Consider the following 72,089-nt stretch of genomic DNA (forward strand, 5'->3'; position numbering starts at 1 on the left):
GAGCTTCTGCTTTCTGCTGTATTAAGAGTAGAAATCAGTGGAGTCCCTAGGCACATGATGCTGGGTCAGACAACATCTTTTCAGATTAGTCTTTTCAACTTCAGTAGAAAATAAATAATATGAATGGAAAATGAACATTTTTCCACTCAAAATATACAAAACAAAGTCACTGACTTGCCAAGTTATATGAGTATCAGTATGCCACTGATAAGGAAAACTAATCCAGTGAATTGAAAGGAAAAATATGTTCCCAGAACACTTGGCTACTTTTGGAAATTCTGTGCTTAACATGCAAACTGCTGTGTGTATATTAGTAGAAAATATCATTCATATACCCCCACAGCAAAATCCTAAACTAGCAGAAACCAACTCATTTTAGAGTTGCTTTGCATTTTGTGCTTGATTTATATATTCTCTTATTAGAATTTCTGTGTTGTCAGTAAAAAAGAACATGAATGCTTAAAAATAAAATGTTTAGTTACTACAGCCCTGTTTTGCAGAATGATTTTGATATGTTTTTTAAACCCATGTAGCATGGGGAAAACTTAGCACAAAAGTGTTTAATCTGAGTGATTCTGGGTGATTCTGATAATACATTTCAAGAACATTGTCAGAAAGTCGTCCTTTATGAAATATATTTAATAAAACTTAGGAGAGTCTAATCAGAACACATTAATACCTCATAAAAGCTGATAAAAACTTCCTTGACTTGACTGTGAAAGTGCCACAATGACCAGAAAGAAATGTGGCTATATTTTTTTTCTTTCAACCAAATTGTGTATAATTTACAATGCTTAGAAAATTACCCTACTTAGAATTACACTTCTCAGAAAAAGAAGAGTTTCAACTTTCACTGACTTGAAAAGCGTGTAGAAAATCATGATGATGGCATTTTGGCTACACAGAGAGGAAAGCAATAGAGAACAATAATGCGATTCTTTGAAAGGCTTAATAGGTTTGGATTATTGCTTCTCCCTGTTTAATATTTACAATATATTAATCTTTCAGCTGGTGAACATTATAACAGAATTTCCCTAAAGAATGAATAGGAACTCCATATATGAGGGCAAAGGTCTCAGTGAAATTATTTTTGGTTTAGATGTCTATGCAAATTGTAGCTGTAGGATTGGGCTTAAAAGCAGGTGATTGCAATCACTAGGCAAATCAGCAGCGCTGATGAAGAGCGACTCAAATGTGCCTGTTTCCTATGCTCTGAAGTCCACTTCTGTGTTGACTCATGTAAAAGGATAGCAGCTTCAAATAGCACTGCATGCCCAAAGCCACCCAGTTTGAAGGTTCCCATTCTTTTCTTAACATTTTAAGATTAGGGATATGAACACCATCTGTCTGAGGTGAGCTAGTCTGGTGTGATGTGAGAGAACTTTTTTTTAATTGCGATATAATTAATTGTATTTATGCTTTTAGGCATGGAAGTTATTGATGCCTAAGACAAAATCTGAGAATTAATAGGACCTGAAGTATTTTTGCTGCATCTATTATTTCTGGGAATTCATCACTTTTTCAACTGTAGCAACTCAAGTTTACTGCCACGAATCCTCATCTATCTAACTAGATCATAAATCTTTTAAGGGGTATAAACTTGAGCTATAGAACTTGATCACCATGAAAATATGTTTTATTTCTGTGGATCTTTTATAGTCATAAAAATCCACCAAATTTTATAAGATTTTACAAAAATTAAGTCGAGGCTTTGGCATCTACAAAATGGAGGGCAATTTTTGTTGGAATTTTTATAGAGCTGTGACATTGACCACTCTTTCCCTGTGATACTTTGATTATACAGCTGATATTAATGTAGGGTAGGTTTAAACTGAATGTCCTACTAAATTAAGGTTTACAATTGAATTAAACCTTAAATTGAATTCTTCTTTTAGCAGACAATGATCAGCATCTGAACATGAGTAGGAATTAGCTTCAATTTATAATTTAAGTTGTCTGATATTTAAATGTTTTCAAGGCCTTAAGTGATTTGTCAAATTGGCACAGTTAATATCTATTATTTATATCAAAATATGCATGCATGAATGTGTTTAGACATTTTTTTGTATTGTTTCAATTTTCAGTTCTTCTATATTCAGATCCAATGCTAGGCCGAAGTACTTCGCACAATTTTTCCAAGAAGCCTTGATTAGAGTCCTCAAGTATTTCAGAAAAGATTGGGATAAGGAAAAAAAAACAGAAAGAAAAAAAAAAAGTAAACAAAACTGTCTACAGCTACTAGTGTTTTTTTCCTTTTACTGGCATGTTTTGAATCACCTGCACGTGTGTGGTTTGGGGTTTTTTTTATGCCACATACATACACAGAAAGATTTGCAGCTTTCACAAAAGTATGATTATTAGTACAGCAGATGATCAGAATTGTAACAAAAAATGGGTAACTGAACTGGGAATTAGGCAAAAGAGAAAGAAAAGTTTAGGAATGAGGTGAATTCTTCAGTGCAGCATCTGATGTAAGCATTGTTATGTTTTACTGTCATGAGACAGCACAACTGCATTATGACTAGAGGACCGATTTCATATTTCAATTTTAATTGAGCTTTCAATATCTGAATACTGTGGACATGTGTCTGAGTTTAATAACCTTCAAATACATGTTCAGATTGAATGACCGAGTCAATTATTTCCTCAAAAGTACTTATTAGGATTGTGTTGGAGGCATATAAATAGCAAAGGAAACATATTCATGAATATGCCACTTGTTTCGAAGTCAATTTCTCTCGACCTTGGCAGCAGGCTTTTTGTTAAATAATTATTCCTATATTTGAGGCATTCTTGTAGTACTACAGCAAATGAAAGTTGGAGCACTCTATGTATTCGCTGAATAAATGAGCTTACAATTACAATGCCATCTGAGTCAGTGCTGTATTCTCAAATGTGGTGAATGTGGCTTAATTGGGTAGTGAACAATGGGACCTTCCTGTAATTGTGGTGTTCTGTGACTCAGTATGTTATGTTTTCTCCTAGACAGTATTTATCAGAATTAGCTAAGTAATTCTGGCATATATTAATTACGGGTATGAAAAGGTTGGGGGGTTTTCAGAGGGAGCATTTATCTACTGCCTGGACAATGACTGTCATAAAACTAAGATTTTTTTTCCGGAACACCTTGCAAAAGCAAATAGCATATTTATAATTTTTTTCAAAAAGTATTGAGCAGCTGTGGTTCCTTTTGCACTGAAATTTGAAATGCACTACTTAAATGATTTACTTTATCATTCACCTTTTTAATGAGCACAAGGTAAGGCACTTTTTGAAAAGAAAAAAAAAACCCACCAGGTTTTCCTTATTAGTGCGTGTTCCTTTGTTAGTTACATGAAAGCAAACTATGTCATGTTCAGAAGCATGATTTCTTGCACTGGGTAATTTAGCAAATTTTGTCATTGAGATAGGCATATTTTGATAATTATGTGTTTCCTTAAGGTACTTAATCTGCATGTCATAACAACACTTGGCCTTCACCCCTTTCTTCTACTCTATTAAATCTTCTATCCTTTTTATCTTAGCCCTCCCAATGAATAATGCCATAAAGTAGAAAACCAAAGGACCGCACCAAAGAGAAACAAAGAACTATTATTGAATAAGATAAATGTAGTGCTACTTCTGCTAATTCTAATTTACTTAGAATTTAGTAAGGATTATTCTGTCACATCATCCATCACAGACAGACATTAAGGTGAGAGAGAAGTAAGCAATTAAAAACATGTTCTTCATTTCAGGTGTTTTCTGATCTCTTATTCAGTTAGGTTCCACTGACTGTTTTGCTCTTGCTGCCAAGTATAAATTGTTTTGTCAGTTTTGGGGGTTAAAATTAGTGTCCCTGAAAGGACTTGCATTGACAGCCACTGAGGATGCAGTATAAATATATTTTGCTTCTAGAAAGGGTGCTGCATTAACAATGACAGTTGAAGCTTCCCCAGGCCGCCCCATTATCATGTGCTTCCACCTTGGCCTGTGGTGTAAACTTTTACCAATGAAATCTGATATTTTGACATTTGGGTTGGTGGACTTTCATGTAGCACAGTCCACCTGTAGCATTCCCTGCCTGAGGAAGCTATCAAGTCAAGTGCTGTGCAGGATCTCTAACAGGATTGAAGTATTTTATATGCAGTAAGGACAGTCAGAGCTATGCAAGCTAAGATAATAAGTGTAATCAAATTTCATACTCCAAGGAATACACTGATTGCCTCAGGGATCAGGAAAAATTTAACTCCATATCCTCACCTTTCGTGCTGCTTCATGCAAGCAGAGCAGCTGTAACAGAGCAAAAAGTCACTCAAGGCATCAGTTATTGTCCACTTTTTCTGGCAGGGTATCAAATTGTATAGAACAGTAATTTGGCAAACCAGAGCCTATAGAAGACATAAAATCTTTGGTGCTATTAAAAAAAATGACAAATTTGGGTGGGAGAGAGATTTTCTACACTGGAACACCTCTAGTTAGAAAACAGTTTACTTTAGACTCCTGTTTGTCTTTGATTTGCCTCACATCGCAATCTTAAATACTGCAGTTCCAGTCATCTAGTTAATATTTTTGCATGTAAATATGTGTGTAAAGCTGTTGGCATCAGCCAGGTATTCCTTGAGCCAAATCCTGGCTCATGTAAACCCTTCATCACACCCGTTAAATCACGGACCTAAAGCACTTTACACCAGCTTAACATCTTGCCCTTAATTATTGAATTCCTCTAGTTTCTTGATTTGCGTGATAGCAAAAAATCCACAGGTACTTCTGAGCAGGCTGTCACCTCGTTTGTGAGCCACAGGCAAAGCCACCCACACATTTTTCTCTTCCTGTAAGGGTGGTGGGAAGCCTGCTACCTTACCCCAGCAAGGCTGCTTCAGCCCCCCTGGTACAGAAGGTCAATTTGGAAGGTGTAATGTGTGTAACCCATGCCTTTGCATACATTTTGGACTAAGGTTAGGGTTTAGCTTAGGGGGATGAAATTTGTGACTTTCCTTTTAGCCTTGAATCAAAACAAAGTTGTAAGATAAAAGCAAGCTCCTTAAGAGCACTAGGGGGCATTTAATGCAGGAGGATTTTGTGCTTTGAAATGTTATTGCTGAAATCAACCTGCTCATTTGTAACAGGTGTAGCCCCACATGGTGAACAAGTGCATCTTGGTGCTGAGGGCCCGGCAGGTGGTAACGACCCTGACCAGCCCCACCTGGGATCTATTTAAGCTCAGGGCAGGGCCTCCTTACCCTTTCCAGTAGGGCTGTGGGCAGCCCCTTTCCAGATCTCCTGGACTTTCCTCTGGATTTCAAAGTTTGTCTTCAGACCCCGCCGGCCCTGCTGACCTCTGAGCTTTGAGAGCGCCGTGAGGCGGCAGCGCTGGCAGGTGTGTGTGCTGGTGGGGGCCCTGCACCCCTCTGCCGCTGCCGGCCCGCTCCTGCACAGTGACCCCAAGACAGTGGGATGAACACCTCGAACAAACAGGTATCTGTCTGTTTTCATACACTGGTTTTGAAAGTCTAGGATTTGTGAAGTTAATGTCCCTTTATCTCATCAAAAGGTGGCCTGAAGCCTCTTGCAGTGATGAGAGGGCACTAATCAGCTGCGGGGGGGGGGAGGTCTGCAGTTGTCCTGTCTGTCTGGTTTAGTGGGGCTTTGCTGGCCTGTTTTACGTTGGTGTCCTGATATATGAAATATTCTGAAGCACTTTGTGGTTCCTTCTGCTTTGCTTTTTTCCTAAAAAAGCCCGTGCCTGGCTGTTTTTTCATTTGTCTGTCTATAGAAGTATGGGGGTTAGGTAGTATGCTCTAGAGAGGTGAAACATTAGCTAAGGTTTTGGCCTTCCTTACATGTTATTAAATTAAGTATAACTCTCTTAAGTCAGTGATGTTGTACCAGCGCAAAAGTAGCTATCAGACAATTTCTTGATTAAAAACTGTTACATCTTTATACATGTGTCCTTTTGCCTTATTCTTTGATAAGTCTGGTGGCCTTTGCTTTGTTGGTTCTAAAAGCGGATGCGTGTACTAGCCAGAGCATTTGTGGAGGTGTAGGTGAAGTCCTTGAAAGACAAGGTTGTGGAAAGCTCAGGATGGGAGAAGATATTCAGGGCTCAGAGAAAACTGTGTCAGTCTGCAGGTAGAGGAGGGAAAGGAGCTAATGCTGAGGGGATGATCATTACTGCCTGATGGCTGCCAGCAGAGGTGAGGATGGAAGCTGAAGTGCTGCAACTGTGTACTCGCTGTGAATGCCACAGCAGCTTAAGTCAAGGAAAGTGTCCTGGTAATGGAAATAAATTGTGTGCTGTGGATTTGTGGAGGAAAACACAGTGATGGAAGGATGGAGAATAAGATGTTAACTGCACTGGACTTGGAACTGTAGCTTGGATATTGAGCTGAAGTGAAAAAGACAGAAGTAAAATTAGCTGACTTAAGAAGGAGGACATGTAATGCTGAAAGTAAAAAACAAGGAGACTGCTTGTCTATAGTATATGGTAGCTTAAAGGAAATGTAGCTTTCCTGGTTGTGGCACTGTAGCTACCCATCTGAATACCTAAAGAGTAATAGAGCATGAGTAAAAGGCAGTTCTTCTGTGGTCTTTGCTAAGAGAGGTACATCCTGCAGGTGTGAAAGCACTATCCAAAAGATAAATAAGACTGAATCAATTTTATGTATTAATATTCATAATGCTGTAGTGTACTTCAAGGACAGCTTTGTCACTGATTTTATCATAGCACAAAATAGCAGCATGCTGAATGCTTGCACCCAGTGCTTTTTTTCAGGGCTGCCTGTGTGTCTCATGAATCACCTGGTAGGTCTGGGATGTTAGCTGCCACAATTACATTTGTTGTTTAGATGATTCAGGTGTGACTGGGGGAACAGAAAGAAGAGTTTGCTGGTGCAACTTCTTTCAGAATGGTTGCAGCTTGTGCTGGCTGGGCTGCCTAGATCTGCTATTAAAATCAACATCTTATTCTTTGTACCACACAGCTTCTGTACAGTGATTCAAATCACCTGGGTGGCTGCTGCTGGTTTAATAGTATAATTGAGCAGTCTAAGCAGCATCTTAGCAGCTGCTCCAAGAGGCTTTAACCTCAGTGTATACACATTTCCTAGGATTTTGTTTTACAAAGAGGGGGATTATTGTCATATTCATTGTAATCACTCTAAGTACTGTAGGTCTGATTCCTTGACTGCCTTGTACCTTCTATAGTCATTTACAACTGTCTAAAAGGACTATAAAATGTGATGAAACTAGAATGGCTGCAATCTTATTACATTTGCAGAGAAATAAATGATTGTGCATTGTATATGGCAATGGAGAACCAGACCACATGCAGAATGAGTAGAAAGTCAGTACAGGTATTAAGTGATTGCTGAGGTGTAAGCACGTGGTAGAAAAAGTCAGAAGAAGGAAAAAAAGGGCAGTGGAGAGTTTATACTGTAATTTTAAAATAAGTTTTTATTCAAACCTATCTTCATGTCTGCTGTGGTGTCTGGGATTTTGGGAGTTGTATTGATCCTCAAGGCAATCTTTGCTCTAGACAGTGGTCTTTCCTGATGGGTTTTGTTTTGGTTTGTTGTTTTTTTCCAGACTGTATTCAGCAGGCATCTTCAGTTGTCTGTAGTTTTCTATGCCAGGAGTGGGCCAGGTCTTGGGAACTGATTGTGGGCAGTAATGATTTTAGGTAAACATAAAGGAGAATCAGAAGCTGGTGTTTGCAATTAAAATGCATCTTAAGTCTACTTAAGTAGACTGAACAGTAGACAGATTTTTTGGTAGCTGTGTGAAAGCTTGCATTAAGCTTTCTGAACCTCTAGTTATGTCTGTACTGCTTCACAGGCAGACTGAATGGTGGAATTCTCCACCCTGAAAGACAGTGCTCTGCAGACAGCAGAGTACAAAGAGCACAGACATCTGAAGCTTCCTGCTGGCAACTGAACCTAAGCCGACCAGACAGCCCTTGGCTTCTGATTAAGACAAATCTCCCTTTACCTGTGTATATCTGGTTCAACCTGAATGTTCTAGTCGTGTTTCCACTTGAGGTGTAAACAGGTAGATATCTTTACAAGTGCCAGGGTGTGGGGGGGGAAAGTTGTGTTGCCTCTTAGAGGCAGCTTATATGACACTGTCTGTGACTCCGCTAGCACAAAATGTCTCAGTCATAAAATGCCAACTAGTAAATATGATAAATAATCCTAAATTATATTAGCATTTATTAAAAGGAAGGTGGAGAATGCATTTCAGAGGTTTAGTAGGAGTTTTACTAAATTTCCATATGAATAAATCACTTTGTTATTATTGTTTGGAAATGCCTTACTTCCAAGGTTATGCTGTTGTCAAGGCAAAAGGTTCCATATTGCATTTCCAACCAAGCCTGACTGATTAAGGGTGTTGGGAGGAATATGTTTTCCTTCTAGAATCTTAATTAGGTTGACTTTAACTCGCGACAGGAGATTCTGCCAGCTGTCAGCTACTGCTTGGATCTCTTACTAATTAAAACTCTAAGGAAGCCTATTAAAGGTGTTCAAAAAGCCAAGTCTCCCTTAAAACATCTCTGGCACTGCAACAAAGACTATATGACAGTGATATTGCAGCACAGATAACTTGTCTTTTGCTTTTCATCTTGGCAATATGCCAGTTATGTTACCTGGCTATATAGGTTCTTCATTCAAAGCCCTACCTGTCACCTTTCTATGAATGGACTAAAAGGAATTTGAGATGATATTTTTGCTGGTATTCAGTTTCAATATATCCGATTATCAGATTTTCTAAAGAGAGGAGTACAGATGGTACTGAAATACCTGAGGTTTACTTCTGAGGTAACAACATCCTGTAGTTTGTAAATATGTTGAGTGTTGAAGCAGACTATGATATAACTTGTAATTAACAGCATTGTTGTGCCACACTTCACGTTGTTAATTAGATGCTGTAACTGGGGTATAGCTGTACTTTAAAGCTTTTCTAGTGTACCTGTTCCAGTCAAGTTTACAAAAACAACAAAAAAAAAAAAATCCTCCTTACATACCATGTCAGTTTTCTAGGCCAAAAAAAATCCTAAGCAAGGTACAAATATACTGTCAAAAAAAAATTTTTGGCACACTCTCTTTCTCCACTGGGGGCCTGGCAAAACAACTCTAGCTTTTGTAGGATGTTTGCAAAGTCAAAAATTTACTATTATAGCTGTATTTTATCTTCTCCATTAATAAAAATCTAAGAAGATTTTGCAGAAAGAAAAGTTACTGGAACAGCAATATATTTCAGATGGCAGGGATGTTGAATGGATGGGAAACAACGTTCAGTTTTCCAGAAGGTCACAGCTTCTCTCAAATTGTAATTCAGTTCAGATATAGGTTTCTGAGAGGGTTGCTAGCTCCTTGGTAAGGAAGTCAGAGGCTATGAGAAACACTTTTGTGACAGATGAGAAAGCCTCTAGGTGGTTATTCTCAGTAGATGTCTGCTAAGAAAATTAACTAGCCATAACAAGTTCTCCCCGCATGTTCTGGAAGGTAGCATGTGGCAAGATTTCTGATTTGTGGAAGAAGTTGTTTAGAGCTGTTGCCAAGATTTAAAGTAACCTGGGATTACTCAAAAGTGAGATGTGTGGTTTCTCCAGAAGAGATATTATAGTCCCTTTGACTTAAAGTATGACCTTTCTCTGCTCTCTGTCACTTGCAATGGCAGGTGCTGTCCTAGCACCTCACAAAAGTTTAAGAAATCCCCCTGTGTTCCTTCTAGATGTTCAGATCCATGCCAGGTGTAATTTTATTGATGCTCAGACTCTGATTATGAACCACCTTCCAGCCAGAGGATTGTGTAGAAGCACTTGTCCAGATTGATGGATGCATGGTGGGTTCACCTGGCTCCACAGTGAAACAGTTAGAGCCATAGTCATACACAGATATCTTTCTTGCAGGTTGCCTATTCCTGTTCCTATACCTCCCTTGAAATACATGCTTTTTTGCAAATAGTTGACAAATGTTCGTGCTGTGATCCTCCATAGTCTCTGTATACTTATTTGCAGAATAATAATTGGTTTTTGCCATGTTGCATTTGTTCATTTACTTATTCTTACCCAGCATTAGAGTTCTTTGAATTAGTATTGCTTTGATATTACTTTTCCCACTATTTCTTCAATTAAGCATGATGTCATGCCAGTGGTACATATTTTATATTACATAGATGTAGCTTTTACAAGGTGCTAAAGCAAATCTTCAAGCATTTAACAATTTAATAGATTAATTAAAGGGTAGGGGTTTATTAATTGAATTTCAGACAGTAAGTTCCATCAAATACTTTGGGAAAAGATAACATGATTATTGGAACCTCAATACCTAATTTGCTTGGGTGTTCCCATCACTGCAAAGAATTAAAGTGTGTGTGTATGGGGGGGAAATAGGAGATGGAAAGTGCCACAACAAACTTAAGCACTCTTAAAGGGATAAATTAATGTCATACCTTTCTAGGCAACACTTCAGGTTTATGCAATTCTTTTTTTCTTGATTTTATAATAGAAACAGATTTAAGAATGAGATTCCAGATTATCACCCTTACTCACCCCATCCCACCCCCTCCAAGTAATACTGCTTTGGAACAAAACTTTCTCGGTGTCTGTTTCTGTATGTTTACGTGATAAAATATTTCAATTTGAACCTCCCCCTTCTGTCCTCCAAAGGAAAGATCATAGCTTCTGTCCTTGCTATTACAATAGATTCTCTGGGGTTTTATGGAATAAAGACGCTTATTTATTTCATGCAAAATGTGTATTTATAGGTAGATGGTTCATTTAGACACATTTTTCTCAGTTGTTTTTTTGTTGAAGTTGATTTGAAAACCATATCTATCTTAATTAAACTGCACAGAAAGGAAGAATGAAAATTTTTTTATTAGTAAAAACTTCACTTGAAAGGCACTAAATACTCATCCATATATTAATTGACTTCTGTCGCCTAGGGATACTAAACTATTCTAACACTGTAATATAGCTCTGTCAAGTCTTAACCCACTGGTGCAGAGTTATTTTGGGGCATTATCATGTGGGAATGGTAACATTTCATCATTTAAGAAGCAAAATGGATCATAAAATTAGTGTATTAGTATAAAATTCGTATGGCAAGTGCTCGCATTTGGAGTACTGAGTGGCACAGCTCTAGAAATGTGTGCTTACTTTGCATCATTTTGGCCTAATTAAAGCCATGTGGTTAGAACCTCAAAATGACTGTTTTATTATCATCATTGAATGTTGCAACTTTCCTTACATCTGCCAGGAAAAAGTTTGCAATCATATTTATGTATCTATCTATATGCATACATGTAAAAGTTGCGGTTTAACAGGGGTTGGTGTGAAATCTGAAGTTAACAGATTGCCTTCCCACATCCAGCTAGAGCTATGTGCCACTCCAGTCCCTTTTGGCAGCATATTTCCCAGTTTTCACGTCAGCATGAGTACAGATTTATCTAACTGAAAGGTAAGTTGCAGCAAGGAGACTTTACCTTTTGACCTGTGATAGTAATACAAGGTGGTATTTAAAAAAAAACACCACCAAAAACCCAAAAGTTGTAAAATTTCCCAGAGTGCTCTGATAAGATACAAACTATTTTTTTCCAAATAATGTGTCAAGAAAATAAAAATACAGAAGGTATTTATCTCTTTAAGTGATTTGAGTTTTAAACTTTAATCAGTGTGTCTGTCTTAAGTTTGATCTGAGGTGTTACCACATTTAAACTAACAGCAGGCTGAGAATGTTAACAGGGTGTCAGCTCAAAGTTATACTCTAAAATACAGTATCTGTGTTTTAAATTGGAAATTTGCTGTCCAGCAGAAGGGTAGCTCTGCTATCTCTGCATCTGTAAAAGACCTGGTGACTCAGGCTAGTACTGCCCCTGGGAAAGGGGCCCCAGTGTATGTGGGTCAGCAACTACGGCACCGGGGAGGCTCTCCTTGTCCCAAGCCTGACTCTCCTGGGTGTCCCAGCTGTTTGTTCTTGGCCTGTCTTGTGGCACTGTTGTCTTAGCCCCCCATTGTCTCTGGGATGCCCTCCCTTTGCCCACTGCCAAATGAGGATACCTGCTGACCTTTTTGTCCAGGATTTTCTTCACAGTACCACTGTGAGGGAAGGAAATTTTTGTTAACATCAAGTACAGAGGCACAAGGTGGCAGGACGTGGAGTTAGTTACTTGTTCCAGGTATAACAGACAATGGCTAAAAAAATGCCTAAAGTCCTTGCTTCTGAGATCTGAATGCATACTCAGGCACAAGACCACCTTTCCTCCCTGCTGAACTGAGAACACACCGCTCTTGACAGTACCACTTCAAAACTCAATTAAGGCAATACTGATAGACAGCCTTTTCCAGCTTCCAACATCAGGTAAGTTAAGTAAAAGAAATGAACAGCAAGAAAACCCTTGTGAGAGTAACACCTGGCTCATAATGTACAAGCAATATCATCCTTATGTTGAATTATATCCTCTTGGTCTTATAGTTCCTTTTTCTGTTTTATGGTCTCTTGTGAGAAATGATTATCCCTCCTGTTTTGCACTGTTTGGCAGGTGAGTGTTTACAGATTCTGTGCAAGAATGATTTTCTGCTTGCTAAACTCATTTGCTTTATTGTGCATGTAAGGCACGCTAATATGCCAGCAAAAGGTAACATTTAGACAAAGATAAATTTGTTAAACTATAATTTAATACTTCAAATATAGAAATGTTAAGTGTATAATTCATCTTGATTCAACTTTTCAGGTGCAACTCAGCCCTTCAGGTAGTTCACCTTGTTGCATCAGAAAAATAAACCCAATACTAATAACACATGCAATAAGAACATTATGTGCCAGTTTTATAGGAAAGCCTGTAGAAAGTTTACCACTTGGATGTTTTCAGTTACAATTTTGCAACACTGGAGTGGGGGAGGCTGGGAATTGTTGAGTTCTGTTGTTCTCTCCATACTGTCTGTCTGTCTTGGCTTTTTCCTGCTCTGGACTCCCCAGTTTAAATTAGCGCTCAGATGATTTAAATGCATGTTAAGGCGTGCAAAGTATAAATAGTTGGGGTTTTTTATTATTCTCTTTTTTTAACTAGCGCCTGTGTCTAACAGCAGGACAGAATGACTCTTCCCTGAAGCTTGCAGCCTTTTTTGAATATTCTAGAGTTAAAACCAGTTGCCTTAAGCATCTCTAAGAACTGGGCTACTACAAGACTACTAGGATACATAAAAAAGTGGGTAGCCTGAAGCATGTGCATTTTTGTTTTACATTAGGAGAAAATTTTCTCTGTTCAAGGAGACATTTCAGGAAAAGTCTGCACAGACTACAACAGGGAAACAAATTGCACAAACTGTGTATACGGTATTTGAAGACATACTTCTAATTAACCTCCACAGTTAATATGTTATTTTGTTAGTGTAATTATTGATGTTATTGAAGAGATAACAAAGTCCTTTGATTTTATAGAAGCTGTAATAAACACTGTTATTCTGTTGAATTATTGCCCAGATGCATCTTCTTACTGCTTTCATTTTTTTTAAACTGTGCTATAGGAAGAAAGAAAAAAAGTTAATACACACTAAATGTTCAAATGTAAATTTATTTTACTTTAACATTTTTTTATGCAAGAACTTCAGTTTCTGGAAAAAATCAAATGGGAATTGGCTTCTTTCTTGGCAGCTGAGATGCAAAATGGGAAATTTTGGTGTTACTGACTATAAATGGCTTGACGAAGAGTACGTTGCTGCTTTAACCTTGCTGCCTAGAGAAGCAAGGTACCTATTTGTTACCATTGGTTCTCATTGTAAAGGCATATTTAAGTTACAAAGTGTGAAAAAGATGAAGTAGTTTATGGTCTGTTTAGACTTTATGTAAGTCTTCAGATGGTACTTCCAATGCTGCTTCCATTTTGGTAAGCCTCCCATGCTAATGTGTATAGGAACCGGCTGCTTTTTAAATGACAGAGGTTGCAATACAAATGTCAGTCTTGCATGTTTTCCCTGTTTCAGTACTCTCCTCTATACCTTTGTTTGATCAAGGCCTTACTAAGCTCCTGCATTAAGCTAGAAAATTAATTGCTTTTTTTGTGTAAAATTATTTTCACTCTTTCATTAAAAACAAAGGATCTAAAATACTTGCAAGAAAATCCTCAGCTGTGATAAAATTGAACGCTGTTGCCAAGTTCACCAACATGTTTTATTTTGGGGTGAACATAGAAAATCATGCATGGAATAGAACACCGGTTTCTGTGTCACTTGTACTTTGAGAAGCTATGTGATGCTTTTCACAACAGGTGTATTTAGTTTTGTAGATGTCAGGAGTTACACTGAAGTGTTATGGGACATATACAGAACTGTTTGTTTTCTGCCATATCCTTTCTTCCTGACCCTCTCTGTTAGCTTTTTAGGTCTCTAGCACCTGTTCAGTTAGACAAGCATCCCTCCTAGCAGTTTCAGCCTCTCTGCAGAGATTTCCACTTATATATGCCAACTCTCCTCTACCCCCGTTCTCTCTCTGCTTTTGCTAGGAGCAGGATGCATTGAACACTGTATTAAGTGCATAGAATCACTTTCAACATTGGGGAGTTAATGCAATAAGCCCAGGTATGTTACCCGGTGGAGGGATCATGTCTAGACCTCCTGGTTCCAGAAGCTTTAAGCCACTTCTGCCCAAGGAAGAAGATACTGGGTTCCTGGTTTAAAGGCTTGCAAATTCTTCTGTATATCAACAAAAGGAAGGGGAAAGAAAACCTCAATGCAACAGTTTATCTACAACGTGTATAAGATATTTACTAGTAGTGTCATAAAACACATATGCTTTGAGAGGTCAGAAATCCAGAAAGTTATGTCATACTCATTAAAAGTTCATCTAAAATTTTTTCCTGCTCAAATTTAGTCTAGAGGAACGGGAAGAGACAAAGTTTAAGAGCCTCTCCTCCTTCCTCCAAACAAAGTTAAACCTAAGCTTAAAAAAAGGTGTTAAAAAGAAAATATTTTGAATAGTCACTCCAGTATTAATTTGCTGTTGTATGGTCATGTTGGAATCCTCTATGCCATTACAACGGTGAACAGTGGAAAGACAGGTGTGATTCTGTATTGACAAAGGATCACCTTTTAGTATTTATTTAACACAAAGTGGATATATATACATGATGATACTCCTGTTAAAATAGCCAGAGCTAGGCTGGTTAGCACTTTTTAAGCAGGCTTATGCTGACAGAGAGAAGCTGATACTTAGTGTGCGGTAAGTTTGAGTGGCATAGATCATACAGGACTGATTCTAAAATTTTGAGACTAAAGTTCCTATCTGAAATGAGAATCTTTCCAGCAGTGTTTTTACTTGCATTTATCAGCTATAAACACAGGCTCTGTCTACATTGGCACAAGCAGTATTCTGAGAAGAGAACATGAATATTGTATTCTGGCACATATCAGTAGTTCTGGGACTAGTATATGTGCTGGCATCTTACATTTTATAAAGCTGTAGGTAAAGTAATGGTGTATTTGAGCCTTTTAGAGTCAGGGTAATTTAAATTATGTCTATATAATATACTTTGGTTGAAATTCTTTTTGTGTAAAGACTGAATACTTAAGTTTCATATTGCTAACAGCTGAACAAGCCTTATGTTGACCCTTTGCACAGGGACGAACTTTCCTAAGGAAAAAAGGGTAATAAATGTCACAGAAGTGTTGCATATTCTGACTACATTAACTTCACATGGAATGTAGAATCAGAGTATGCTCAATCTGTTCTCTGAGGAGGAGGAAAGGAAAAGGTGCTGAGAGAGTGAAATAAGAGTATAAAATGGGTATCAGTGCTATAATTGGAATGTGACCCTTACTCTTTTTGTTAAAGATGTGTGTAACTGTTAAACAACAAACAGGGTTAAAGTGCTCATTTCTGTCATATGCAAGCATGATATTAGATAATTAAAATGTAATGAAAGTAAAATGAGTGGTGGATGTTAGACAGTCTTGATAAAACCCAGTGCTCATTCCCAGCGATGTGAGGCTGAGATGTGCAATCACTTAAGTCAGACAGCAAATACACTTTATAACTATCTTCTATACATGACACCTGCTATTGCCCCAAATGTCTGTAGTGGTTTTGGTATATGCAAATTGATTTGTCCTAACTCGCATTTCTTTCCGCACAACTTCTATCTTGTCCCTACTATCCATGTAAAACACATCTTTATCCATATTTAGAAAAAATAATACCAAAGTCAGTCTCTTGATTATTTTCTATGTATTACCATAATGTGTTTTAATTGTACTGTTGGCATGAAAAGACGACCTATTCAACCAGGAATTTTCAACTTGACATAAAAGCTACAAAAACTCATTAATCCTTTCAGTTATTTTTAGAGCAAACACTGGAAGAAACTACAATCAATACCAAAGGTCAGTTCGCATTAAAAATATGCCAATGAGCTTAAAAATTCAGGCATTTGTCTATTATGCAGTTATTGCTGGTGAAACATAGGACAGAAGTCATACATAAATTTGCATGAGCAGTTTGTGGTGCTCCTGGTACTGATAGGATGTTCAAGATGCACAATTATTAGACAGATACCAACAGAATATAGCAAATAGGGAGATAGCAGTGCTCATCAACACACTTCTAATGTATAGTACTATTGAAATAAACCTCTGCAGATCAATACTATTACTTTTCAGTAGAGACATCTTTGTGAAACAAGTAATTAGGCAATGTCACTGGCATAAAAATAATAAAGTTGTGAAGAGCTAACTTCTCTTTAATAAGAATAAGAAGAAAATAAATAATAATAAAAAAAATAAAAAGATTAGGCAAAGGGAAGTTACTGTCAGATGCTGTTGGGGTGCAGCAATATGAAAATTCTGTTTTCTTTCAAGAATTCTAAGCTAAAAGCATCCTATAACATCCTGCCATGTGGTTTTGTTTGGGTTTTTTTCTCTTTAACTTGCCTCCTTTCCTCAAATGGACAATACAAATAAAATTTTTTTACACCTATGGCTAAATGCAACAGGAGCTTTCAGGAAGGTGGAGAGAACAAATTAAAAGCATGATTTAATCATCTATTTAAAAAAAAAAACAAAACAGGCCTGATCTTGCACTTTGTTTTGTCTTGCACTTGGGGTGAGCTCCATTTCAGTTAGGCATTGCAGGTGCAGAGCCCAGGCTTATCCATTGTCATGCATGCAGGGCAGCAGTATCAGAACTCAGACTCGTAAATTTTGGGTAGAAATAGTATAAGCTTCTATCACTCATGCTTAAAAGTGATTGTTTACCAGTAGTGGTCCCAATGGTAACAGACTTAGTTTTCTTAAGCCTTTGGGGGAAGAATAGTTCGTAATTGAACACTGGATTGCTATAAAATAAAATTCCATCAAAAAGATGAGTTTTTCTAGCTAATGGCTGTATTATTTTTTCAAAATGTTCATGATCATAACTGTGTAACCTATGCCTTCCTCTCTTGTAGGTAAGTTTCAGAAAATGACTAACTAAACCAACTGGGATCTTGACTTGTTAAGCATCAAGAATTGTGGGAGTATTAACATTTTTCCTTGTACAAATATAAATCAGATGTTGAACGTAGTTGTCTTCAGAATAATTAGATTTTTGCTATCAAAACCTCAGTGTGATCAGGAATGTCCAATAACTGAGCACCAGGTTCCTTAAAAATATCTTAAAGGTGAAGATGGAAATTCTGGGTAGGCTTTGCCCCTTTCTGTTTTGTCTGTGGTTAGGACATGAAAAGAATTTAGTACCTTTTATTATATTTATAATATTCTAATAATAAATATTAATACTATTTATTGGGCACTTCAGTTGATTTTTGGTGCTGGTGTTTGAGCTACCATTCAGGTTTTACTTGATATAGTTGGATAAAATATTTAAAACAAATTTTCCTCATGTCAAGTGATAGTATCTTGGTTACACAACTGATTCACTCTAGGAAAGGTGTGGGGTTTTTTACCTCAGGGTAGCTATCACACATTAGTTATCCTGAGTCAAATCTCAGAGAGGATATGGCATGTTACTTGCACAGAGATATAAATAGATAAGGTCACCTGCAGGTGTGGACAAGAGCAAAGACAAGGTCTATAACAAGATTCATTGACTAGAGGGAAGTGAGACATGCACAGTGAAGACAATACACCAAAATGCAGGGAGGAAAAGGAGAAACAAAGCAAGGGAGATCAGTAGTAATACACTTTCTGTGGGTCTGGTGATGGTGAGAATGATGAAAGTGATGATTTTGATTCATAGTAATTAGCTATTAGTTGGCCAGTGTGGGGAGGGGGTCAGTAAGCAATCCACCTCTTTCAAAAGATATGTTAAGATACAGGACATCAAAATAAGGGAAATTGTTTGGTCTTAACAACGACACAAATATTTCAAGGAAGCCACTTGCTGAGGTGATTAGCTCCAGAGCAGGGGTCATGGGTACAGGGGTTCCCGAGGTGGGGACAGCCTGGGCAACACAAGGACCAGCCAGGGCTTGGGCTTGGGTGGTGGCAGAGGAACATCGCACTTGTTGAGCAGAGACTTCAAATGCACATAACCCAGCAACTGGGCACTGCTCTGTGACAGTCTGCACAGGTTAAAGGCACTCATCTTACTCGACCCTCAAAGCACAATGGTGGGCACTGGTCTGAGAGCAAAAGCTGCAGCTCTGGATGGGAAGTCTGCACACGTACCTTGGTGGTGCTGATGCCTCCACCCAGACAGAGCTGCTGAAGGCAGAGACTGCAGTGCAGACCTCAGACTGTTGGAAGTGCCTAGATTTTCTCCTGAGACAGGGTCAGGCAGCATGCCTGCAAAAGGTGTGCCTAAGTGGCAGACCTCCTGCAGCAGGCAGCTGAGCTGCAGGAGGGAGTGAGAGGGCTGCATCACATCAGGGAGGCTGAGAAGGAGCTAGACAGCTGGTTCCAAGCACAATGTGCCGTGGACCCACAGCCAAACACTCCCCGCGCTGGCACATGCAGAAAGGAGGCAAGGGTTAATAATGCAGAGTAGAAGCTTGCAATGGCAAGGACCAGCCGAAGGAAAAAAGTTCTCCTGAAACCTGAGGTGTCCTTGCAGAGCCATTTCACTGCTCTGGAGGCTGAAAAGGAAAGACCTGTCACATCAGGAGAGATGATGGACCTGAGTAAGTCAGCCTGGTATGCTCTCCAAATAACAAACAGCAGAATGAGAAAAGGAGACAGGTGACAGTAGTGGGGGACTCTCTCCTGAGAGGCAGAGGCACCCATTTGCTGACCTGGCATGCTCCCTAGAGAGGTCTGCTGCTTACCCGGGGCTTGTTTCGGGGATATCACCAAGACATTACCAAGCCCTGTATAGTCCACTCACTGTTACATGCTGCTGTTTCACGTGGGCACCAGTGATACCCCTGTGACTGCTCTTGGCTGTATCAAGAAGGACTGCAAAGCCCTGGAAGTTGTGGTAAGGGACTCTGGAGTGCAGGCAGTTTTTATATCGTTCCTCCCAGTTGAAGCAGGTTGAAAGTGCCAGTCAAATCTGAACAAAGCAGCAAATAGTTACAGGACTGGTGCCATAGCCAGGGGTTCAGTTACTTTGACCATTGGACCCACTTTGAGAAACCTGGTCTGATGGGGTCCGTCTGTCAGAGAACAGGAAGAGTAACTTTGGCCATAGGTTTTCCAAGCTGGTGAAGAGGGCTTTAAAGTTGCTGGGGGAGGGGAGCATTAATCCATCCCACTCCTACCAATTTGACGCCAGTGCCAGCAATAGTTGCCCAGAGCCTAGAGAGCGATAACAGGCCAACAGGAGAGCACGTGAAGAGCAGTACAAAGGAATTCCAGCCAGTAAGACAGCTTCATTGGTGGCCCAACATAAATACCTCTGTGCAAATGCACATAGCATGGGGAATAAACAAGAGTTAGAGACATGCACACACCTGCAGGGCTGTGATCTTATTGGTATCACGGAGACATAGTGGAATGGGTCCTATGACTGGAGTGCTAGCATAGAAGAATACAGGTGTTTTAGGAAGGACAGGCAGGGGAGATGCTGTCCTCTATGTCAATGACCAGCTGGAGCGTGGAGCTCTGCCAGAGGATGGATGAGGTGCCCACTGAGAGCTTATGGGTCAGGATCAAAGGGGAGGCAAAGACAGGTGACATTATGGTGGGGGCTGCTACAGGCCACCAGACCAGGAAGACTGATTGGGTGTGACCTTCCATAGACAGATAAGAGCAGCCTCACATTCACAAGCCCTGGTTTTCATGGACAACTTCAACCACTCTTATATCTGTTGGAGAGACAACATAAAAGGGGCATAAGCAATCCAGGAGGTTCCTGGAATGCACCGATGATAACTTTATCCTCCAAGTAATAGAGAAGCCAAGGAGAGTTGCTATGCTGGGCCTTGTTTTCACCAGCAAGGAGCAACTGATGGGGAATGTGGAGTTCAAGGATGGCCTTGGCTGCAGGGATCATGAAATGATGGGTTTTGAGATCCTTGGGGCAGCGATAAGGGTGCACAGCAAGCTTGTTACCCTGGACTTCAGGAGAGCAGACTCTGGCCTCTTCAGGGATCTACTTGGTAGAGTACCATGGTACAAAGCCCTGTAATATTTATGCATATTATCTTTTTTAGTCTTGGTATCTGCAAGTATATAGAAAGAAACACAGAATAAAGCAGCATTGTGAGAGTGTTGCAATATATGGCAGCATCAGACTTTTTAAACTTGGCCCCTTCAGCTTTTCTGATGTTCCTGCTGTGCATTACTGTCCCAGATCTTACATTATCTTGAGGGAAAATCTACTATAAGTTAACCTCAGCAGCAGCCTTTATAATTTCTTCTTTTCCTCTTTGACAGAAGTTTTCAAAACAACCTCACAGCTTCACCTAATTCTCCCTTTCAGAGTGCCACTTTTTAAAAATATCTTGGTTGTTTGTTTCCTAATTTTCACACAGCATTTGCAAATAGTGTTACTCATTGTTGACTCTTGTCACTAAAGAAAAAAAAGATTGCAAGGATTGTTCTTCATTAGAAGAACAGGCTTTTGCAGCCCCAAGTATGGAAGCTGTCTTGGGGCCAGTTCAAGGGTTAGACCATACAGGCCCCCGGCTCTAGGAACACTAAATAATCTTAAAATTTTAGCTTTTCTTTAAAATAAATAAATCCCTTCTTGTTATTCGTGGTTGTTGATTAAACCTTACTAAAAACCACTTAACCATGCAGTGGTGAAATCTCTTTGGGTTTTTAAGGCAGCATGACCACAAAAAAGATGCTGAGGGGTCTGAATTGCTTCATGCATCTGTGATTGCAGGCCACCCAGTCCTTGGCATTGGTTGACATAGGTGATGTATTGTACAATCTGTTAAATTTTTGTAGCGATAAGAAACTGAATGTGTATTGGTCTCTGCTCTAATTAAATCATCTGCTTCAAGTGTGCAAGGAAGGTGTGATTTGATGTATTTACTATTTCACTTTGCTTTAATCCTGGCTGAGTTTGATTTCTGATGTTAATTGCAAGCCACGGTGCAGGCTAGGATTGCACCCTGTGAAAAGTAGACAACAGCATAGTCCTGTTGTCCTGTGAAGCCTCATATTCTGCTAGGTTATCTTCCAGGAAGCAAGGTATGTGAACTTGGAAATGGGGTGTGTGAGAGAGCATTCTAACACAGTTGTCTGTGGTATTAAAGACAGCTTTTAGTACCTTTTTGTGGCAGTGTGTTTAGAGCATTGTATCCATTTGACATGATCAGATAGAAGTTGCTTTACTTTCAAGCCTGTTCTTCAGTCCAAAACATTGTGAGATTAATATACAGCTCTTCCATTTTAGTGTGTGTTACTTACTGCATGCTCAATACAGGTGAACGATTGGATTTGCCAGTCTCAATGACACTTGTTTCTCCTTTAGCCTAAAAATAGGCTACAGACCAGAAGGCACATACTCAGTTCTGCCACATCTTCAGGGCAGCTTCTGTGGTGTTTAATAGCAGAAAATGAAAATGCTTTACATAACTTGGATGAGCACACACTATAGGGATTAGAGATAAATCAGTATCCAAATAAATTTATTCGTTCTTCCTTTCTGTTGGAGGTAATAATTCTGAGACTGGAAGTGCCTTTCTTTGACAACACAGAAATTCTTAACAACTGGGTTAGGTTAGACATCTTGCTTTTAAATGGCTAAAGTTAAATGAGCTGTGTCTCACCTTAGGTGCCCAACTTATTGCAGCTCTGGGTAGACACTTTCTTTTAAATGCCACATTTAGAACTGAAGACTCAGGCCTCAACGAGGTACTCTTGGAAGCGTTTTTCTCTGTTAATATTTAACACAGATCATCCTAAATTAGCCTTCTGAATTTGGTCCCACAGAGCGCTTCAGACCTACTTCTGATATTTTCTTCTTATGGCATGTTGTTATTTCTCCTCTCACAGGACACACGTTATATTAGCTTTGTTGTATATTGTACTGGCTTTAGAAGGAAACAGGATTTACACAGATGCTACTTACGGCCTAGTAGAGTGTACACAAAAATAGAGATACACATATTTGAAACCTAATAGTCAAAGTTTCTGTGCTGAGGTGCATGATTTTAAAACTCTTGGCAATTAGATACATAAATTAGGTAAACCACAGTTGTATTTCTTCTTCTTTCACAAACCCTTTTCTCTGTTGCATATCTTGCTTAACTGGTAGGCATTTAACCAGGACGGCTGCTTTATTGGGACATCTCCCAGGAAACCAATTTAGCCTAATGATAGTGAATGACAAGGACTGCTGTTTAATTGGGACATTGTTAGCCAAAATTCAGCTTATATGAAAAGTAGTTGGCCAGCGCGGTGAGGTTAAGTAGTGTTTAACCAGGTGTTAAATAGACCTACAGGCCTAAGCTCTCCTCTCTGAAGAGGAAGTAGCTGGATTGATTTCATATATTAAAAATTTTGAAGTGGATATTATTTCTACTTGTTGTGCTGTTAATATAGGACAGCATGACACAAATGTTCATTTTTTAAAAAACAGATTTTAAGTGGGCCAGCTGTACATCTACAGGACAGCCTGCAGCCTGAAAGTGGCCTGCGCTGCACAGTGGCTTTGAGTGCTTGTCCTTTTTTGACTCTTCCTCTGCAGCCTTGGCCATCATGTTAGAAAGGACAAATTTTGATGCGTTCTCTGCATCCTAGGGAAGATGCAGCTGAGAACTGGTACCAAGCAGACTTACCCCAGCATGGCTGAATAAAGATCCAGGCTGGTTCTGTGCTTGAAGGAGGAGTATTCTGGTTAAAAGAGAGAGATGCTGGCTGCAACCAGATTATTCAGCTAGTGGCACTGTCTTAAACAAGTGTCCAGGAAGCTGAGAGCAGCACAACAGGAACCAGGCACAGCCCCTAAGACAGGGTACAAACTTTGTTTGAGGTTTAGTAGTTATTAATAAAAAGTGCAGAAGATATAAAAAGTGTACTGTTTTCTGGTTGAATATATCCAATGTTAGTTTAACTCTAAAACAGATGGGGTATCTCGACCTTACCTCCAGTAGCTGTATCACATAAAAGAGTGGACCTGTGCTTGGAGATCCTTGATGCCCACCTCCATTAATGTCAGCTGAACCATTTTTTTTCTTGCTTTCCAACCATAATTTTCTAACAAACATTTCTCACCTTTCATTTTCTTTTCCTCCTTAATTCTTAGGTTAACCCCACAGCAGAGCAATAAAGGCACATTCTTTTTGCTTCATTCATATTTTAGCTCTAAGGCCTTTAACATGTAAGTTCAGGTTTTGAAGCAGTTCTTATTTAAGCATTAACGCTGGATTATACTAACATTGCTGCCCCATTACATCAAGGACTTTTATTAAGAAAATAATGTTGTTAGTTAGCAGAGCATTTGTTTCATTGCTGCTTCTTCTGCTGGTGCCTGGGATATGGGGACACTTTCCCAGTGCTATGCCACTGTGGCTTAGATGTGCAGTCCACTTGCACCCCTTGAGTCTCTTCCAGCCCTCCCAGCTACAGGAGAGCTTTACAGGGCAAGAAGCATCCCTCCACACTGAAGAAACTTCCTGTGGAGCTGCTCACCATAGCAGTTGCTCAACAGGACATATCTGTGATACTCTATTACCAGTGTGAGGTGTCCCATGTGCCCAGGTGTTCTGCAGAGCAGTCTGAGGTGGGCATCTGTTCCAGGATTATCCACAACTGCAGAGGACTAAACAGTAATGCAACAGGTCTTTTCCAGTCCTATATTTCCATGAAAATTCAGCCAAGTTATACAATAGCTAAGAAAATGGGGGGGATCTCATGGTCTGAACTCCCCTTTAGTGAAACTTTTGACAATGAGTAGGTCACCTAGTTTTTGCAGAAAATGGTGAGTCTGTTTCAGAAACTGAATCTTGGAGACAGGCTGATTACAATCAATTTCATGCATGTAGTTATAAGAATATATGTTAGGGCATAATTAACAGTGAAAGGTATTTCAATATTCAGTTCTGTTAAAAAAAAATAATCCTGTTGTACAGCTTATTTTCAAGGTCTGTCTCCCTAGATAACTGTGAGAAGGTGGCATAGAATTTTTTTTTTTTTTAATAGCAAAACTGCAAACTTAATGTTTCAAGCTAAAAAATATTTTTCTGGTGTTTGTTTAAAAAACAAAGCAAAACACCTATCCAAAGGTAACTTATGAAGTCCAGAAGGTACACAAACTAAATTTGTGTGAAGTTTCACACAGACTGCTTAATTCTAACAAAAAGCGAGATGAAGCCCCATTTTCAGTTCTTTTAGAAAAAGCTGCTAATTACAGGGGCCCTACAAGTTGCTTTAGTCAATACAGACCTGAGTGTGCAAGCTTTAGTGCTCTCTGACGTATATTCTAATGGCAAGCCTAATTTGGTCCTGCTTTGCTCCATTGTGTTGGTCTGTCAGAACAGTCATTTCCTATTTAATTGATAGATACAATAAATATAATTGACACACTCTCTTTTTTTGCTATTTATTTTCTGGAATAATGGCACTACCATTGGAATAAAATAATATTCAAGAAGTGTAAGTTGATAAGGATCTGATCCTAAATTACTTCTTATAACACAAGATCATACCTGAGCAAGGAGGGCATAAACGTAAAGGTCTATCCACCATTGTACTGGGTCTGGCTGAGCTCCATAGCAGCCCTCATAGCACTGTGCTTATATCAGTAGCTAGAAAGGCGGTGATAACACACCCGTGTTCTGGCTGCTGCTGAGCAGGGCTCACGCGGCATCAGGGCTGTCTCTCCAACACTGTCCCCCTGCAGCAGGCTGGGTGTGGGCAGAATCTTGGGAGGGCACATAGCCAGGACAGCTGACCCAAACTGACCAAAGGGATATTCCATACCATACGACATGTGCTCAGATATAATAGCTGAGGAGGAAGAGTGGTGGTGGTGGGCCATAAATTTCATTATTTATGACATTTGTTTTCTGGACCAACAGTGATGCATACTGAAGCCCTGTTTCCTGGGAACTGGCTGAACATCACCTGCTGATTAGAGGCAGAGAACACCTTTTATTTCTCCTTCACTTCTGAGTGTGTATATTTTGCTATTGCTTTGTTAAACTGCTTTTATCTTTACACACAAGTTTTCTTCATCTTATTTTCTGCGACCCTGTTCTACTAAGGAGGACAGTGACAGAGTGGCTTGGCAGCACCTGGCATCCAGTCAGGGTCAACCCACAACAATGGTTAGATAAAGAGTGCTTAAATCTAAAAGCAAGTCTCAAAATCACGTTGTGATTTTTGTATAGGACTTTAGTATTTGAATTTTCTGTGTTTGTACACAAAAATGGCTATCCAAGTCCTGAAATTCTAATTGTGCCCCTCTACTGTTGCAAATCTTCCATTTTTAATAAATGAATTAAAGAGTTATCAGATTAGTAGCAGATGGAAAGTTTTAGTTAGTTATTCAGGGCCCTTCCCTGAGCAGTGGGGGATATGAATACTGCTTATGTGGATGTGTCCCAGTGCAAAGGCAGATGAAAATACCATAAAGGAAGAACTAGATGAACTTGAGGGCTGTAATAATAGCAATGAAATTATAATTCAGTTGTATAAAATGCAAATTCATGCCCTTTGAAAGTAACAATAGGGATTTCTGCTCCAAGTGTGAAGCTCATCAGCTGGAAGTGGCTGAGGGAGGGGAGGACTTTGTGTACTCTTTCACAGAATGACTAATGGGCACTGATGAGACAGAGCCATGAGAGAGATAAATGTCATCCTTCAGGATGCATCAAAAGATGTTTTTTTTTTTTTTCCCCAAATGAGAAAAGGTGCTATTGTGCAAAGCACTGTAGTGACACTCCTCAGAAAAGCCGACTGTGATTTTGGTTACCCAGAATTGTTCCAGGAGATGAGTTCAAATGGGAGCAGATAAAGAAAAGTTCTAATAGTGTGAATGGGTGGCTTGTCATGGAAAAAAAGACTAAAAATGTGCAACTGTTAGACCTCTGATGCACTTGTAGAAAGTGATTGCTTTTTCAGCTTTTGTTTTGGTCTGCTGGGAAGAAAAAGAGCTATTTGAATTCAGAACAAATGGGTGTTCTGGTAAAGGATATATTTGGTTAAGAGGTAACTTAAGAGGTTCTCCAGCAGCTTTCCAGTGAGTGCAGTGGGGGTCTACAGACCCCGATTGGTTTTAAAGAGAGCTATATCAGTCTGTGAATCTAATAAGGTGAGGTAGCTGCAGTCATGAAGACAAGGTGATGATAGAGCCATGGGGTGCTTCAGCAGGAATGAGTATTTGGCAAGTCCCAATGTCTTCAACGATGGTAACTCCACAGGGAAGGGACCTAACTGTCCACACACCCTTGTTCTCCTCCAGCTGAGCCTCTCAGGACAACAGAGGTATCTTGAGAGCCACCAGTCACTGAAAAAAGCAATCGCATTCCTGTCCTGCCATTTCCCTTGTGCTTGTGTAGTCCCACAATAAGCTCTATTTAAGGTGCTAAACTGGAAGACAGTTAAGCCTGCAAAAGTGTTTGAGGGAGGGTATTTTCTACACAGATGATTCACATCTGTGAATCCTCTCATAATGGAGAAAAGTGTCATTGGCGCAGAAGGTACGTGTTAAGAGTATGTAGGGAAGTGGGAGACAGGCCTGAGCCATTAGCCTATCTTTCTTCAGTGTTGTCAGTTTAAAAGATGCTCTTAATTCCTTTTGTACAAGCTTCCTGGGAAAATAATGAATTGAAGTATGTCTTCCCACCCCTTTCCCCATTAGTTCATTTTTCTTCTAATAGTAGCGACTGAAGATTAAAATCCAAGGATACAGATCAAAACTATTGACACTGGCCCAGGAGGGGCACATGGTTTAACACATATTCCTCCCATTAATGTTTATTGGTGGCCGCTACACTCATATCAGGTGGCCATGGCGAATTTAACTAAGTAGTATTCTTTGCAAATATTTTTTAACTAATTCTGATTCTTCTTAAAGTATTGTAGAGTGATGTTTTCAAAATCTTAACTATTATATTAAATTTAGGTTGTTTATCTGCAGCTGTAGGTTGTTTGTCTGCAACTGTGATCACAGAAGTGAGATAGAAGAGTAGATTTTATGGATTCTGATACACAGCTTTTACTGGTTGAGCAGAAGTGCCAGTAATGTAACTTGCAGGAACAGCAATAAAGACACCTTTCAAAACATCCCCATACATTAGTAAATGTGTGCCAGGTTCTGAGCAAGAGCGAGAATAAATGCAGGCTGTGTAGTTGAACATACAAGGTACCGAATCCCTCCTGAGAGGCTCTCATTTAGCTATTCTCAAGACAATATTGGCAATTTAGGGCAGTGCAGTTAGACACAAGGAGAGAAATAGAAACACCATTTGGTGGTCAATAATAATGGTGTGTTTATTCATACTTACAGGAAGATCTGGGAATGGGCTAAATCAGAAAACACACAAACAAGCAGGCTGAATGGAAGGAACTAATCCAGTAACTATTTCTTGAGCTATGAGTGTGACAGATTAAAAGCTTGGAGAAGCTCAATTCATTTAGGTTTTGGGGTAGTGTTAGGCAATGTTTCAGATCTAACTTAAAAACTGTTCTCAAATACCTTTATTTTATTTTATTTTATTTTTAAATCTCCTGGAAAGTCTGTTTTATCCCAGGTATCTTTAAGTATATAGTGTGTGTATTCTATTTATATAATTACATATATATAAAGTTATAAATAGAGCATATACAAGTATAAATTATGTAATAACAAGAGAACTGCATACTTATAGGCATTGTGGTACATGTTTGTGAGTGTTTCAAGCCAGGGGACATTTACAACAATCTCCTTAGAGCCATTCCCCTCCCCAAGATTCCCCTTGTTCAGGCAACACACATACTACTTTCTTGCCATGCTGCTATATTTTAAAGGGAGGGGGGCAACCCATAGTAATGTGTTTGTAGCTAGCACAGGGTCCAATAATGCCTTCTGCCCAACTTTCAGCTATATTCTAGGAAGGCATCCTATTGCAAACCTGAAACATAAATGATGAACGGTGTTGAGGAGCATCGATGTGGATCTGCAGACAGTTCATGCTTGAGGAGGCTGGTGCTACTGTGAGTAGCGCTATGGCAAAGGGCCTCTATTTCCCATGCTCTCCCCTTTGTTCCCTGGATAACAGTGACTCAGGAGGAGGACATAGTGGAGGTTTGCAACATCAAAGTACACAGGCTTTAAATTGAGCTCTTTAGGAGAAAAGTTATGAACAGGGAGCAACCACTAGATGGAGACATGTACATGTAGACTGTACGGGTACAGTATACCTTATTTTTTTCCAAAGTGTTCCAGTAGGATGGAGTTACATATAATGTCGTCCTGGTTACAGCAGAGAGTAAGAGAAGAATCCATAAAATTATGTGCTTAGATATACTTGTTTTTTCTTATTAAATAGTAAAATTCAGTAACTTGCAGTGATACCTGTATTGCGCAGTACAGGAGTTGGCACAGTGAGAAGTACTGTATTAATTCAAACATAATGAAAAGCCTAAGGCACAAAACTAATTCAGTGTCATTTTGGTAAACGTTCTTATTTCCTTTTAATAACATCAGTTCTGGGTGTGGGTATTTTTTTCCAGAGGTGGGAACATGGTCAACTTTATTTACAATACAATTAACAGTATAGACTGTTGTGGTTTAACCCCAACCAGCAACTAAGCTCCACACACCTGCTCACTCATTCCCCCCTGCAGTGGGAACAGGGAGAGAAACAGAAGGGTAAAGGTGAGGAAGCTCATGGGTTGAGATAAGATAGTTTCATAGGTAAAGCAAAAGCCACACAAGCAAAGCAAAACAAGGAATTAATTCACCGCTTCCCATCAGCAGGCAGGTGTTCAGCCATCTCTGGAAAAACAGGGTTCCATCACATGTAACAGTTACTTGGGGAGACAAACACCATGACTCTGAACATCTGCCCCTTCCTATTCCTTCCCCCAGCTGGATATGCTGAGCACAGTATCGTATGGTCTGGAATATTCCTTTGGTCTGTGGGGTCAACTGTCCCAGCTGTGCCCCCTCCCAACTTCTTGTGTGCCCCCAGCCTACTCACCGGTGGGGTGATGTGAGAAGCAGAAAAGGCCTGGGCTCTGTGTCAGCGCTGCTCAGTAAAACCAAAACCATTTCTGTATTATCAACACTAGTTTCAGCTCAAATCCAAAACATAAGCTCATACTAGCTACTATGAAGAAAATTAACTCTTTCCCAACCAAACCCATTATGCATACCGTTGTAACATAACACTTTATGGACTTTGTAAACAAAATGGTTACAGGAATACTTAAGTTAGCACCCAAAGGTTAAGCAATTATGAATTCAAAGGCAGATGCATAGTTTATTCAAAGCAATTACATGCTTTCTTTGAAATGGAGCACCAAAACAGAGCAAAATCAATGAGGGTGAGTTTGTGGTAGGCTGAGTTTGAAGAAGTTCATAGTGTGTTGGAGTGAAGTTTAAAGTTCAAGAAAAACTGAAGCTTATTATGTGCTTAATTATGGAAAGAATAATTAAATTACATATAAAGCTCAGATTTCTGATCTTAGCAACCACAATGAAAAGGTATATTTTCGTATCCTATGTATTGTGTGGACCTTACATCTATGAGTCTCAACTCATTTGCAAAGGAGATGGAGTTAGAGCATACTGGTCTCCAGCTGTACAAAAATCTGGTGTGCACTCAGCATGTGCTTGCATGAATCTCTGGAAATAGCTTAACTATTGCCCAAAAATATCATGGTAATTTTCAAGGAATACAAAGTATATAAAAGAAGTTGATACTGCTGGTAAATAGATTTGCTCATGATGCTTACGGTTCACCAGGTGTGGAGCCCCTGTTGCAAAAAGGGTAGTAAGGTCATGAAACCATGAAATGCAGTAGAAAAACACACAAAAAAAACAACCAACAAACCCCCAAAACAACTAAACAAACCAAAGCCAAACAACAGAAAACAACAAAGCCAAAGCCAACCAAACAAAAGAAAACAACAGAAAACAACAAAGCCACAAAAAAGAAAACAAAAAAACCCAAAAGAAACCAACAGAAAACAACAAAGCCACAAAAAAAGAAAACAAAAAAACCCAAAAGAAACCAACAGAAAACAACAAAGCCACAAAAAAAGAAAACAAAAAAACCCAAAAGAAACCAACAGAAAACAACAAAGCCACAAAAAAAGAAAACAAAAAAAACCAAAAGAAACCAACAGAAAACAACAAAGCCACAAAAAAAGAAAACAAAAAAAACCAAAAGAAACCAACAGAAAACAACAAAGCCACAAAAAAAGAAAACAAAAAAAACCAAAAGAAACCAACAGAAAACAACAAAGCCACAAAAAAAGAAAACAAAAAAACCCAAAAGAAACCAACAGAAAACAACAAAGCCACAAAAAAAGAAAACAAAAAAACCCAAAAGAAACCAACAGAAAACAACAAAGCCACAAAAAAAGAAAACAAAAAAACCCAAAAGAAACCAACAGAAAACAACAAAGCCACAAAAAAAGAAAACAAAAAAAACCCAAAAGAAACCAACAGAAAACAACAAAGCCACAAAAAAAGAAAACAAAAAAACCCAAAAGAAACCAACAGAAAACAACAAAGCCACAAAAAAAGAAAACAAAAAAAAACCCAAAAGAAACCAACAGAAAACAACAAAGCCACAAAAAAAGAAAACAAAAAAACCCAAAAGAAACCAACAGAAAACAACAAAGCCACAAAAAAAGAAAACAAAAAAACCCAAAAGAAACCAACAGAACAAAAAAGGAAACCAAAAGAAACCAACAGAACAAAAAAGGAAACCAAAAGAAACCAACAGAACAAAAAAGGAAACCAAAAGAAAACAACAGAACAAAAAAGGAAACCAAAAGAAAACAACAGAACAAAAAAGGAAACCAAAAGAAAACAACAGAACAAAAAAGGAAACCAAAAGAAAACAACAGAACAAAAAAGGAAACCAAAAGAAAACAACAGAACAAAAAAGGAAACCAAAAGAAAACAACAGAACAAAAAACACCCCCACAACCTTCACAACCTTGCAGATTCTACTTGTAATGACCACGAGTTTTGGCTTGCCCTTTTTCATAAATGTGGCTTCTGGTTTTGCCCTGGCAATCTCTTCACTATTCAAGATTAAGAACCCAGGGAATTGCTTTCCCATCGGGACAACGTGATAAGACACTGCCATCTACAGGTGATGCATCTCTTCTTGCACTTGCACGGTGCACAAATGCATCTTTGGAATTGTTGCTGTGTATAGCCTTAGTATTTCAGGCTCACTCTTTTGAACTCAGAAAGTATACTCGTTAAAGAGAGTCCGCAGGGAATGCATGTAGCTGCAGGGGATGTAGCAAAACTCCTGTTCTGTTTGTGTGGTGCCTGGGTGCAGGTATTTTGGGAGGTACCAAGAATTTAAACTCAAGTCTGAAAATATTTATGCATGTTGAAATCTTTGTGTGTGGATAAGCCCCTCTGAAGTCCAGAGGGCTGATCACAAGCAGAAAAGCTAATTGTGTATAAAGTGTCTGTTCGTCAAGGCCTGAGCTTGTTACGGACTTTTCTGATCCACTACTTTCTACACCCCTCTGCTTGCGTTAGGTTCATATCACAAGAAAACATAATTCTGATGCACTATTTGACTATTAAGCTTTTAATATGACCAACATGTTCTTATAATAGCTTAAAGTTAACCGTCATATTGAATGCTTCTACAATTTTTATCAGTTAATTGGATGAACAAAAAATCAGGATCCTGGAAGAGTCATACTTTTAAAGTTAGTGCTATCCTACAGATTTTTAAGCCATTTTAATATTACTATTTCTATGGCTTTTTCAGTGTTCTCAGTTGTAAGGTACTTGTTTGTTCAAAGGATTTGAGGGCAGATTTGAAACCATTAGCTCTATATTGGACTTTGTTTCAGGCTTAATTGATTGTTAATGGATATTACAGAATAGTCATACTCTAGGAAGTAATGTGTTAGAGATAATCCTCTCTGAAGAACTGTACAGTTTGATGTACAGTGCTGAAGCAGGGAATGGTGACCTTTTATTAAAAGATAAAAAGCCTGAAAAATAAGTTTAAGTTGTACAGATTTATTTTGGAAGCAGGATCAAGTATAAGTACAAACTGGTTTTGGACTTCTCAAGTGCAGGACAACTTCTTGATTAGCTATCAAAGAGGAGATCTGTACTCTGAGTAGTGAAAGGGATGAGATACTGAGGGTATCTGTGTCTCAGCTCAAGAAAGCATTTAAATTCTTACCATCAAGTAGGTCCTTAGGTTTGACTTAAGCAAAATGCTTTTCTGAATTGTGGTGTGCATGGAAATTACTTTTCACTGCATCTGTAAAACTACTGGAATAGTATGCAGATCATTGTAAACACATGGTAGTTAATGTCTTATTGAATGCCTTTATGAATGTTGCATTTCACAAAAAATGCCACTGCTAAAAATAATAATGAAAAAATAGTTTTTAGCTCTGATTTTCGCGTATCTTTATCTGAAAAGCTATATTACTTTGTGTATTTCAATGCAGCTTTTCCGGGAAAGATAGATAAAATATGTAGGTAAAAATGTTTTAAGATGCAAAGTAGTGTATGCCTTTGCATGTTGGACACTTGTAGAATTTTCTTACCTTGTAATGTATTTCGAAAAAAAATTGCTGGTTTTTAGTGGTATCAAACACCTGTTTCTGTTGTTTTGAAGTACTACTTGATGCGGGCTTTCCCCTCCTGATAAAGGCTGTTTTAGTGAAAATGCACAGCTGAGAAGGATGGAGGGGGGCATTTTTCTTTTCAGTTATTTAAAAATAAGTTATATGTTTGTTGGGATCTGATTAGGGACTGTGAATATGTTGGACAAAGCAGCAGCAAAATTAGAATGCTAATCAGGGAGCTGATACTCTGTCTCTCCAGTCTTCCCTATGGCTCTTCACCCAGTTTTCTCTGCTAACTAGGCTTGTAGCTGAGGAATCACTTTCCTTCTCTCTTATAATATTTGTCTTTTTCTTCCCATTTTCCATCCTTTGGTTTTCTTCATTACAATGGTCAGTCTTTCCCTGCTTTTTCTTTCTGAATAGCTTAGGACTTCTCAGAAAAGTTAATTTGATATGAGGGGTTTCAAGACACCTTGACCAGAAATGCTGTTGGTTTTTGCCTCTAGATTTTTATACTGTTTGATCACTAGTTACTTGAATCTCGGACCTTGCTAGACTCAGAGCTGTGGGAAGAAGCTCATTGCTTGTAACTTCAGCATACTTCACGTCCAGTGGAAATACAGAATTTTTTTAGGGTAACTCCAGTTTATGTTCAGCCAATGACTTTCATCTCCTGGAATTTTTATGCTTTTTCAGATCTGTTAAATGAATGGAATTAATTGCTGAGGCAAGCCTATAATATTCTGTTCCATGCTCATCAGCAGAGTTTGAAAACGGTAAAATCCTGAGCTGTTGAACTCTGCTGAAGCCTGCTCATCCCAAGCAGCGAGAGGCACATGGCTAACAAGGTGTGCTAAAGCCAGCCCAAGGCAAGAGGAGGCAGAGAAGGGTGAGGCCCTACAGAGGTACGGGAGAGAGGGGTAGAGCAGTGTATAGTAGAAGGAAAGACCAGAAGGAGAAGAAAAATTACCTAGTAAGTTGACAAGTAAAGAAGGAAGAGACAGTCTGGAAAAGCAGAGAAAGAAGCTGAAGAAATGAAGACTTGGGAAGGGATACAGGGAGGGGATAGGCATGTCTGAGGGAAAAGGAGCTATCTCCTGGGAGGAAGTCCCAGTAAAATGAATTACCAAGTGCTGATCCAGCACATTATACATACTCTTAAGTTCAAATGTATTAAGTCAATGCACTTGGAGTAAGTGCATTCTAAGTACCTTATTGAATCAGAGGCAAAGTGTGCAACTCCATGTTTAATTTAGACCTTACATACATTTAACTCTTCAGTGGCACTTCTGTGAGCTATAACTTTTTAAAAGTTTGCACTGTCATGTGTGCTTTTATATGAGAGGAAATAAGGTAATTTCAGTGGCAGCACAAACGTATGTTTGTATGAATTTGAATCATTTGTAGAATAGTGCATTTATCTTTTGGCCACTTGACTTAGCTTAATGACTCATTTATTACGGTTTTCCCAGAATACCTGCTCCATTTTGCTTTGTGCAGTGATAATACATGGTCTGATTGATCCAAAGCCTACTGAAGTTAGTGGAAAGACTCATTACTTTCTAGCTTTTAGATCAGGCCTGCAATACAAGAGGCCCAGATGAAAAAGGATAGCTCTTGAATATCTGCAGCAAGAGGCAAATTATGCAACTTTAATACTGGAGTGTCATAAAACTTCAAGGATCCATTTTTTGCCTTTTTTTTGTAAATTAGGCCTATTTTTATTGTGCCTATAGGTTTGTAAAAATGCAATTATTCTTTTCACTTTTAAAGGAAGAGGTTAGCACTCTGAAGTTAATAAGATCACTATGCTAATTATTCCTTCTGTTATCTCCATTTATAAAGGTCTACATCTTTTAATGCTACCACTACTGTTGCCTCCAGGGTCATTTTCAGGAACTTATTCTGATTCAGTGTACAGATGTGTTATTGAAATGCATATGAAATGGGCCTTCTCTGACATTAAGTGTCATGCCAGGATGCTGGAATTGGATCTGCCTAAGACACTCCCTGAATGACATTTCCAGATCATTGCTCTCTATCAAACGTGATAGGAGACTTTCCAAGACAGAAATTGGAGCTAAATAACCAAATCCAGGAACTTTCAAGTATTTACATCCTTTAGGCTTACTTGCACAATGCTACCCTTCATTGGTGGGACGAGCAGCAGTGGGAATTCAGTAAGTGCAACACATTAAAACTGGGAGGTTTGTGACTACGTTTCTACATCAGTATGCAGCTGCAGAAATCAGTAGGTTGATTTCCAGAGATGCTGAGTGCAATACACTTTCCATTTTCATCGTGGAAGAAAAAGTATCTTGTGAACAAAGCACTCAACATTTGGAGCAGGGCTCTGGAAGAGGCAAAACCAAAGATGCAGCTGGAAAACAGTGATCTGTACTGTACCCTTCCAATGCCACTGTGAAAAGTAGCCCTGTCAGAGCATGACAACCAACCTGAATTATGCTTAATATTTTTAAGAGTGATGACAAGTTTTTCTAATGCTGTTTGAGCTGGGACACCTCAACCCAGTGTGTCATATAAAGGCTGAAAAACAGCAGAAAACTTGATTTTGATGTGATTTAATGAAAAAATATAAACTTACATTGACCTTTGGGATGGGCACAAAGTTTTCAGGTCAGTTACTAAAGGTTATCTGTGATCTGAGGTCAACAGAGAAACTTTGCTGTGTTTAAAAGGTGGTTTGGAAAAAAAAGGTTTGAGTCCTGTGTGCTTGTTGACCCCATAAGCTTTCAATTACTTGGGTATGTATAGGCCTCAAAAATCCATGTTGTCTATTTCCCTTCAACCTATTCTCTTATACGGCCTCAGCAAATGCAAAGCAGCTTTTTCCAAGAGCGTAGTATTACTCATTTTTCTTTCCTGGTGATAATTACTAGAGTTGTTAAGAGGCGGCATGACCTGTGTGCTCTGCTGTGATTCTGTTAGTGAGATGAGGAATGGACACTGCAGCAGGAACTTCAGTTGTCTGCCTGCTTAATCATGGCAACTTCCCAGTTTCAGTATCAGCTGACTCACTTGCTCTCCACCTCAATTTGAGCTGCTTCAGCAGTTTCAGTTTATATTCCAGAAGTCTTACTTTCACTTCTGTATGCCAAGGTCTGTAGGCGACTGCTGCAGGAGTTTGGAGGCATTGCAGCCATTCTTAGCCAGTTACTTTGCTTATTTCTGGCTCTTCCAGAATGATTTTCTAAGCGTATTGGACAAATGCAGAGTATTTCAGTGTCTTAAGCACTGCACTGGAAAGTCTAGGTCTATGCCTGATTTTGTAGGTATTTGTGTGTTACTTGCATGTTTGAGGTATGATATGGTTTCTCTTTATCATATTCTGGAAATGCCTCTCTGAAGTAAATTGCTGTCATTTTTTCTTTCATTCTTGATTTCTGTTTTTCTCTTCTGTTGTAAACATTACAGTGTATCCTGTCAAAATAGCAATTTACTTTGAGACAGACTGTGTTCTCTCAAAAAAATTTGCATCCTAGAGAATTGGTGGCTGTTGTGCACTGACTGTTCAGCAACAGAACTAACCTTTATTGCAGAGTCAGGGTACCTATATTTGTAAACCTTCTACAAGAGGTAGCCCTGACATACCTTCTTTAATAGTATTTCACCATGTTTCTATAAGCAGCGGAAATAAATTGCTTTTAAAAACCTGCCATATCACATTAAATAGGGTTATGTGCAGTTATCCTTTGTCATGTGAGATAATTCACAGTCTCACAAAATGCAAGCTGGGAAGCCACCCCCAGGTATTTTGAGAGTCCTTTTTTTTTTTTTTTTTTATCCCTACCCTTGGAAATACTGGAAATAGCAATTTAAACAGAATCTATAGCCATGTACAACAATAGTCTGGTACAGATTTTTTTCTTCTTCAAGTCTGATCCTGCCATCTTTATTAATATCATGAAAATATGCTAACTTGGAGGAAATTTAGTGAACTTTTTTGAACCTTTCTTTATAAGAATACCTTAACATTTCTTGGCTTATATTAGATTTTGCATGTGTGTGGTATGAAATATACTTTGGATATGAAGTTTAACTGAATCCTTTAGCAAATATTGGGACTGAATAGCTGAATTATGTTATTGATAAGACTATTTTATGGGCACACAAAATTAGCATAATAACTCTCAATTTATTATGGACTGTTAGATATTCTCTTATAAGTGTCTCATTGAATTGTCAATACTGTGTTCAACAGAAGATTAAATGCAAATGTTTTATATCTTGGAAAACTTAAGGTATATAAAAATGTGCAATTGAATCTTTCCATGCATTCTTGACCTCTGAAATGACAAAATATTCTAGAATAAAGCACATGTGGTCCTTTTTCCTTTCTTCTATCATGCCCAAAACCATCAGGTTTTGGACCTAGTGACTTGCCACCTGGTTTTGAAGAAAAATTGGTCATGTTTTGATTTTTATTCCAAACAGGTAAGATATAGCTAGCTTTGTGGGCTCTCAACTTGTAATATTTAAAAAATAATTTATTTGTAATTAAAATAGCTAAAAAAGAGCTAGGGGTTTTGTTTGTTGTTTTGTGGGGTTTTTTTAAAGTGTAAGCCTGGAGTGCATTTCAACATGCAACATGACTGTATGTGTTGTCTATTACTGGTCTCTAACAAAAACACTAAGTAAGAATTGTCGCTATTGAGATACGAAGGTACTTTTGTGTGGAAATACATTGGTCTGGAAGAGTTTGTCACTAGTACCGGTGGCTGCTTATACCAGAAGTCACCTTTTCTCTCCCTCCTCTGAGCCCTGCAGAGGCCAGAGAGACAAGGCAGTCTATCAGCAGACCCTAGCACTGCTGGCTTCAAGAAATATAATTGGGCTTTTGAACTACATACAAAGCATAAAATAGAGTATATTGCAATGAATATTCTGATTAGTGCTATGCAGGAGTTTTTGAAAATATCAGTTCAAACCATTGCTAAAATGGGCTCTGCCTAACCTGAGTGTTAGCTGTTTGTATGTTCTGTAAAACACTATTTCTGTTTCTTTAGTTGTTGCTAAGTATGAATTATCATGAGCAAAGGCAGGAAACTGGTAGGTGAAAGTGTGCATGCCAAAGTACACTTTGTTAGACACACAGGTAGTCTTGTCCCAGTATTATCTAGATGCCTATTTTAAAACTTATTTATCTGTATACAGAGTATATGTCTATCTTAAATTTAAAGAATATATATAACCGCTATAGTTTCAAAACTGTACATACTCATGTGTATGAATAAATATGTGTAGTAAGAAAAGTGTTTTCAATATATCTGTAGGAGCTTAGTTTTCTTATTCAAAACACTAACATCCTTAATATGTCTTGGCCTGAACAGGTCTAAAGCCAGTTAATTCATAAATGCCAATAAAAGTGCTCATAAGGTTAAAAATGTAGGAAAAATATACACCAAAATTAAGAGGTGTAGAAAGATAAGTACACTATTATTGCACCTGATTGATCCACTGTGGAATATCAACAAAGTGCTTGGAGATACAGGGCCAAGTAACATTAATGAAAACAGAACCATGAAATGTGATTTCAAAAAAAAACTTTCATATGAAGATGAAGCACTCTGAATACCTGTGGCTTAATAGAATATAATTGTTTTAATCGGTGTTTGACATACACAGTCATTAACTATGCAGATAATTTCTATCTTGTTTAATAAGATATTAATCCCACAGCTATGCAGCACTATGTGGAAAGCATTGTATCCAAAGGGTAGCATCAGTTTTCTTTTTCCTCAAAGCCTTATTAGGGAGAAAGACTACTCAGATAGTTACCAGTTTAAGAAGTTACTTTGATTTTGTGTGTAGGAGTTTGAGCTGGTGTATCACAGTACTTCAGCAGTGCTCACATTCACAAAAACAGACTGTCCTTCAGACATCTGAGGCCCATTTCAGAAGCATTTTACCTTGTCGTTTCACCAGCAGAAATTACTGAAGGACACAAATCTATCTGCTTTCCCTTGTACACAGAAAAAGCCTCCCAGGCAGAGGTTTCAGTTCAGCACATTCATTACCTTTTAATTGCTTCTAAATTGCATTGTGACCTGCTGCATCAATAGCTGAATCTAACAGAAACTAGCACAATCTGAGCATATGTGTTGTTAAAAGCTTAACTGGCAGTTGTTTTGCTACTGGACTGCATAAAGGACACTGCATGAAGGACAATGTCATTTTGGGATGGTTTTCAATAACATACCATTAACATTTTTTGAAATGGCTTTAAATACCAGCTTGTTTATATGCCAGAAATGTTTCTTTTGGGCAATAAGCAGCATAGAACCTTGTTACATCTCTCTCAGATGTGAATATATATATTCATAGCTTTTACTTCTCACTGACTAAATGTGAAAGTTTCAATGTCACCTGTGGCATGTAAAAGCTTCCATGGAAAGTGTACTTGCATGCAAAGCCAGAAGTGAATAGAGCATTTTAGTTAAGATTCTAAGCTGTGGTATAAAAATCACCCTTGGAGAAAAGATAAGCTTGAATATGTTTTAGGCTGAGCCACAGCAGGCATGATGCCATGAAAGGTAAGCTATCATACCAACCACTGGGGAAGCTAAGGTATAAAAATCATTGCTCCCCTGGAAGACTTATTCAAAGCTATTTTACAATCACTTATAGAATGTAACCACACCATCCTACCTACTAATAATTTCAGCCAGCTAGCATGTGTTTGTTATTCCTTTGTTTTACTCTTCCCCACCACCAAAAAAAAAAAATGTTCAATTACTGTGAGCCTAATTGTGATGTTCACGCTGTATTGCAAGCACACATTTCCTTTCCTTCACTCTTTATATTTAGTAATACATGTGTACAAGGTAAGTGCAGCTTTTTCTCCTTTACAATTTTTTGGAGGATGCTCTTTGTATGTTTTGTTGTTTTGGTTTTTTTTTTTTTTGGGGGGGGGGGGGTCTGAAAGATTATTTGGTTACCAATAGCAGTGCTATTTTTACATGTCAACTTCCTTTGAAATTGCCCTATTTTAGGGACTGTATCTGTTATAATAGCTTAACACCAATGACTTTTGTCCACTACGAAAAAAAAAGCTGTGGCTTCACCGTTTAAGCCATTTTCTACTTTAGAGCCAGGCATCATTTGGATTGCTCCACAGGCTGAACCAGTCTCTGAAATGTGGGACGCTAGAGGAAAACTCAAAGAAAAGTGGCTTGACTCTGTTCCTAGGCAGCTTGTCTATATTGGTTAATATACACTAATATATGCAAACGTTTAGATCATTCTTTTGCTGTTGTCAAGTTTTGAGGCCATTATTCATCGAACTCTTTCATCAGAACAAACTTTTCCGAAACATGCCGGAAATATTAGAAATCCTAGACATCCTTGACCTGCAACGACATTACCCAGCTCCTACCAGTTTCTGGGTGTTACTACTTCTACTGTGGTATGAGAGAGACCCCTGGAGGCAACCAAATGCTGGAAGTGGCATGTGGAGTGAACTGGGAATGCCGAAAATGAGCAGAAATAGCAACAGGTTTCTGTGCAGTGATTCTTGGTGGATGGAACCACCAGAGACTGTAGAAGAGGCACATTGTTACATGTTTACTGTAGGATAGATGGCTACCACATCCAGAAAGCGGTGAAGTCTTCAGATCGTATTCCAGTTGAGCAGCTACCTTTCAGGTTATATTTTTCATTTCATGTACTCATTTGAACGTAGATGCCTGTTAGGGCACTGAGAGATAAGCATGAAGGGTATTATAGCTGCAAATTATTTTTGCTTGCTTTTGGACTACATGTACTTCAGCTATTACTGAACCCCAAATGTCTGCGAAGCGCTCAGGAAATGTTGCTGAAATGAAATGTTTGGCTTGAAATCATACAGGAGATTATTGCCTTTGTCTAGTTAGAGGAATTAATGAATTTATTAGGCTAATGAGATTTCAGTTACATATAAAGAAAAATGCTGACCAAAAATCTGTAGTTACAGTTATGTAAGTAATCAGACTACATGATTACTCATCAATTCTGACCTTAAAGGCATAACATCTATCAAATATATGAAATATTGCTTCAAACCTATTTTCAAATTTATCATAAGGATGAGTAAATAGATTATTCACAAGCCCTAGCCTGGTTAAAGCAAAGTATTAGAAATATTAACTGTATTTTCCAACTGGGTCTGTATTGAAAGCATTTTGCTTTTTGCTGCATTAAAAAGAAAGCAGCAGACATTTCTCCCCTGTGCCCCAGAAAGCTCCCCTACTACAAAAGATCTCTTGGACTAATGCATTTCAATAGAGTTCAGTGGAGTATTTCAGTGAAAGGTCTATCCCTATTTTTCTTCCCAGTTTTCAAATGTTGACAGATGTGATCTGCTGCAATGTTCCAAAACTGACTGATTGAAATCAAAGATAAGTTTTTGCTTTCCTTGAGCTAGGCAAAAGTTGACTGGCCACTCTAAATAAAAAGCTAAATTCAGAAGCATTTTTTTTTTTTTTAATACTGATATCTTAATTTCAAAAGCTGGATGAGTCATTCCAGGCTCAGGCTTTCACAGGAATTAGTCATTGCACTGTGGGTCTCCGCTGTTCTCAATAAGCACCATATGATGTTTGAAGCAAACGCTGAGTTGAACTCGCTGTCATACTTCGGCTTTCCCTGCAGGAAGCCAGCTGGATGCAAACAAGCTTGGACTTCAAGCCACATCTTTCTGCCTGCCCTTCATAAGCAGAAGAAATATCTACCTGTTTCTCTACCTGTTCATTTATGCACACTTTTGGACCTATTGATTTTTCTAATGAGGCATGCCTCACTAAAGGCAAAGCTTGCAAAGTTTACAAAGCACACTTTAAGGCACAACGCTTGTGCCTGAACACTGGATAAATACTGGGTGTGATAAGCACAGCATAGTTTATAATTCACAACTGTGATATCAGAGTACTTCAGCAAAAAAAGTGTTCAGGCTTTCTGCTGTCCAAACATTTACCATATGCAAAAGAGACCATTTCCTTTAAGTTTCCAAGTGTTATTTCTGCTATAGATCCATTCCATCTTCCATATAATGAAAACTGTTCCCAGTCACAAGACTCAGTTGTCTAAGGTTCTCTTGACTTTTGTGACTGTCCCGGCATGAACTGAACAAGCAGCTCAGCATGTGTTAGGCATACAGTGCCACTGGAGGGATTTCCTTGCTGATGTGTATTTGACTTGTATCTAATCGAAGTCTGTTTTGTCCCACTCCTTGGCAAAGGGGCAGGAAAGAGTGAAGCTGCCTTGCAGCAAGAGGATGTGAAGAGGTGTAGGTCCCCTCAGGCAAGGACGACCTCTAAACATTTCCATAACAGCTTTAAGGTGCACCAGGACCTGTGTAATAGAGCTGACTTGCTGACACTTCAAGTTTCTTCAGACTGAGGCTCAGAGGTGCTTATACTTAATGTGAGTTAGGCTTCTTTTTTACATTCTGACAATTAGAGAGGTGACATTCTTTTTCTAAGGTCATACAAGAAGATAAAGGGATCCTGGGAAGAGAACCCAGATGTCCCGGCTCTCATTCTGATACATTAGTCTCAAACCAGCTTTTTCTTCTTTTCCCCTACACATATGTATCTCTTTTGCTTCCACACTATTGGGTGGATTTTTTTTGCTGTACCATACAAGCTTGGAAAACACAGTGTTGTAGGTAATGAATAGTATCAATTTTCTTGCAAGTACTGTGTATACATATTATAACCATATTGACACTGACAAGCTAGCTTTTATGATTGCTAAATAAATCTGGAAGACTGGGTCCTAAGTAAAGTTAATAACTGCCACATAGATATTAACCAAGGGAATAAACTGCTCTTCAAAATAGTTTTGGTCTTTGTAGGACCATGTTTAAATTACTCTCTAACCTGTTACCAGAAAATATTCACAGGAAAGCTCAAGTTATTAAAATAGACTGAGAACTCCTATAATTTTCTTCCTGACTAAGATACTGAAACTTTGGTGCCTTTTTAAAATCTGAAATGAAAATGAGACAATATGTAGACAAGTATTGAATGATGAAATAAGCATACACCAATAAAATAAAGTAACTTCATTATGGAATCCTTTCATTCTCAAATTTATATGAAATTATTCTGTTTATAACTTCAGCTGAAATGCTATCTAATGAAAATCTCATGCAGTTTGAGAACTAAGTTTGGGGATGTCGATGGTGTTTAGTGGGAAAAGTAGAAGAAATTAATCTGCATATGAAGTAAACAGAAAAAAAAAATGCGGCTAAAACTGAGCAGGAAGAAAATTCTGACTTATGGCCACTACTGAAACAACTTTGCTTCATAATTTTCATGTGTTACAGTAGATAATAAATATTGCATGGGGATCTAAGCCTACCTAAAAGTGCTCTATAAAACTGTCTCAGCCTTCTATTGTAGCAGTGGCAAAGTGAGGTTGAACATACACAGGTAGCTGACATAGGCTTCTGTAATTCTGGGGATAGCAGAGATCAAGATAGATCTCCCCATCCTAATTACAGTAGCCTCTAGGCTGCTCAATTTTATGCTTAGTTGCCTATGTTCTCAAGAGTCCACTTGGAAACAGAGGTTTTGTAGGGCAAAGCAAAGTATAATTACACCTGTGAATGAAATGGGGGTAACAAATGCAGCAGTATTATGTTACCTGGGGTCTATCTCGCCCTGGGGAAATTCTTGGGGGACTACTAGGTTTTGGTGGAATCAGAAGAGAAGATTCACTGTTCTGTGTCAACTTCAAGAGTTCAAGTGTCCAGTAAAAACATAGTTACGCTTTACAAGCTTGCAACCCCACACAACCATGTAAGAAACAAAAAGGAAAGCTGGGAAGCTCAAATGACTTGTCACTGTGTAGAAGCATTTCAGTCTGTTCTAATCTAATACCTGAATGATGATCTAAAAGTAAACCAATTTATATTCACACATTTAGGGGTGAACCAGGGGATTTTCAATAATGAATATTCTTTGGTCTGTAGCTGTTGACAACAGATGCACAGAACTGAATGAAATTTCTTGAAGTACTCTATATATCATTGTCTATCAAGTTACTCTAGGTCTTTGGAGTTGTCTCCCAGGTCCAAACATATTTATTTGCTTTTTTTTTCCAAGTCTGTATTGGTCCTAACCCCTCTAGTCTTTGGAACCATTACTCATGTTTCCTTTATTCCAGAAACATAGTAAGCAAACCATTGCAGCTGGGAGGCCACAGCTAATAACACCATAATACAGTTGAATATAGCTGTTTATGTCCAGCAGCTTGAGCCTAAGTACAGCCAGCTTTGCCGGCTCTCTTATACAGCATGCATCCTATTACATTGCAACACACATTTACTAATTGGTTTCATAGCTTATTCACTTACTGCCTATACCAATCATTTTTCTTCCTGTGCTCCAGGCTGTATTCCCTGATTTCACATGTCTTGCTGTGTAACCTTGGAAAGGGCATGAACACTGTAAATTTTGAAATTAGATTTGAAATTAGCTTGCTTTCTGGGCTTTTTTCCCCTCACTATAGTCTTGCAAGAGAATCACCTTTAGGCTTTTACTAAAATAGTTTGGCTTCTAAAGTATTGGATAATAAATTGTACATTCTAATGTTGTTTCTTTATGATTGCAACAGAATTGTTTGTAAATATAAGAACAATTTGCTTGTGACCTCTTTAGAGTTAAAAGGTTGAAGAACAGTTTAGCTGGCACAACAGCACAGTTTGATTATCTCAGCTATTAAAAATCTCAATGTTCCACTTGAATACATATTTCCAGGAAAGTAAGAGTTGGTTGGAGAGTTAGAAATGACCCCGTGGGTTGTGGGAAAATGTAGCTGGGGGAGTCCTGGACGCTAACATCTATTCTCTAATCCCTTCCATTGATTTTTGGTTGATTACACTTATTTAGTCTGAGATCTGTCTAGATTCTTTCTGTGGGCAATTGACATCCAACATAACATCAGCTAAGACAAGTGAGATTATCTATTGTTTGGGGATGCGCTTTCTTCTCTCTACATGATGTTGTGAGAACCTAAATAGCTAGCATATACTGCATGTTTATGCTTAAGCAGCTACAGATTGGTGAGGTGAAACCCATTCCTGGAAACAATTTTTTTTTGTCTGAGGAGGAATTTCTAAATGTGTTTAAGAGAAATACTGATGGAATAGGAATGTGCTAACAGGCTACTTCACCTTAAGCACACCTGGGTTTTTTTCCCCCCCTTCAATATAAAGCTCTTTACTTAAGAAAAGGAGTTAAGAAAACTCCTTGCTGGGAGATTAGTGAAAACAAATCCTTGAAACAAATAGTGAATTACTGAAAATTAATCTCCAAGTAGAATATGTGGAGCTTTCATTGCTTGGATGCTTACAGTGAGGTTGGACAAAGTGTTCATGGTCTTCAATGAATTTGTGAAGATGCACTGTCAACTAGGCTGGAAATGTATCTTCAAATCCTTATCAGCCATCAGAATGTGCTTGGTTTGCCTAAATTAGCATCTCAAAAAAATCAAATAACAGTCCTGTGTGTACAGAGAAATGAAGGACAGAGAAATATATTAGCTGGTCCTCATTTGTTTTATTAATATTGTAGCTATTAAATTTTTACACAGACAGGATAGTGCTTTATATTTTAGGCAGTTGAGTTTTTTAATTTTAGAATTGGTAGGGAATTTTATTGTGTAATAAATTTTTTTCTAGCTCCATATTTGCTAAGAATTAGGATCCACATAGAAAAAGGTCATCAAAACTTAAGTAATTCAAGCTTATCCTCTTGTGCTTATAGCCCCATAACAACTCAGAAAAGAAACTCATTATTGATTGTGCCTAAGGCTTAGGATAAAGTATGTCTCTATATAGTTAATTGTACCCTATGGTACTGCATCATTTCTGCTGTGGCAAGCTCAATTTAGTTTTGTGAAAGTATTACACCGTAAGATTTGCAGATGGGTCTAATAGACATCCATTAATTAGGTGACCACAGGAAATGTGGAGCTGTCTGGTTAGGAAATGGGACTTTGTAATGAATAATGTTTAGATGTGCCAGTATTAATGGTGTCTCAGCATTTGTTGATATGTACCAGGGAAAGTAAATCAAAGAACTATTTAAATAGATTAAGCTGAACTTGTGTTTTGCATTGCAGACAGGTTAAAAGTGGCTAGTTGAGGATCAGATCCTCATCTGTTTCAAGTCATTTCAATATCAAGCTCAGAAGAAGTTTGAGACTGAACCTTACTTATTTACATCTAGCCATGTACCAGTAGTAGAATAAAGAATAAAACCAGCTTTTGAAAATAGGAAAGACTCATCAGCCTGTACCTTTCTTATTGTAACAATAAACTTGTTAACATAGTAGTACCCGCTTGTCTGCATGAGCTGAGCTTGTATGCTCTTGTAAAAAGGCAGGAAGCGCAGTGTTTTGTAGGACCACCTAAGTTCCAGTCTGACAGCATTTACTTATCATGGGAAGTGTTGCATTTAAGAACCATTTTAGCAAGAAATCCGTATTTCTACCGTTCTTCCTGCAAAGTTTCTGGAAATCAAATGCTGTGTATCACATATCAGAACTGTGTTCAAGTACTGCTGTGACTTCTGAAATATATGGCCTCCAAAGAGATGCCAAAAATCTCTTTATTCGTTAGAGTAAGTCCTCTAAAACTGTAGTGCACCAATTGATCGCACCACCACTCCTATTCCACGGCACTCTTACAAAGTGCCACTAATGTGACTTTTCTCTTCTAGACATGCCTCTCTTCTCCTAGTTATTCATTGCCTGTGAGTCTTCTTTTTCAACAGGGCGGAGATCAGTCCGGATTTACAGTCTAATAGTATAAAAACTGTAGCATGGGTTTCTATAGCTGTATTTTTCCTGATGTATGCTTTGTTGTGGCACTGTGGAAACAGTGGAAAACAGTTCAAACCTAAAAGGCTCAAGCTCCCTAGAACAGTGTTTCTGCAGTAGTTGTTGACCTTCTGTGATTAAAGCCTCTTTTTAATAACGACTATAGAAAAACAAGGACTACCTTGAAAAAAGTACTTCACTGTTATGAAGATTATTTTTTAAGCATAGTTAATTCAGTGAAATTGAAGCACCATAAATGTCTATAGTAAGCATCCAAATTGATCTTTGAAATAAACAATCTGTTGTACCTCAGTATAGAACAGAAAACTGATAAACTGCAGGTAACATTTCAGATTATTTTTTTAGACTTTATTTATCCTTCTTGGAGTTTTCAACTCTTCTGTAGACCTGTAAATTACTTTGTCTCTTGTTTTGCTCAAAATAAGTTATATAACAAAAAACATTGCCAAGAAAATGGTTGCAAATGTAGTAAATGCTCTTTAATAATACATCTAGTTGTCTTCAGCATGTTAAATTATTTTTTGGACTCTCAGACTAATTAGTGCCTTATCAAGTTATCTGGATTAAAGTAAACTGGGTGGAATTTGCAGAACTGTATTTTTGCTCAGTGGATGGTTTCCATGGAAAGCCCACGCTACAGCAGAAGACTTTTGTGTGAGTGTGGCAGCATTTGAAGAAAAATAACACCGGGTGAAAACAAATTCTCAGGCTTATAGCTTAAAAGAAAAAAAATAAAGGTCTGCTTTGCTACAAGCATCAGTTATAAGCTCCCAGTTCTAATTCATCTAGCACACACAAGTAGGAAAACACTACTTTGTCCAGAGTTAAATATTATCTTTGTCCAGAGCAACACAACTCACCTATCATTTCACTGAACTGAGTGATTTATGGTCCATGTTGTATTATTTTCCAGGATGATTAAGCGATGAGACAAGAATATGAAATCATGAAGAAATGAGATTGGCAGGCTTTCTATAGCTGCAGTTCTTACAACTTAATTGTTTAATGAAATTGTGATGAGGTTTATATATTCTTAATTGGAAGAAACCATATGCTAGAAAGATAATGCAGCACTTCAGCTGGCTGACTGATTTCTATGTTCAGTCCATGTGTACAAAATTTTAGATTGGCTTGTTGATTGTCTAGTTGAAATACACACCATGTGGAACACTGAGTTTTGTCCAAGCAGAAGTTAAAAGGAACTTCAAAAGCTCTAATGAGTCTTAAACAGTTATGTACTTATTAAGGCAGTACATTCAGTTCTTTGTGCACTTAGTTTAATGAGTCCACTGCTGCACATTTAATCTTTACTATATTTCACTTTATAAGTTTTGTATTAATTCTTCATTAATTCTGCATTTAAACAACTGTATCCACACTAGCGGACTACATAGATAACTGTTAGAAATGAGTTTTCCAACAAAGCAAGAAGCAAGTTCTTGTAAATCAGAGAAAAAGAACAGTTTGTAACTTCTTTGTAACAATTTTCAGAGAAGAAATGTATTGTTTATTTTTTTAAACATAGTTAGAAAACCTTTTCCTATATGGCCTGAGAGGATAGAGAAATTAAATGTGACCATTGCCTTGGTAGTCCCTAACACAAATTATGAAGTATGGTGGCTTGCAGAATATAATGAGAGGGCAAGCACAGCTTCACCTTGTCATTCCATCATCTAGTGACCAACACTGTCTGAAGATGATGATGGTGTCTTGTGAGTTGGACGGCACATGCCTGAAACCAATTAACTCAGTGAACACATTAGGGTATTTCTAAAGACTACTGCACAACCAGTAGTTAACCTTTCAGATGCCAAAAGTGTGTTCTTCTTCCTGTGGTACCTTGAGACCAATCATCGGTTCTTCATTCTAGCCATTACAATGTTTTATCTGAGTAGAAGGTATGGGTCCATCTGCTCCACATGCTGTAGAGCAGAGAACAGAGCAGCTTATCTGCCCCATGTACTATCAACGCAAACATTGCAAGAAGTGCTGTAGGAAAACGCACTAATGAAAACAATGGAAAACTTTAATAACTGGAGGCTTATAAATGGAATTTTTATTTTCAGTGACTTTTTTTTTAAATGTAGCTAAGTGGATTGGAGCACAACTGACTCATAGTTGTTTAAAAGCAGACACTTCAAAGCAACTCACAAACAAAACCTGATTTTTTAATGTATTTGAAACAACTTGCACAAGATCTTCCCATTAGGGGAAAGGGGTCATCAAAATACATTTAAAATTAAACTTACTGGAGTACAGGCATCTTTCTTTGAAATAGGAATCCAAATGGATTTTAGAGACAATTAAATCAGACACCTATTGATCACTCAGTATCCTCCTGGCAGAACTGCAGAAATTCCTGTTTTCTGGAGGATGTTTCAGCACAGTGCTTGTTGTACCCCCATATCCAACCGGGACCTTCCCCACCGTTTCTCTTTAATGCATAAACTGCAATGGGGAATGCATCTGCTTAGGAAAAAAGTCTGATGCTCTTCTTCACTTAGATGACATCTTAATCAATGGTAAAATAAAAAGCATGTTTGATTGTTCAGGACCTCTACAACTGTCATGGCATTCTGTGGTGCTGAGCTAAAAGTGTTAAATGTTCATTAAAGGGTCACTAATAAGGAGCCTGATTAAGAAATTGACTAATTTTTATTATTATTTAGCAGAATTATAAAATGGTCAATAAAATATATAATTTATGCTAACAAGCTTATACACCTTCAGCAAACACGTCTGACTAAAGGGTGGCTGGTTGTAATGGTGCCTCAGGGGACAGAAGGAGGTTTTATAAAATTTCTGTGATAAAATAATCAGGGGGACAAAAAAACCCTTGTGCCAGCACACTCATTGGTGGTGGCACACTATGCTAGCCTCTTTTTTTTGTTACGCTTTATGAAATACATGAATAAGCTTTAAAATATAATTACATTAACAAAGTCAACATTTAGCTGGGTCAGGAAGTATTTACAATTGCAGATCTTTTAACTGAAGCTGTTAAGTAAAACACATTAAATGGGTAAAAATGCTTGCTCTTGAAAAAGCAGATAAACCACTATATTTAAAAAAAAAAACATATTCAGTTTCTGTCAACATAACTTCATAGAATAAATATGTATTGTGTTCAGTGGAACTTCTGAATTCTGGAACCTTACTCGTGCATTTATTCTTATGCTGTTTACACTTCTCTCCACTGTCCCTCAATTGCTTGGGATATTGAAGTAGATTTTATAGCTGACTGACAGATTTAAATATATTACTTGGAGATAAGTATATATTGACAAACCTGGAAAGAATGGTACTATATGGATGAAGTGTGCAGCATCAGGAATTGTAAATGGCAAACATGCATGTTTTTGCTATTACTACTCCCTTTCTGAATGTTTCTGAAGGGAGATTAGCATTTCAGATGGTACCACAGTTATTTAAGTTGTCACACTGCATTTCCATACTAACATGGGACTACTAACAGACATACTGTTGAACCTGAATTTTCCATCTGATTTCATTACCTTGCTTATTGTTACTTTCCTTGGTATCTCATCCAGTTATTTTGGACCATGTTGCTTAATCACTCTTTCTCTAGCCATAAAAACCTGGGGGTTCCTCTGTGGTCCTCTTTCTAGTATTTTTGTATGCTTTCTGTTGCAGTGTGTAGTTTCAGCTGCACACACAGCTATGTGTATCATGATTCTTTTGTCAAAACAGAGGTAACAGTAGTGCACATGGGTGGACGGGTCTGTAGAGATCTTCATGAAATGCTAGTGATCAAGTGGCTTACATCACGTATCTTTGTGCAGCTTTGTCTTAAAGACACCTATTAAAGTCTGTATTTCATGGCAGTGCACTGAGATCAGTAATATAGGAATCTTCACCAGGTCTGGCATTTGATATCATAAAGAAACCAACAGAGAAGGAACTATAGGAGAAGAACTATTCTCTCTGAAATAAGCACCCTCCGAGTTGTTTTGGTGGCCTTTGTGATATGCTGCTTAATAGCACCATGTGGTGGGTCAGCATTTTATTTGTGTGCAAAGCACAGTTTGAGTAATATGTACCCACAAATAGAATTTCTTTTTTGAGTCATGACTCCACCAAATTCTAGTTCCTGGTTTTTAATCAGGTTTATAGTTCTATTCATGATTGTACCTTTCTCATTGGTCTTGATTTTTAGGTTTTCACAGTATATTTCCAGTAATTTCTGGCTGGTGCCGATTCCCTGATGATCCTTGAGCACAGACCTCAATGTCAAGTGAAGCTTCTGAAATTCTTAGATGTTGATTCCTCCCCATCAACTTCAGCTTGAGTGTCCCTATTTTCCCATAAGTGTGCATGCTTACTTGCTTTGATCTATAATTCTGCCTTTTGGCCCTTCCATGTATCCATTGATAACAGCCTAGCAGCATCTCTGCTTGTATCGTTCTCAACATAAATTGCCATTTCTTTTTCATAAGTATCACTGATTAATTATGGCAGGCTGTTGTATTAGAGTAGAGGCCAAAGATAACACTCAGATTGGGGTGACAGGGTTCTGGAAGTCCTTAACTGTTATTACAAATGTCTGAGATTGCTGTCTTGAAACATTTCTCTTTCATTCATGCCTGCAGCTACAGATCTATGAAATATAAAAGAAACTTAAACTCATGCACCAGCAAGTTCATCTGTTTCATTATGGAGAACATGTCTTCAGTAGTATCAAAAAACACATTTTGTGGTGATTGCCTTCCATGAGTCCTTTTCATTATATTCCTTCAGTCTTTGTATATTGGACACTAATGTCACTCACTGTAGCTTATAACAAATATTTGCGTGCTTCAGAATGAATTCTGCCTCACAAGTGAGGGTTTAGATTACCAGCTTATTCTCAGGCTCAAATTTCATTGAATTGGTGGTGTGCCAAAACAGTGGTCAGATACAGGTTTTGCATGTAATGGGTTAAGCACTTGCTAAATAGAGAGAAAAATTTGAACTATGCTTGGCAAAAAAAATAGAGTTATAACACAGCTGGTCCACTTGTATCACAGTAAATCAGACACTTCTTCTTGTAGTTTAAATATAACGCCTTCTGGTTTATAGGTTCCATGGGATATCCACAACTCGTACTGCATATGAAACCTGAGTGACTGACTACTTTGGCTATTGACAGAATTTAGCCTATGTCTAGTTTACAGAAAGAAACGTTAATTTAATAGATATCTAATAACATCCAGTAAGGCTTAGATTAAACCCAAAAGGATTTTTCTGTACTAGGCATAATGTAACTACAGCAGAAATAATTTAAGTATTGCAAAACAATGTGAAAACAATTATTTTTATAACTGTGGTTTGCCCCATAGGAAAAAAAATCAATAATGCAGTTCCCATATGAGGGGTTTTTTTAATTATTATTTAGTCAATGTTTGCATGCACATCTAATTGAACAAAAGGTATATGTTTCTTTGGTTTCTATAATTCTAAATACTGTATTTATTTTTTTCTACACGATTCAAATTCCGATGGGAAACTCTGCCTTAGAAAGTAGATACATGTCCAATGCAGTAGGTAATGGCACTAAGTTTAGGATTTTTTCCCTCAGGTTTATAGGTTGGTACCTTTATGTTTTGTCATAATATGCTTTTTGAAATCTTTCAACTGTCCAAAGGATCTGTTGTCTAACTTGCCACTGGTGTGTATGAACTCATTAAGCTGGAAGATGCCAAATTTTCAATATACTATGTTCTTTGAAACTGCTGACCCCATAGTCATAATATATATACACAAAAGACAACCCTTTTCCCCGTAACATACTATGAAAAGCCAGAGGGGAAATGGTATCTTTTATAGAAAAACATTAATTTTAACTGGGTGGGCTGTCAGTGGCTTGATTGCTTTCCAGGAACCCTTAGAAATGGTTCCCTACACAAACTGGTCTCTGAGCAGGTATCTGCTCTTACATATTTCTCCACCAACCCTCAGATGTACAGCAGTATTAGTAATTTAGTTGTGATTACTTATACAATTATGGTGTAGTTCATGCAGGTTCCACTCCTTCCTCAAGATAAAGATGTTTAGTTCTTTTATCAAAGTGCTAGTCTTCTTACAATAGCAGTTTCACAGGAAAGAACAAAATTAAGGAAAGCATAAATCTATTTGACCCACTGACACACAACCACATTCTCAGAGAACATTACAAGAGGCATAATAACTATATTATTACCAGTGGGAGTAGAGATTTTGTGGCAGATAGGATCCTATTGTAATCCTTCCTTAATTTTTTATATGTATTCAAATCATTTTTAGCAAGTGTTCTGATAAGCTGAAGAAGGAAGAAATTAAACAACTTCTCTTTTCCTTTTCAGCTTACACTGAAAAATTATATTTCTCAGGTGGTACTTTGCTATGGAAAAATGTGATTGACACACGGCCTCACTAATTGACTGTCTCTTATGTTTTGTGCTGGAATTAGCCAAACTCTGTTTTCCATATTCTGTATTCTCTTGTTAACAGGATGTTAGAAGACCTGAGGGGGAAAAAAAGATTAAAAAAAAAAAACAAACCCAAAAAACAAACAAAAAAAAACCCCCAAACCAAAACCAAACCAAAAAACAACACTAGGAAAAAAACAGAACAAACCAAAATGGAAACAAAAAAACCCCACCAAAACAAAAGAGGGGTTCTAACAGCAGTAATCTTGTAGATTTCTTTCTGAATATTTTTTTTTTAATATTACAGTAACGTTAATGGAAGGTCTTATGATTCTGCTACTAAGAATAGCATTTGTGTAAGAGTCAGTAAACTGCAATGAACTTCTGTTGCTCCTTCTGTTAATGGGTCTGGTTGCAGTTCTGCAATATGGTCTCGTGAGCCGTGACCTCACTCCTTCACAACATGTTTCCCTCAAGAAATGAAATAACCTGACTGGCTTCATTTTAGCTGGACTTGCTAAAGTACTGTTCTTGAGAATCATAAAGACACGCAGGTTTTCAGTTAGTAATGAACAAATTCCAGGATAGAAGACCTGCTGGATGTGCTTTGCTTCTGTTTAAGTGCTGAATTCCAGAAAGATGCAAGAAACTTCAGTAGAGGGATCTCTGCATAGTATATGATTTGGCTTTAAATATCAAAATCATCAAAATACAATCCCTAAATAAGATTCCTTTCAAAATCAGGACCTTACAAAATCCACAGAAGAAAATTTCGAAGCTCAGCTGTAATTACATCTGAGCAGCCCACAGCCAGAAAAAGATTTTTTTAAAGTGATTTGTATGAGAAGCCTGTTAAAGGGGAGACTAAGCAGTTTATCTGATTGTGACTAATGCAGAATAAACAAGTGAAGGTGGTGTTGAAAGTGCCGCTGTGCCTGAATATGAGGAGGAAAAGAACCTTATACTGATTCATGTGCAACTAATTCTGTATGCATGCTTTGTTATTCACAGCTGGCTGAAAAATATAAGGAATTTGAAATAAACTTGATGCAATTTTCATGCTGCTAGCATATGATACCTTTTTAGACAGCAGGCAGGGGAAAGCTGGAATGCACTTTTCAGCTCCTGAAGTCATGACTACTGCAGGCAGTCAGGCGCTGGCTTCTTATTCCTGTAAGCACCTGCGCACATGTGAAGGGCCAGTACTTCATAGCCAAGGCAAGATTAGGGCTGATTCTAGAGCAAGAGTACACAGCTGGAGATAGATCATATACTAGGGAAATGTAACTAAAAGTGAGTGGCTGAAGGTGTGACTGTTAGTTATTACAGAATAAGGGTCCACTGTTGGGGAGGACGTAAGGATGTGTGCTTGGAATACAGCTGGAAGGAGTGGAGAAACATACCTGATTTGCACGTGTGTCGTTTGGTACAGGACTGGTGTCTATAGCTGCCACCAGCAATGTATGTACTGAGCACCACCATCCCTTTCCCTAGCAGCAGCCATGGCTGGCCATTGCCAGTACTTGAGAAAAGCAGATTTGGGAATCCCTGAGACAATCAATATCCAACCATGGCTCTTAGTGGTTTCCACTAGAACAAAGACCTGCCACTATCAGATATTTGTTTGTTTGTTTGTTTATAAAATATGTATGTTATCCTTCTTCCCTGAATACTGTACGTTTTCCTTTGGCCTATTTCTAGGCATTCCAGGGCCTCCTCAGGTTCATGCTCTTTGATGCCTTCTCCCATAATTAGAGCTTTCTCCTCAAGTTCCTGTATTTCCCCTCATGTTTTTAGTTCAAACTTACCTGTGTACCTAGTTCCATGTGTGGAATTAGTCACTTGGGAAGTGCAGCTTTTCTCTCCCAGCTAGTTCTTGCTCTGTTATTGCCATGTAGCTCAATATCTTCAACGTTAGTATCTACTATTTTCTTTATCTCACTCCATAAAGAAGCTTAATATTTTTGTTTCAGGCTTTTTATGTAGCCTGAACGATGAGCATACTAACTACACTACAACTTCAAGCCTGTGATTGCCTATAGATCAAAGACACTTATGATGCCAGCCACCAACGCTTTCCAGGAGAAGAGGTTGTTTAGCTAGCTGTATATTAATGCTGCTTAGCAGGTGGATGCGAAGCAAACTATGATGAGACTGGTAAGGAAAGAGACATTAGTACAGGCAGTAGGCTGCAATGAGTACACAGACCCTTCTCCTGGAGAAAAGTTAAGCACCTGCATAAGACATGCACAGGTTGATGATCTGTTGTGCCAGGTGACTTTCAGTGGGTAATAAAGCCCCCAAAAATCACTTTGCATGTTCATATTTAATATTGGTTTTACAGATATACAAGGATGGCTATTGTGCCCTTTCTGGTAACTTCTCAAAATCACAATGGAAGCAACTTTCTGGACTACTTATAACTGGAAATAAATTGTATTCCTTTTTCTGATGAGTAGTTTCCATAAGAAGATATTTCTTATATATCCCTGATTCCTATGATTCCTATGATTCTTTCCATAATACTTAAGAACTGTGAACACTCATCTAGATAACTTTTAATATGAACAAAAATAGCAGGGAGTTGGCCTAGTAGGAAAAGAAAAAAATTCACTACCTTGCTACTCATGACCTATTACTGGAGCTCAAAAAGCCAAGACGACTCTGCCAAAATTAAAGCATGGCTATGTAGCTATAATTTCAGTGGAGCTAAATAGGATTTGTCTAAACAAAAAAAAACAACTCAAAACCAAAAAAACCCAAAAAAACCCCAAACAAAGCATACAGGAAAAAACCCCTGTTATTGGAAAGCATGCTGAGCACCAGTGTTGGAAAAAAGCTGGCCAAATAGCATGAGGTATAGCCTTAGACAGTAAACTGCTAACTCGTTTTAGAGGTTTTGTAAGACTATTTGTGAAAAATGGTAATTTTTTTTAATGGAATGAAATCGATTTTCAATTTAGTGAAGGCCTGTTTGGACATGGTAGTCATTTAAAATGGATCATAATGCCAGGAAAAAGGAACAAAAAGTTTGCAAATAGCTCAAAGAGTTAGTTAAATGCATCAAAAATCCTCATTCACTTTTTTTTTAATAGATACTGCAGGTACCTGAGGACCATTAACATGGCAAACCCTTTTTTCTTTTTTTCAAGTAGAAATGTTAAAAAAGTTTAAAATAAAATATAGTACCTGTAAGAACTTAAACAGGACACAGAATATAAAAGGTGTGTATGGGCAATAATCACTAAAACTATAAAACACCTAAGTAGAATCCCAATTATCTGGATAGAAATAAGTAATTTGGACAATGTAGTCTGAAATAATAGGTAAGTAATACTAATTCTAATGATAACAGGAATAAAAACTTTATCCTAATACAAATTCCAATGTGTATCTTTGGCATTGAGTGTCCCCTAAAGTTACATCAGTCCCCTAAAGCGATATCAACCCTTTTGATCACTCTTACAAGTAGTTTGAGGAAAGATGTGCAGATAGTAATGGTTGTTCTGGTTTATTAACAGTCATTGATGGGAAAACTACAGGACTGAAAACAATACCTAGAATTTCAGCTGAGAAGTGGATTACTGAAGACAATTCATCTCAGTGAACATATTTTTGGCTTAGTTTTTTGACTCATGCATCAGAAGGATCATTCAGTGCAGTATCTTCTCATTCTGACTGGATGTATCTGTCTTCCCCCTCCCTCCCTCACCCCCCCACCCCCCAAGAAAAATATGTGCTCACATTTGAGTTGTAAAATAAGAAACGTGCTGTCATTTGATGACAGTAAGTGCAGTCTTTTGTTTCAATTAGAGGTTTGTGCAAATATTCTGAATGGGACTATAATAAAGGAAAAAAGCATGATGAGAAACTGACTCCTTCCTGTCATGAAAAAGTACATTTTATGTTTCTGATAGAAACCTACTAACTTGTAACTGGCATGTACATTTTGGAAATGGGTAGGGAACCAGTCTAAATTTTGCATATATTAAGTAGATTCACCAACACATTATCTTATACATAGATATGCAGTATATATACATATTTATCTCTGCATAAGGATGTAGCTTAGGAACTGAAATTCCAGCACTGATATCAGAAATGACACTACAGAAGTGTTTTTTCTAGTCGGTGCAGTATAAATGGCTTAGCTGATTCAAAACAAATCATTAAAACCTTTCTGGTTTGCATGGTGTGGTTATTTTTATTCTCTTCTTTCCTTTCTGCCATCTGTCCATAAACCTATTGATTTTCCCAACGTTCTCTGCTTTTGCTGTTGATGTGGCCTATCAGCTTCCGTTTTGTTACAGGGATATTTCTTTTCCCCCTTGATCTTTGCAGGACGTTTATGTAAACGGAAACAAAGATCAGTTATAATGATGATGTAAGCAGGAGAATAAAACTGCATTGATCCAACATTGAATACAGTTCATAGGAATAAATCACACCCTAGAAAAAAGGGATGGAGTCAATATTTTTGAGCTTGTTAGCTATTTCATATAGTTTTGATACATTAAAGTCTGGTTATTTTTTCCTTGTGTTACTGTTCTCTTTACCAGAAATTATCTTGACAGGATTAAAATAATACTGTCCTAGGCCAGCGGAATGTTTTTATAGTGTAACATTGCATATTCTAGTATGCAGGTAGTTAACAGCCTTCTGGATATACTGTGCACCTCTATCAAACCACTTTAAAGAGAAATGATTGATTAGTCTCTGCATAACTGAAATAGCCTTATAATAATAGAGAATTAAAGTGACTACTTCTTGTGAGATTTGTTTTCAGGTTCCTTTAAAGTTACCTAGCAAGCTGCATTCATTAAAGGACAAGAGGCAGGTAGAGACTGATCCTCAAAGTCAAGGTTCAAATTAGAATGGATGCAATAAATCATGTCTCTGAATGGAAAAGCTGTATTTAATATATTAATCCTTATGAAGACTACACAGAAATTAAGCCTAGCAGTATAACCGTAGAAAATGAGTTTGTAAATATTTCTGGTGCTTTTTGAAAGTACCCTTGCTTAGGTGGGAGATATCATTCTGGGGTGTTTTTTCAGATTATATTTCCCATGCAAATATTACATAAAGGGAGTGCTCTTCTATGATTGTGCCTGTTATGGTAAGAGTAAAAGCCTGGACCATAATTTTAAAAAAGTGCAAATAAATTATATGCATAAGTGCATATCACCCTCTTCTGTGTTTTCAAATAACACTTTTCTTAACACTTAATATGTTGGCTTCCTAAAGACTGAAATCACTGACCTTTTTCTAGTATTTTGATGGAATTCAGAACTGCATATTTCTAACAAAGAATATTTTCTGATCTTAAGGTCTGCTGATCCAGTCTACGGTTCTAGAGTTTGTAGCAAACTGTCTTCTGGAGCATGATATTGTTGTGAAGGTCAGTGCTCCAGTGGTGGAGCCAGGCCTGTGTCACAGTGAGGCAAAAGAAGTATAAATGAGTTTGTTTTTTTAAAAAAAAAAAATGTGACAAATTGGGATGGGATGGGATGGGTAGCTGTTAATACTTTTGTCTAGATGTAACCTCCAACCTGATAGTGCCTAAATTGCTTGTTGGAAGCCAGAAAGTTGTTTTAGGTTAGGATCATCTTATAGTCATTCTTTCAGTATCTGCTGCTAGGTCCCTGCTGACACAGTGCTGAGATAGAGCTGTCTGGTTCTGTATGGCCATTCACTTCTCTGTTCTGTATCTTGATTCGAGATCTAGGATTTACTTATTTTAAAGTCCATAAAACTACAACTGGAAAGGAAAAAGCTTTAGCAGTCACCAGAACTAATAAAGCTGTTGCACCACTTAAAGTTCTCAGTGTTCTTTTTCAGAAATGTGGACTTGTTAAAAATCAAGTCTTCATTGAAGGAATTCTCTATTAATTTTGATAGGGATAGCATTCTAAAGCCTCAATCTCCACAGAATAGCTGATGGATAGAAACGAACCTGAAACTCGCATACCCATGGAGAGTGAAGAGAGGAGAAAACTATGAGTTCGAAAAAGAGTTTCAGATTCAGGTTTTTCTTTGTTATAGTTATTAGATACTTGCTATTTTATTATCACCTTGCTGAACAGTCTTCCTTCACCGACCATAACAAAGACAAAGCTTGTATTTTACTGACCTTACATAGTTTGGTTGTAGTCACTGAGCAAAAATGTAGCCATTAATCTTAAGACTGAATTTATTCATAGATTGTGATGAAAAGATGTGTCTGAGAAATATTAACTAGTTCTTCTCAAAATAGATACGGAGAATTTTGACAAATTGCACATTTCTGCAGAGGATTTTAATAGCACTGTTGTACTTAAGTCCTATCCTCTTGGAGGACACAACAGCTCAACTTAAAACTAAGCTTGCTATGTTCTTGAATTGTGGAATTGAATAATTTGCTCCCACAAGATGTTTCTTAGAAGGGTGTTTAATTAGATGACTGGAATTACCATTCAAACTGGGATTTTCCAGAGGAAGCTAAGAAAGTTTGAAGAGGAGATGCTTGGAAAATGTTTCAGACCCACAGGGTTGGGCAGCCTGTCCCTAGGCTGGGATCCCATGCTCTGACTTTCTCCTTGCTGCAGGGATGTTAGGCCTCCAGAGCATACCTGGTGGCGTTACATGTACTTTTATGTTAAGATGTTGCATTGTAATTTAAAAAACAAAACAGAAAAAACACACCCTGCAAATTCCCTGCCACCTTCTTATGGCAAACTCCTACTCTTTTACTTCATTAATGGAAGAAATAATGAATCCTTTTTTTTTAAAAAAAAAAAAAAAAACACCAAAGAAAACCCAAAAAACCCTCACTTAAGGCTGCCTTTATTTTCTTGTTCCTACGACATTTTATTTTTGAACTCACACCACTAAAATAGAAGACTGTTTTGGAGAGATATTTTTGCAACTGTAGTTCACTTGGAAAGAGTATTAATTTGCAAGTAGCTCTTGGAGAAATTTTTTGTTTTGGTTTGGGTTTTTTAGATCAGGAAATTGGTGGTTTTTGAAAAATGGGTGTTTGGAATCTTCTGTTGTCTAATCTTGTTTCTTTCCCTGTTGTAGTAACAATCTTATTTTTAGAGATATCCCTAAATACTCCTCTAGCCAGTTGGTGCAAGCACAAATCATTATAAGCTTGGGCACCTTATGGTTCTTCTCTTAATAGGTGTTCTGCTTTCTCATTGAGACAGCGGGGACATCAGCTTTGTTCTTCTTACCTGACTTGTTCTTGATAATGAATTTTTATTAAGAGAAAGGAGGACTTTGTTCCCCTGCTAAGGAAAAATAACAAGAAGGGTTGCTTATGATAATCGTGTATCTCTGTAGTTTCTGTTACTTTAGCCCCCAGAACTGATCAAATATCAGTTGCTGTTGCCTTCCAGCGTAAGAATATAAGGAGGGGTAGTGGAGTGGCTTTTAGACCTACCCAGATGTCACCCTTTGCTCTGGTGGTGTCTGTAAATGGGAGGGAATCACCGAGAATGGGCAAGGGAGTGTTGTGGTTTTCTTTCTAGGGTGCACATTGGGAGGGAAACCTTGAATATTTAAATACATAAAGCAACAGTGGTAGTAAGAAGACAAAGAACTTGAGGAACTGATGGGAGGGAAAATGAAAAAGTATAGAAGGATACACTTAGAGAATAGAAGAGACTAAAAGAGAATTAGGAATAAACCAGAAGGGAACAATAATGAAATTACAAAGGGAGTATAATCAGTTATGGAAAAACAGGTTTAGGTTCATCTTATTTTTGTATTTTTCCCTGAGACAAGGGTGTTAAGTAAAAAAAAGAAGGAAAAAAAAAAAAAAAAAAGAAAAGGGCAGTTGAAAAGAAACATAAAAGGAGGATAGATTAAATGCATAATAAAAGAACTAATGTAGAAAATATTAAACCAAGTGACCATACGAAGCATTTCCTTTTTCAATTTAAAAAGGTTATGCGTAAGGATAAAAATTCATCTAGTATACAAAAAGCAATAAGGACAGTCTTGAGTGCTCTATTTTTATTTCAGTTTTTGACTACTGTTTTTCTGACCTATACACTCTGTCTTAAGTTTTTGGACTACTATCTTGTGAAATGCAGAAAATAGTAAAATACACCTAATTATCCAACTCTAAGCCTGACTTTGTGTTTAATACTTGGGACATCAGCAAGATCCACACCAGTTCCTAGGAAATTGATTTCATTTCATTAACAGACTAGTCACTTCTATTGCCAATTTATTTTATGGCATTTAATTCAACAAAGTTATACCATACTCTGTATTTACTACATATCTCCTCATTCATATTGTGTCCTCAATAATAGCTTGTGTTTTGAACGCACTGTGAAATCACATGCTATATTCAGTGGATGAAAACTCATTGGAAAGCTGGCTTTGTATATCTCTAGTCAACACGGATTTAATGTAGACTATTACCTACAGCTCTAGTAATTACCTGAAACCTTGGGCACTGTACATTCCTGCCAAAGGTCACGATAGTGAATTACTGGCCTGGTCCTGTTCTCCTTATAACTCGTAGTATTTAATTTTTTCATTCTTCTCTTAAAAAAAAAAAAAAAAAAAAAAAAAAAAAAAAACCAAAAAACTATTTGTTGAAGGCAGTAGCATAGTAGTTAATAAGACAAAGCTGCCTGCTGTAGCATGCTGAGAATGCTACCTAAAATATAACAATTGTGAGTATGTGTAAAAATGAAATGCATCCAATTTCGTTTTCAAATGAAGATGTGAATGAGCCTGACTTTGCTTTGTATACTTAATTTTAAATATGCGTTTGTGTTTGTTTTATAATTTACCACGTGAAATTGATGTTTGTAGCTATGAATTTTTCATAATAATCAATGTAAACTTCTACAAATTATTTAAGACCAGTAAGCAGAAGATATTAGAGAGGCTGTATCTGAAACTCTGTTGACCATAGCAAGGCTTTTAAAAATATAGGAAACTAGATCAGTTCAGTCATGTAAGTAATTTTTTTCTAGAATACTATTCAGCAAAACATAAAATGTTGCTCAGTAAAGATCACTTCAATGGCTATAGAGACCTAAATCCCCCTAGCTCTAATTCAAATAACTAATCGTATTCCATAACCAGTTAAAAAACAAGAATCTGTTACAGGGAGAAGCAGGATATAAAAATTGCTAGTAAATAACATTACAAACAGCTTTGCATGATCACACTTCAGTTCTTTTGATTTGGTAAACAGCACAATGATATGGAATTGAACTAGTTAGTCATTAAATAAAGGAACGTGACCTATGCAAGGTAATTCTAATTAAAATCCAACGTCTGTGCACTAAAATTTATTGCAACCTTTGCAAGGTTTTTGTTTTCAGAACTAATTAAAGTGATGCAATGTGAATGTGGTTTTGAGTTTGGAGACCTCATATTCATAAGCTTGTGGTTCCTAAGCCTGTACAATCCTCATGTCTTGCCTAATTTACCCTCAAAAAAATACGTGCATTTTGTGGCCTGCTGTCATCCTTTCACTATGACTTTACCGCCCCCTTTCATTTTGCATGCCTTAGTTGTGCTGTCTGCAGAACATTCTCAAGTATGTTTTTTTTCAGGGGCTGTTACCTGTTTGTGGGGTTTTGTAATGTGGATATAGTAGTAAAATACTTCGCTTAACAGAAACTGTTTGAGATGACAGGCTCTTGTTAGCAGAGTAATAACAGCTGATTCTTTTCATCACGTTTGGTCTGGAATTTGCAAACTGGATTAAAAAAAGACATCTTGGCATTGGGCAATCTTATAGACTGTTATTGCAGTAATGGTGTGTTTTCAGAAATCTTGATAGGCTAATGTTTGACAAACTTGCATAACCAGAGGCATGATAATAATTAAATGCTTTGAGGGAAAATCTTAGCAGTAAAATGAAAAATACTGTGTATGGTGTGATATGCCTGGCCAATGAGTGCAGTTTGGAAATGTACGTGCCAGTTACAAGGCTTAAGAATAAAACTGCATATTTGAGGATTTAGTTTAGAGAAAGGACCAGCAGTTTCCTGGAAAATAAATCTCTGGTATCTGTTGTTTGGTTTGCTTTTATGAGGGCAAAGGGATTGTGAATGTGACAAGCAGCTGTTAAGATTTGCTTCTTTAAAGTAACTCCTAGAAGCTGTTAACAAAGTACTGCCTTATTTAATTGGGTTTACTTGGTATATATGTAACTTTTTCCTCATTTAAGCTTCCTTTTTTGTATACCTCCATCACAGCCACCACCAGAGGCAGACTTATCTGGAGAATTGCAGTTCTTGTTTGAATCTTTGAGGACGGTAGCAATGACACGTTCTACCCTCATGTGCATCCTAGCTGTTATTTCTCCAGACTAGAAACTCTGTTTCAGCTGTTTGTGTGGATTTAGCATACTTTCTTTGATTTCTTTTTCAGATCCAGGAAAACAAAAATTGGAATGATAGGAATTTGGTTTGGAAGTTTAGAGCAGGATTTAGAGATTCAAAATATAGGTAACAATTAGAGAAATCAGAAAATGAAATTGCGTATTGACTATGTGGAAGTCAGTGAGATACTTTTGGCATTTTCTAGAATAGACAGAGAAAGAGAAAAAAAGCTCTATTTCTCTCTTTTTTAAAAGCAGAATTAACAGATGAAGTGATACTGGCTGAGGATCTTTAAAAGAAAAAAGCAGAAGAGGATTTCTAGTTCTATCTCAATGTAGATTACTGTAGATTACTTAAGTATTATAATCTGAGAATATTCTTTTCACCACACATGAAAAATGTATGCACTGTTTGTATGGAACTGCAGCACCTGAAGATCAGTGTTTGCCTCTATTTTAACTTTTAGTATTTTTAATTTCTTCTTCCCCCAAGACTGATTCCTCTATTTGTTAAAGCAATCTCTGTTCAAAGTTTAGGAGAGCATTTAACAATGCCACCAGCCTTTTACTGTGGTAATGGCTGAGATGGAAATGCCTTCAGTAATCAGTTAATTTTAAGTGTAGTGATATAGTCTGACAAAAATAACTTTGTTGCCATTTGGGTACTTAATATCAACCTAACTCAGAACAAGGTAAGCTTGCTTTAAGGAGATATTTTTTTCAATAATATGATATTCTTATAGAACTTAATAAACAGAGAATAGGTCTTCTTTTTCCAGCAGGTAAATGTTCATCTATTTCTTTAAGCAGATAATTTGTTGTTATTTTGGTTTTAGTTTTACAGGATATAAATTTACATAATTCAACATTTCTTCACACAGATGAGTTATGTAAGCCCAATTTCACTTCTGCCTAAGCATAACTGAAGACAAGTTTTTCAAGTGTTTGACACATATACCTGCTTTCAGCAAAACCAGGAAATCATTTGAATAGAAAATGTTCGTATATGTAATGGCTCCCCCCACCAAAAAAAATCTTTTACTACCTAGATCCACAATTTCAGATACATGTGGCGGTCACTTTTAATTTACCTGGAGATAAATTACGTTAGTGACATGGTTTTGCTCTAAGCATTGCAATCTATACAATGGCTGAGGTCATACACTTCATATGCTTTCAGGGCAAATGAATTCTGTATTTCTCTTTCTGTGTAACAGCTGGTGTAAAAATCTGTTCTCATATTTCTGCTATTGTTTTTTGTCCCTTGAAAGGATAAACAATCAGTATTTTCTGGAAATCCAACTCTGTTGGGTTTTACTGCCAGCAAACCATGTGTGCTAGTGGTAAGCAGTAAGATTTGGCTTAGAATTGAATTTCCAGTGCTTATTTCTCTAGTTCTTCTGTAAGCAAGTCTTAAACTAAGAAATTATAAGATAATATCAAATTATTTCTGGTGCAGTGGTATTTACTAACACAATTCAACTTTCTGACTTTCCTTCATCCAATTTTTAATGTATTAGATCAACATCATGTTTGGGTTTCTGTCAGACAATACTGGAATATAATTACAATTTTAAATGTAGTCCAATTTTGCATACTGTTTTTTCTTTTTCCCCCTCTTTTTTAGAAGTGAACAATACAGTATGCTTAAAAAAGATTAAAATGAAAGATCTGCTGCTTTTTAGGATTTGTTGTCATAGAGCACTACTCCTGTCTACTCCTTAATCATGAGAATATGCTGTTTATTCAGACTGTTGGGTATAAATCCATGTAGACTGCTCATAATAATATGATCATGGTTGTTTAGTATGTCCAGCACAAGATAATTTCTGGTCCGAGTGAGACGATCCTCAAAAAACAGGACTTAGTGTAGCGTTCTGAAACTTGAGAACAGCAGAGCAGGGTGCACAAGTTCTAAATTCTTTCAGTGTAGTTCAGCTAATTTTTGATTCCTATTGAGTTTTGGGGTTTTTTTCTTTTTCAAAGTCATCATTTGTGGTATTTTTCCAAGGTATTTGAAATTTCTGAAAATTCTTAGGTTTTTGTAGCAGTGTGAAGTTTTTGAGAATCTTTGTATGAAACTGGTACGTCCTCCTAGTTACTTCATCAGATTTTGGTGTTGTAGGTAACCATGTCATATTATCCATTTTATAAAACAAAAGATATGCAGATGTCTTCAGTTTTGGAGCCAAATCTCGGTTAGCTTTAATTACTAATTGTTCCTCCTGTCAAGTGGCCTCACTAGATTCCATTTTTTCTCTTTTGCTTTCAGGACAAGGCTTTTTACATCCTACCAAGCAATGATCTACAAGTAAATGTATTTACCCTTAAGGAAACTTCTCCTTAAGCTCCAAAGTTCTTCTAAACTCTTTCTCTCCCTCTCCCCCCTTAACCCCTGCCCCTTAGTTGTTGGGGTTTTTTTGTTTGGTTGGTTGGTTGGGGTTTCTTTGGGGGGTGATGTTCTCTCCGGTCACTGGATCTAATCTTTTATTTTGATTGTGATGAAGTATCATCCTAAGTGGACAAGGAGCTTTGTCTTTTGCTGAAATAGCTTATAATATCAAACCTAGTCATTAATGCAAGCTTTGGAGGATATAAGGATGAAAGGAATGTCTTATTATAAGATTGTAGAAAGCTATCTATATCAATTCCAAACATCAATGAATAAAGCAATGTATGAAAAAGAACTCTGAGAACACTAAATACACTGAATATCATAAAATACCTTAAAATTTCCGTCAACCACAATTCAAATTTGTATTTAATGTTCCCTGTTGAGGGAGAAATGACTGAGGACGTTGCCTTGTTGAGAAGCATGAGGAATACAGAAGTGTCATTCATATTTCTTTAAATTTTGCTGTACCTCTAAGAGGAAGAACTATAAAATACCTGCAATTAAGTGAATCTTGAACTTTGATAGCATGGTAGATTTCATGCTTTCTATGAAGAGACATCTTGTTTGACTGGAAAATACCTTGCCTCCAATTTCTTGTCAAACGTGTTGGTTTTTTGCTTTCAAAAAGTGCTGTTCCATTTCTGGTATTTCGGCATCAATTTTTTGCTATTAAAAAGCTGGTGCCATTGGCTGTCAGGCCTGCACATTCTCAATTGGCAAACTTATCTGTCTTCAGCAGGATTAGACAGAAATATGTCTCATTCACATGATGCTCAAGCCTTAGGCTGCATCAGCCCTGGGAAACCTGAGTACATTAGCTTCAAAGAAACTGTCTGCAACCTCTTCTGACACTATATTCTACAAAGTACCCTCCAAACTATTCCTCAAGCTGTTTCCTCTGTCTTTAATATTTACTTTTTATATTATGTAAGTACTTTACCACTTGTCTCTGGAAGTTAAGTTTTGTAATAGAAATTATTAGACCATTCTTTTTACAAGGTTACCTTAGTTATATGCTAATGTATTTCAAGATATAATGAAGAAAAAGCAGCCAGTCCAGTACAAAATGGTCCTCTACTTGGCATCAGAACATATTCATAAATGATACAAAAAAGACAGTGCTTATTAAAGACCTTTCCAAAATTGCCGCTGTATCCTTATATGAACAGTTTTCTTCAGAACAGCTAATATGCTCCATGGCTTTATTTGGTAGATAAAATAAGAAATAATGTGATTATCCTCTGTGAAGCTCTTGTCATCAGGTAACTTAAGCACCGCTCCTGTTATTGCAATCTTATATTAAAGAGCAAAATATAACTTCAAACCAGTTATCTTCATTAGTCTGTGTACATACAGTCATGCTCATGTATTTATGTATACATGTACACACTTACATTGTACATATATAACCTTGAATGAACATTTTATTTTCTAGGAAATAGCATCCCACAGAGCAGTCCTAGTTTGCATGTAAAATATTAGGCCATAAATTGTGTTTATTCTATTTGGGTTAAGCTATGTCATTCTTCAAATAGCCTAGTGTCACATATTATAGCGTTTAGTGCCTGTGTAAGCTACTTGGTATCAGTGATTGCATTGCTTAAAATCTACATTTTCTTAATAGTAACATGGTATGCCTTCTATTTTATGTCATTTCAAATTATATGTACCTCAATAACAGCATATCACAGCTGAGCCATGGTAACTAAATAAAACTGCAAAACTTGAAGTCAATAATATTGCCAAAAAAATTGGTATTTAGGTACCATGCAAGGTTCCTTACTGTTCTTATACACAGAAGAAATGAGATCTTCCTTGTGAAAGTATTACTGGTTTTATTGCTCTCACCACATCAAGCAGGCAGGGTACAGGGAATATGGCTTTGAATGCATCATGAGAACATGATGTCTTGAAATTCCCAATTCTAATTGCAGCTGTGTTCACAGGGTAAAAACTAATGCACGAACGTGAATGGCTGCAATATGCCTACCCATTTCTACAGTGAATACTTTAATTGAGGAAGGAAAAAGTAAAAAAGAAGCTTTGTATCCTTCCAAGGGGAATACATTCAAACTGCAAGCCATCCCAGACATAAACATATAGGCCTCCCTACAAAACTTTTGAACATAAAATACAGTCATGCTTAAAGAACGTAGAGTCATATATCTCCATGAATACACATACACCTTTTTTTTCCATTGTGCTTGGAACAGGTCACCAGAAAGCAAAGGTCTTTTTTGTTATGATTCACATCGAGAGATACATACACAGTTGACTGCTGCAATATTTTTGAAGCTGTTGCTGTGCTAGCACACCATATTAGTGGAGTTACTTGATATTGCATAGGAGGTTCACATCCCCAGCAACAGCACAGCTCTATAAAGGACCCAAGGACTCCTTTATTCAGCTTCAAGCCTGTACAGCATATAGTTTTGTGGACTTCTTTCCCAGCTTCTTGTTGTTGTTGTGAAAAGTTTATTTTAAAAATAAAGAGATTCTAAATCTTTTTTTTTCCTCTGAAATGGTTCTTCTTGTCCATGAAATTTCATATTCAGAGCAGACATGAAGCTACAAGAGACCATATAACTTTTGCAAATATGTCACTTGAAAGCTGAGTTAATTTTTATCTAATGCAGGTTTCTTACAAACATATTTTTACAACTAAAGCCTTAAAAATCTAATAAAAAGGTGAATATTATAAAGCATGTACAAAAAGTAATTATTTGGGGAAACTTTAACTCTTGGAGAATAATATGCAGAGAATGAGTTCAGGATATGTTGAGCTCATCTTCCACAATGATAATTCTGATGAACGTTTGTGGGCTTTTTTGGTTTGTCTTTTTCTTTAGAACTTACACTTACCTTTTGGGTTAGGTGAGAGTTTTGTCAGGGGTGCATCTGCAACCTTTTCTGTACAAAAATATCTGCATTTTGCTGAGATAAGCTTTGCAATTCACCCCTGCTCAATCAGACTTTGCTCAGGCTTTGCAGCTAAAGATCTGTATGTGGCTGACACGCAGTAGCTCAGAACAGAGTATGACTTTCTGAACAGCTGCAAGACTTAGCTGGTTGCAGTCATGTTGGGCTTGATTTTGAGAGCAGGAAGCTTGTTGCTTTTTTGACTTGCCATTTAGTACTGACAGCAGAAGGAGGACGTAGCTGCCAGGTTTTAATGCAGAAAGAATACAGTAATTGGACTGGGGCTGAGAGTGGCTGCTTAGTTAAAATCTCTGGTGTCAGAAAGGTAGTGAACCTAATTTGGGGATAAGGAGAGGCTAGAAACCTACCAAGGTGAAAGGAACAGCAGATACACGTGGGGGGTGGGGGTGGGTGGGGGAGGGGTGGGTGGGAGGTGGAGAATTAAGTTCAATGTAGCTTTTAGGGTACTAATTCAGAACCAATGCAGGTCAAAGCTTTTGCAACATTAGCAGAGACAGTGTTTGACCTAAAGCTGTTTATGAGCCCTAGCTGTAGTGTTGTAAGATCTGTGTACATGGACTATTTGCCACAGCGACTGGGAGCTTAGATGCTGTGTGTCTATGATGCATTTTATATGAAGATGTGGGTATCCTTGGGTGTTTCTGCTGTGTTTCACAATATATGAACTGAATGCTTAATTATGTCTTCTACAGCATACCATTAATTAAGGGGCACGGTTTTAAGGCAAGTTCTCTCATACAAGTGACCTTCTCTTTTCCCACACTTTGTAATTAAATAATCAAGCCAGTTTTGCTACTGATATCTGTCCTTTATTCTTTAACTTCTGTGGATAATCTTGTTTTCTCCATTGCTAGTCTAGAACTATCTGTGTGCTGGATGATTTGCCATTTCCAGGGTGTAGATTAGTCAATTGGTGGCTACAAACAGGAGATGAGCCTACCTGCTTTCCCATCTGTGGGAACACTAATTAGAGTTTTCTTTTCCTATTTAATCACCTTTTTTTTCCTCCCCCTCTGAAACCTGTAGGAACTTAATTATCTCTGATAATTTTGCTGTCCTCTATGCTGTGTCAGTTGGATTTGGATAAAACTAAACAGCAGTTTCTCAGTTATTAAGGCAAAAATGGTGAAATAAGCTGTGCAGTCACACAAGTTTCATTGCCCTAGGAATCAGAACTAAAAAGATTATTTATATTATAATGTAATGGTACAAAAGTCACATTCTTCCCATAATCAACAGCAGTGATACAACTCTGTATGTTGCCAAGAAGATGGATATGGTGGAGTACAGATGCTGCCCAAATATTCATTCTCCCTGACTTCAATTGATTATTTTTAAAATATCCTTTAAGTTAATGTTATATAAACAAGATGGGTTTGAATGGTTTCTTCTTTTACTTAATCTTTATCAAGGTACTCAGCAATGAGATTTGCCTAAATGTCTGATTTGTGCTATTTTGAGAAGAAGCTGTTACAATGTTAACTAGACCTTCATTTGTCCTTTGTCATATATTAACATCAGTAATGTTCTGACTTCGTGACTACAATATAGTTCTCTAGGGAGTAATTTGTCCCAGATAGACCCATCTGAAAACAGGTACTTCATGCTCATTCTCCCTCAGTAATTCAGCTATTCCTTCAGTAATTAATGCAATTTTAATTAAAATTTTATATATGCCTCCCTGTATGTACCTGGGTGTAAACTAAAGGTATCCCAAATTATTTATCTCCTCTCTCTCTTATTGCCACTTTCTCCACAAATATCCCTGATTGTTACAATAGCAAAATAATGAAACTAGAGCTGTACAACTGACGGGCTCGTTCCTGTTTATTGCACAGGTTCGAGTATATGCCTAGGACCACTCAGGATCAGGCCATATATTTATTAGTCCAAATGAATCTCTAAACTGCAGTTAATATCAAATTCTGTACATCTGCTGGTTTGTTGGTTTGGTTTGTGGTGTTTGTTTTGTTTTTTTTTTAAATCTGTCAGCACTTGCTATTATAAAAATTTGTACAAACACCTAGGGATACCTTGCAGCCAGAAGTATGCTGTGTAATAAAATAAACCATTTTTCTCAGCATGAAGTTGAAGCCTTTTTTTCAGGTTGCAGTTAAACAAGCACTTAAATATGTGCTTAAGTATTTGAATTAAATGTAGAGCTATGGCTAGACCTTAGCTTTGCATGTCTGAATGATTAAGAAAAGTTCGATTTTGTTTCTGCTTATAGCACTTGCAGAAGTGTATTATTTATGACAACTTCAACATTCTGCTATGCAAAATTCACTTAATTTAAAGCATCTATAAGTTACCATCAGGGTAAAAGTTTTTTAACCTCTCCCCTCACAAACACAGGCACTTATCTTTTTATGAGGCTATTGATAGGCATGTCTTCTCAATAGTAGTGCTACTTCTGGTGCAAGAAAGTTGTTGAGCATGTTTTCTTTATTCTGGTTAGGAAACTAAGCTTAATAGCACACAAGAAAAAAAAAAAACAAAAAAACTTTTGACAGTTATTACAAAATGTTGTCTATTGCTGCGGTTGTAAGCTGATATTAGAAAGTATTTGGAATGTTACTATGTCATTAAGCTTCATAAAGTGATTCTATTCTACGAACTATTTCTGTGTTTCAAGGAAACAGCAATCTTTTGATTAGGGCAAAACTTCAAGAGTTTTTTGTTGTTGGGTGGGTTTTTTTGTCTTCTGTTGTTTGGGGTTTTTTAACCTTTCCTCAACCCTAAAAATTTCTCTCTCAATAGCAACCTTGAATCTGAAATTCAAGGTAGATTCCTCCTGGCACATATTTCATCAACAATGAATTTTCTGTAATCAGAGTTTGGAAGTGTAAGCGTGAAGACACACAGCAGTTTTAAATACAGTGTCTTTGGGGAAAACAAAAAATAACTGATGGTAGAAGGTCTGAACCAGCTGCTTTCTGGAGTCCAGGGAGCTATAGGATTTGCTGATGCTTCTGTACTTTGATGGTTTTGTCATTTAATTCCCTGTTCAAGACTGTAAATACTTGTAACTGATAGAGACATTATTCCCTCTGCCTCCTGTTACTTTGCCCC

This window comes from Falco cherrug, chromosome 12 (assembly GCF_023634085.1).
Source record: "Falco cherrug isolate bFalChe1 chromosome 12, bFalChe1.pri, whole genome shotgun sequence".
In the NCBI taxonomy this organism is placed as follows: domain Eukaryota; kingdom Metazoa; phylum Chordata; class Aves; order Falconiformes; family Falconidae; genus Falco; species Falco cherrug.